The 72089-nt window shown below is 37.1% G+C and overlaps 2 protein-coding genes and 1 long non-coding RNA gene across 6 annotated transcripts; all 3 read right to left on the reverse strand.

The window, feature by feature from the left end:
* Positions 1–15694: 15694 nt before the first annotated feature.
* LOC107829424 (pentatricopeptide repeat-containing protein At2g01390) lies at positions 15695–26332 on the reverse strand. Its single transcript, XM_016656890.2, has 3 exons — positions 26087–26332; positions 23530–24415; positions 15695–16940 (listed from the first exon to the last, which is right to left on the reverse strand). The coding sequence occupies exons 2-3, from the start codon at positions 24299–24301 to the stop codon at positions 15937–15939; spliced, it is 1776 nt and encodes a 591-aa protein (XP_016512376.2). The 5' UTR covers positions 24302–24415; positions 26087–26332; the 3' UTR covers positions 15695–15936.
* A 766-nt stretch (positions 26333–27098) lies between these two features.
* Positions 27099–32130, reverse strand: LOC107829433 (uncharacterized). 4 transcript variants are annotated; one of them, XR_012705008.1, is made up of 4 exons: positions 31711–31960; positions 30510–30711; positions 28661–28750; positions 27099–27383 (listed from the first exon to the last, which is right to left on the reverse strand). It is a non-coding gene; the product is annotated as an uncharacterized LOC107829433 (long non-coding RNA). The 4 variants fall into 4 exon arrangements; XR_012705006.1 differs by lacking the exon at positions 31711–31960 and adding an exon at positions 31967–32130 and having other exon boundaries at positions 27100–27383; XR_012705007.1 differs by having other exon boundaries at positions 27101–27383; positions 30510–30696.
* A 29242-nt stretch (positions 32131–61372) lies between these two features.
* Positions 61373–61693, reverse strand: LOC142176272 (uncharacterized). The gene has a single exon (XM_075243403.1). The coding sequence runs from the start codon at positions 61691–61693 to the stop codon at positions 61373–61375; it is 321 nt and encodes a 106-aa protein (XP_075099504.1).
* Positions 61694–72089: the final 10396 nt, after the last annotated feature.

Consider the following 72089-nt stretch of genomic DNA (forward strand, 5'->3'; position numbering starts at 1 on the left):
CCAGCGGTTCTGGGTCTAATTCTCCAGCAGCGGTTTTGTTATACTAGGTTTATAACCTGGGTATACGTTCTAGACTGTGTACCCGAGCGGACAACTCGAGCCGAGGAGGGGGCTACGTACCGAGGACCCGCGAGATCGTCCGGCTTTGTAACTTGTCCGACCTCTTTCTTATTTCAGGTATTGACACTAACAGAATAGGGAGTCTCGACCAGCGAGCTTCTCCCCGGAGGTAAGAAGAGAAGAGTTTCAGCACAGTTTATATACAGTTCAGATAATATCAAAGCGGTAAAAGACAACATTTAGCACATTATGCAAAAACATGTAATAAAGATCAGATAATAAAGCCAAATATAACAATTATTCTAAGCTCGAATTCTTGAACCCTGAACCAGTGGTTCTGGGTTCACAAATCCCCAGCAGAGTCGCCAGAGCTGTCACACCTCCTTTTTGCGCGCCCGGCCCCGAAGGGTTAAATGCGCGGGTGGAGTTTTTCCAATTTAAGTGACAATATTCGAAATGGGATTATTTATTTAATTCAGAGTCGCCACTTGGGAAAGGTTTGGTTTTTGGTGTCCCAAGTCACCGGTTTATCTTGAATCCCAAATCGAGGAAATTTTCGACTTTTCCAAATGAAGTCTGCGAACCAGAAATTCTAAGTAAGGAATTCTGTTGACCCGAGGGAAGGTGTTAGGCACCCTCGAATCCCGTGGTTCTAGCACGGTCGCTTAAATTGTTATAATGGCTAAATTTCTGATTTAAATACATGTTGTGAATTACATGCTTTTATTAAGTTTAAACCGCTTTTATTATTATCATTTATTTTATTGAATTGCAACGTTGTGAAAATGCATCTCGAACTACGTCACAATCAATGCACCCGTAGTTGTTAACACATTTTTGACTTCGTTGAGATTTGGATTTGGGTCACATCAATGGGCACCCGAATTTAAGAATATGATTTAATTAAACCGCGCCTAAAGAGCCTAACGCGTTATTTTTTTTTTTGAGAAGGCCATGAGATTCACTAAACGGCCTAGCCTGAATTCTAAATATTTATTATGATTATTTATCGAGGGCCCCGCGATTTTGCATTTTTATTTGGCGAGGCTCGTCTCTATTTTAGAAAGGATATCCTAAAGTGGCTACATTTCTAATGTGTTTGTCTCTAAAAATAGAAGAAAAGATGCACGCTAATCCAATTATAATGCTTTGGCTAAATCCAGATTTTTAGTTAATCGTCTGATTAATTATTTACAGAGTGAAGAAACGTTGTACCTCATGAAACATGCTTTTAACTTGATAGAAGAATTATATACAAGATTGATGAAATGCTACGACTGCTGCAAGAGCTCCCTAACTCTGACTTATTTAGACAAGATTAATTAAAACTACTTATTAGAAAATGCGACTAATGATATTTGAAACTCATCCTATAAACTGCCTAATGAAACTGAAACTCAAGAATCTGAAACTGTATTATCTTTAGCTAGATTTAAAACAACCATTTGCCCTTACATATTCAAAGCATGCTGAAAGAGCGAGTTTAAGTTAAACAATCGTATTAAATAGCTGCACATTTCATGAATTGTATTTACATCTTGTATACTACTTAAACGAATAAAATGTCGCAGTTTCAGATTGGCATAGACTTTAATTAAGTACCGCCTTACTAATGTATCTTTTTTAGGCTAACAGACTAGAGACTTACATATCTTAACAACATTTATATAAAAAATTCATAAGCAATGCGATAGATGATTATAACATTCTTCAGATCATTCGATTCAACTTTCATTGCAACATCAGACAGATTCGAAATGTGTACCTGAGGAAATACTTACAATGAAGAAAGTAGGGGAGTCAGTTGAGCAACAGTGCAAGCGGAACAGCAGTAACAGATGAACAACAGCAGGACAAATTCCCAGTGCAAAAAATGCTATTTAGAGCCAATGAAAGATGGCAGAATGTAGCAAATTCCCAGCAATATGGAATCGGAATTTAACCAGAATGGATCCAGAACTGAACTGATACTACACACAACTAATAATCTCAAACAAGACTCAGGATAGATCAATATAGAACAGGCAAAATCCAGACTAGTTGAGAATCAAGACAGAGATGAAAAAATGCAGTTCCCTTCTTTTCTGTGTTAGGCCTCTCTTTATCTATTTCTGTCCGTGTGTTTTTAAATCACTCTCCTTTCCTGTTTTCTTGTCAATGCCCCTTATCAGTGTATTCCCTTCCCTTTAATATCAATCTCCCTCTGTGTGTGTGTCTATATGTGTATATGTATGTATTTTTGCTTTCTCTTCTCTTCTCTCTCCCAGTCTATCAGATGTCCTCTATGTCTGTCTGTGTCCCTCTGTCTCTAAACTCTAATCCTCTTTTATAAGCCTAAACCTCAGCCCTTTATCAGCCTGTTAGATTAATCAAATACCCCTCCCATGTGCTGCCCCTTTTCAGTTCCACTTAGCTACTTAAGTATTAGAAAGTCCCCATCATATTCTCTTGGCATGCTTACCTTTTGTGATGTTTATTATTTCTGAAACTAAAGTAGGGTATGGGCAACAGAATATATCTGACAGCATATGCTGTCAAACCATTTTTAAATCAAAAGCCCTTTATACAGGGACCAGGCTGTGCACAATGCACATGCTGTGCACAAGTGCACATGCCATCAATTCAGATTTCAATTACAGACCAAGCCTCAGGTTTCTGAAATCATATTAACAACTATAAGTAACTGAACTTAGTTCTTAATTGATTCAGGCAATGTTCAACAGAAGCAAATCGATTTATTCTTGTTCAGACAGTTGAAACTAATTGACGACATATGTCGACTCGATTATATTAGCATTAACACATACAATCGTAGCCAAAAATCAGACGTTTAACAGTATCACATAAGGGGTTCATATTTCAATGTTAACACAGAAAGGCCCTAGGAACTAAATGAATGACCAATTACGAATTCAATAGAACATACATTTTATACACACGCATTATGAAGAAAGATTTGACTGAATACAGAGGTCCGGCCAAGGTAGACAATAGCAGTTCAAAAACATAAAACAAAAAGTTCGACCATACGGACAGACCTTTAACAACACACAAACATACGAACTGAGATAAAGAAAAGAAAATTTAACTCACCTTAAAGCTTTTTTTTTAAGGAACAAATCAGAAAAATCCACTGGCGTTTGAACAGACCTTCTTTAAGGTTGAATGGACTTTTAAACGAAGTGTTTCTCGGATGAGAAACACTTCGATTAAGGTCCATTAGACCTTAATCTCTTCGGTTTGAAAGGATATGGACCAGTGACGAAGAATCAAAAAGTTCCAAAACTCAGATCTGGGATTCATGCTTCCCTGATCAGATTCGGACCAAATCAAGTATGGTTTGGTCACGAGGGGGTCTGGGGAGTGTCTGGTATGATTTTAAGGTTAAACCGTGTAGATCGAGTTTTGACTCGAATCTTCAAATAAAGATTCGAGAAGGTGGGAAGGGATTCGAACTACATGGTTGATAGATTTGGGTTCAGGATGGCAAGGGGGTTCTAGGGTGTTAAGGGGAAGGTCACCGGCGTCCATGCCGCCGGGTTCTGGTGAAGGGAGATGAGGGCGGCTCTAGGGTTTCGTGGGGGAAAGGATGAGGATGAAGGCTAGGGTATTGGATGGGGGGCAGGGTATGGTTGGGGACTTATATATGAGATGGGAGGGGTTGATCTTAGCCGTTGGATGAGGCGAGATGGAAGGCTCAGATCTTTCTTTTGATGAGGAAACGGCGTCGTTTCTCATTCAGAGTTTGGGGGTCGGTTTGGGTAAGACGGGTCGGGTTAGTTTATGGGTATGGGGATGTGATCTAGGCCGTTGATCAATCTGAGATCAACGGCCCAGATCGGGCTCAAACATTACGACGTCGTTTAGACGTCTTTGGTGTCAACTGGACAAGGGCCGGGCAAGCCTGGTTCTGGGCTGTTTGTTTGGGCCAATTTTAAATAAATTGGCCCAAGTCCGGAAGGGGTATTTTCTTTCTTTTATTTTTTTTTATTATTATTTTTTTTAATTTCTTTTCCTTATTTATTTAAAAACAAAACTAAGCAAAAAAAATCAAAAATAAAAATTAAATACACACTCACTACAATTATTTGCACACACACTAAAAATTAAATACACACTAACGACCGGATTACGGTTCGAATTATGCATGACAAACACATTTCGTATTTCGTTTTAAATAAATAAAAAAAATGGGCAAAAGTCACAAATAAATCAACAAAGTGCCGTACAGAAATCCGAAAATTGTACAGCAGGACCAATTTTTATTCTTTTGGAGCGACTGTCGCGCAAAACAAAAATCACGTGCTCACAGCTGCCCCTCTTTGTTCGGAAACACGAAGAGTTTTCGTGCAAAGATAAAGTGAGCGTGTATGAGCGATTTTTGCCTATGGACCACTCCGTATGAAGCATGTTTTTGAAAGATCTGACCGAATCTTGCTTCAAATATTTCCTACATATCCTGGGCTAAACAGGAATCAGGTCAATGTACCTAAGCCGATTCTCTTGACAATCCCTCTAACATGCGTCAATTGCGACGAAACACGTAACGGCGGATCGAATTAGGGGAGAATCCGTATGATATTCTTAAGAAAGATTGTATTGTGCTCTCTTAGAATTGCAAATCCCACATTGCTATAGTATTACGTAGTCTTCGTATGAAATGATTGAAGCAATAATGTTGCTATTGTAAAATTATCCTTGCTGAAGCTTTTTCTTAAGACGTGAGCAAATTCAAGAACGTTGCTATTGCAAAATTGTGCTTGTTGAAACCTTTTCTTAAGATGTAAGCAATTATAGGACGTTCCTATTGAAAAATTATTCTTGTTGAAGCCTTTCCTTAATTTAGATGTAAACTACATCTTTATTTGTGAGTAGAGATGTGATTTTAGGTCTTGGTGGTGTGGGCCCACCTTTCAAGGCTTGGCCACCAAACATCCTCCAATTTTTGCCACCTTATTATGTGATTTATGAGTCATTATTCAAGACCTCTTTGGCTGCCACATTTTAGCTTATCCATTCCCAACCAATTAACCACCAACATCTCAATTAATTGTTAATCTCCCACTAAAATCAATAATTACTCGATTATCCACATAATTAAAAATTATTTTAAATTACTTAAAATACTACTCACTTTTAACACACCTTATATATCTTACTATCATAGTCATGTGGTACCTTGTATGGCACTAGTCCATAAATACGGGTATTTTAGCTCAGGTCGTATTTTACCCAACATGTCAAACTTTGATGAAAATTCATTTTCTTTGATTTGCTTACCCTCTCACCTTCATGAATATACTCATTACTTGTTTGAAATAGAATAATTCTTATAATCTCAAAATAATCTCATTCCCGAACTTACGTCGATTAGCTTACGACGAAACTTTAACATACGAAAATGCGGAATGTAAAATCTCATTTCCGAGCTTATATCAATTTACTTATGGCATACTTTCACGTATGAAAACATAGGGTGTAACAGTTATCACCCAAAGCTTCAAACTCCACCCCATCCAGGAAGGTGTGGATGCCAACTGGTCCTTGAAGACCCTTGCAAGGGCGACCTACCAAGTTAGCAGCCTCGCGGAATTGTAGTGTCCAAAAATTGAAGGGACTCGGAGTTATCAATCACTCCGAGATCGTCCCTCGGGACATCTTCAGCTATTCGAGAATCCTTGCCTCTGGTTCCCTCCTTGATCGTCTCAATTTGGGATGGAGCGGCCTCGACCTTTTCTGGCTCCAAAATTTCGGCTGAAGTTCCCTTGCCAACCTCCTCCGGTTTGGGGGACTTTTATATCGAAATGCCAGCCCGCACACGGGCTATCAGATCGGATCCTTCTTCCTCTTCAGACTCATCTCTTAGTTGACGGATCGAGTCCAGATGCATAGCACTTGTGTCCGCTTTAGGCTTACGGGGCCTCCTCGCCGTCTTTTCTTTTTCAGGCCCGGAGAGCTCGGAGCCCCTTTTCTTTTCTTCTCTTTGGCTTGCTTTGGGGTAGAAGGAGAAGGAAGTGCCTCTTCTTCAGCAGATGTGGGCCTCATTGCTATATTCTTCCCGAGGCCTACAAATGAAAAAAAATGAGTAAGATCGATACAAGACCCGAATGATAACCGTTCTAAGAAAGAAAATTATTGTGGTTATGGTCCTCCCATTGACCCTTTTATAACTCCGTCCAAGCACGCTCAGAGTATAACTTCTGCTACACTAAGCTTTCGACCCATTGCCTAAGATAGGGGATTACTTCTGGCACACAGGACACAGCTGCAACACAAAAAACATAAACGAGGAAAGAATATGAGAAGTAAAAAGGCAAAGTTAGATATTCAAGGTGAAGAAATACTTATGATTCATGTTCCATTCTTTTAGGAAACGGCATGTCTTCGGCAAGGATTAGGTCTGATGTCCTTATTCAAACAAATCGGCCCATCCAACCTCGGTCTCGAGTCTCGTCTATACTCGAGAATGGGGGCTTGGTGGCTCGGTAGTAGAGCTTGATCAATCCTCCCCGATAAAGCCAGGGACTATAGAGACGTATAAGGTGATCGAGGGTAAAAGGATGCCCCTTGAACTTGCTTACAAAAATCAGAGAAGGATCACGATCCTCCAGAATGATGGGTGGATCTGGCCAAGGGTCACATCGTACCTCTTGCAGAAAGCAACGATGATAGGGTCTAAAGGACCCAATGTGAAAGGATAAGTATAAACACTTATAAACCCTTCCACATGAGTAGTGGTTGATTTCTCTGGCGAGGGCACCACCACGTGCTTTCGACCCAGTTATAGTCCTCTTTAACTTGGTCAAGGAGGTCATTGGTAATTGTACATATGTACCTCGAGACCGGTTCGCATCGACCCAGTATCGCAGGTGTATTCTATACCTTAAAATCAGGAGTAGTGGGGCACTTTGTCGGAACGAAGTCCTCTAGGAGAGGTTCCACCACGGCTCCGTCGGCGGCGGGCCTTGATGAAGAAGTTGTTTTCTTTTGTGGAACAGTTTTTGAAAGCTTAGCCCTTTTTACTTTTACGAATGAAGAAAAATGGATACTCAGAAGAATTTTGTGATGAAATGTGCGAAGAAACACCAGATATCTGAGAATATAAAGCTTTGAAAAAGGTAAAGGATTTTGAGGGTGAGAAAAAAGAAGATTTGAAAGTAAAGTTTGGGAAAAAGAAGAAAGATACATTTATAGGTTTAAGATGACGGTTCAAATCCGGTAGTGGTCGACCGCTGACTGGCGCGCATTAAATGCCTGGGAAACTGTATCGACGAGACATTTCGGTTAACTCTGTTGCTTGTGTCATGGTGAAGATCGAGGGCTTAAGTCATTTCTTGCCATTACTCTCCAAAAAACGAGGGGACTATCTGTATACGGTCAAAATTGGGCTTGCCCCTTTTTATGATTAATCGAGACCGGGGTGTGACAGGATAGGGTTCGACCCCATGCCATACTGGACCGAGACACGAAGTAGATGGCCAAGCTCGTGACTCAGGGACCGATCGAGATCGAGACTGAGCGGGGCAGAGATCGAGCAAGACCGAGGGGAGCCTGCCGAGTCAAATAATGGAAAGTCGATATATCCGCAACCGGGCAAGGATCACGGCGGAAATCTTGGCACGTATCAAGAAGATCCGATTAATCAGCTAATCATGGGATTTATTACCATATTTAGGATTGTATTAAGGGTAGGACGCCCCTACTATATAAAGGGGGTCTGATCATTTGTAAAGGAGATCACATTCACGTTATTAAATTCTTCTTAAGCTCTCAACACTCTGTTATTTTGTTCATACTTTCCAGTGAAGTACTTGTTTGATTCGAAAGCGACCTAGCTCAAGAATCAAAGTTATACGCCTATTTTGATTTGCTTTATTATTATTTTTTGCAGTTAATTTCAATAACAATATTGTGTTTTTTTCAGTTTGTGCCAAGTAAAATTACGTGTCCTTATAAATTCAATTGTTATCTGTTTTTAGGGTAAACAATAGTCAAAGTCAATGATCAAAGTAAATTCTCGGTCAATGGGGTACTAGTGGAATAATTATAGATCAGGGTTACACATAAGCTAAGGAGGTAGTCCAAATGTATAGTTAGTTTCACAATTAGGGTTCAATTATCCATTCAAATCCTCAATACACTAAAATAGGAGCTTAGGGCTAAGATCCCAATTTTTACCCATCAATTCTCATATTTTGGAAGCTTAAATCCTTTCATAATCATGTGCATAACTCAAACATGAGTTTAGAATTATCGTCTCTGATCAAACTGATAATGGTAACTAATTTGTTGTCCTGACCCGTAGCTTTGTGCCTTCGAGATTGTGAACCACCCTCGCGTTCGTAGGGCACCAAATACCAGCAAAACACATCAGTTTCTTCAATTCATCAAACCATATATATATATATATATATATATATATATATATATATATATATATATATTATTTTATCATTATTTGACACCACCCGAGAAGCAAAAGATTCAACAGTCCAGGCTGAAAATACATGCATAAATGCCAAGGCCGACGGCGGAACAAAATACTATTCGGGACACAGAACTCATAATGGAAGGTCGAATTGTTACAACTTACAATTACTTTTTCGGCGGAGCTTTGGCAAAAAGTTGGATGAAAACTCAAGGGTACTAAAGATTTGTTTAACTATTGGAAAATTGAAAAAAAAAAGTCATTTTTTAATAACACAATATTGTATATAACTCATGTTATACTCTCTGTCTCAAATAAACTGTTGTATTTTAACTGGTCATTGTCGAGGGTCTATCGAAATAGTCTTTCTACTCTTCCGGATTAGGGGTAAGGTTTACGTACACACTACTTGTAAAATTTTACTGAGTGGTTGTTATTTTAACTAGTCATATTTGTTATATTATAAAAGGCAAAAAGAAATGTTTGCGAGCTCTATCAGTCACTTTTTTAAGTGTAAGTTGGAGAAATTTTTGTGTGATCACATGATCAGATATTTAAAAATTACGTGTCTAATTTTGAAAAACAATTGGCCAACTTTTAAATACAAGGACACAAAAGTGGCCTCCTTAGGTAAATAACACGATTATTTCTTAGAAAGAAGCATATTAATTAATCCATCAAATTAATATACTACCAAGCACATTATACATACTCCTTTAATTATTCTAGAACAGTAGAGTTATAATCATTTATAATGGTCAATATATGTGTACTAATTTAACCATCCGTAAGCTTTAGTAGTTCTACACAACTATGCTTCAGTTATATATGGAGAAACAAATCAAGCATTTTGTGTTGGAAAAATTGACAAAATTTACAATTTCTCATTTGAACACCTCAACTCATACAATTGTGAATTAATAAACTCTTCTGACCATTAACTATGCTTATGTGGCAGTGGCACAGATGATAATACGGATAAAGTGTGTGCAAGTCATTTAATTAACGTGCGTGAATACAATAATTTGATTAAAAATTTCTAAAATCGGGAAAATATAAAAAAATAAAAAAGAAAGAAAAAAGGAGTGATGAGCTTGTGGTTTTAGAGACAGAACAACTAATGGAGTTGTCTGTGTTGGTTCTTTTTCCCCTTTTTCGGTCTCTGGTTGAGATAATTTTTACTGACTTCGACTTATTGGTGATGATGTGATGGTGCTAGTGGCAGAGGTGTGAGTGAGGAGATGATGTAGTGTGTGTGATGGCATTGAAAAAGAAAAAGAAATTTATAGAGTTGTCCTATCTGTAGTAGACGATGAAGAAAAAAAGGAAAGAAAACGAAATCAAAATTTTAATAAATTGGTTAAAAGAAGTGGGACACAAATTATACATATCAAGCAACAAATAGTCCTAGAATGTGATATGTTATAATGTCAGCACAATTGTTATACATAACCTGTTGAAGGGGTTTATTAGTTCACAAATGTATGAGTTGAGGTGCTCAAAATGGAAAAGTTGTAAGTTTGTTTACTGATTTGGCAATTGGATTCAGTGGCGTAAAGACCGTTTTACCTTTGAGTAGTTTCAAAGTCTTTCCGAATTAAACAGGTATTTCTCTACGGGGGAGGAGCAAGAAAATAAATTTAAATAACAAACCAATAATTCAGCAAATGAGAATAAGAGAAGGATCATTTAACAGTATGTTGAAGTAAATGATCACAGAAAGAAAAATTGGGGCAAGAGAAAGAGTTAACGAAGTAGGTTTATGATTGCTTATGATAAAAAATGATGCAGTTATAATTAGCTATTTATAGATGTAAAATGGTCTCTAATCATGACACGTGTCATAGGTTAAAAGTCATTTATCAATAACCTCCCATGCAGGAGTCATTTGGCTAATTCCCTGAGCCACTTCATAATCTTCCATGCATGAAATCATTTGTCAAAAGTATTTTGAGATATTGCCAACACTTTGTACTAATGGAAAAAGTTATTGCAATTCATGATATATTTATCTCAGACATGAAACAAAAAAAATGAAAAACACTCTCTTGTTACATATAGGAAGTACATCATGACAAAAAATAACATAAAAAAGAAAACTCAAAATAGGAAGTATCTCCTTGTTGATCACAATCACAATTATTGAAAAACAGAAAAATAATAATAATAATAATAATAATAATAATAATAATAATAATAATAATAATAATAATAATAATAATAATAATAATAATAATAATAATGATGATGATGATGATAACTTTTGCAGTTCGTACTTCTGTTGACTTGGCCTTCATCAGAATCCCAAATTGACAATGAATATGTCCTTCATATACTTTGCTAGAAATGGCCGAACACTAAAAAATATGTGAGGTCTTTAGTAGTAAGGTGGTGGTGGAGATGGATAATTCTCTGTGTTCTTCGATGATGGAAAAGAGTTGTAACTAGGATGTTCTTGGTTAGGATACTTAGGTAATGGCAAATTTCGAGAACGGTACGAGGCAACTGCTGGTAACTTGAAGTAAGGTTTTGGCAGTGTTACCTTAGATCCATAGTTGTCTTTTGACACTGAAGGTACGTTGTTGTAATCTTTGGGTACCGATGGAACCTTGTTGTAAGAATTTTGAGGACCTGAAGGTATCTTGTAGTAATTCTTTTGCATAGAAGGTACTTCGTAAGTATCTTTGTGAACATGGTCTGGGACTTGAGGCACATGATTGTAATTATCTTTTGGTACAGATGGAATTGAAGGTATTTTGTAGTAGTCTTTTGAGACTGATGGCACCTTACTATAAGTATCTTCTGGATCTGATGGCGCCTTATTATAAATACCTTTTGGAGCTGATGGCACCTTAAAATAACTACTTTCTGGAACTGATTGTACTTTAGTGTATGTACCTTTTGGAGTTGATGACACCTTAGAATAACTACTTTCTGGAGCTGATTGTACTTTAGTGTATGTAGTTTCTGGAACTGATGGCACCTTAGTATATGTACCTTTTGGAGCTGATGGCACCCTAGAATAAGTACTTTTTGGAACTGATGGTACTTTAGTGTATGTAGTTTCTGGAACTGATGGTACCTTGTAATAGTTTTTTGATGGTGATGGAACTTTAGAATAACTACTTTTTGGAACTGATGGTACTTTAGTGTATGTAATTTCTGGAACTGATGGCACCTTAGTATAAGTACCTTTTGGAGATGATGGCACATTAGAATAACTATTTTCTGGAACTGATGGTACTTTACTGTATGTAGTTTCCGAAACTGATGGCACCTTAGAATAAGTACTTTCTGGAACTGATGGTACTTTAGTGTATGTAATTTCTGGAACTGATGGTGCCTTGTAATACTCTTTTGATACTGATGGCACCTTAGAATAAGTACTTTCTGGAACTGATGGCACTTTGTAATAGTCTTTCGACACTGATGGAACCTTGCTAGATGTGTCTTGTGGAACTGATGGTACCTTATATTCAGATCCTGGGGAATAAGGTTTCTCTTGATTCATAGTTTGCTGTGGAGAATCATCATAAGGTGTATAGGCTGCAACAACACTTGTGGCAACCAAGCAAAATGTTATGGCATTCACAAGTTGATGTCTTTTTGAGTTCCCCATTTAGTCAAACACAATTCCCTCTATGGATATTTTTTGGAACTTTTGGCTTTTAATGTTTTATGCTTAAAGATAGTTTCTACCACTTTATTTATAGCACGATATAAGTCCTATTCAAAATAAAATAAATCCCTCCCCTCCTTGATCATTGATCCTATAAGTGGTTGCCCACAATGTAGTTGATGGTTCTCTTGTCGTGGATGCCTTTTGACACTATTATATTTTTAAAATAGCATACACAACAAAGAGAAGATTAGGGTTCTTTAATTTATATGATTAATACAAAATCTTAAATTAACTAGCAGATTGAACTCTTTCAAGAACGAATTGCTTGCACGTCTAGCTACCGTTTTGGATAGCAATTTGATTTATGGAATATACGCTTCTTTTATATAACATTTATTGACATATCTTTTCTTTTATATAACATTTATTATAGAACTAAATATATTATTTATTCGATAACAGTAATAGCTAGATTGGACTTCTATTTTTCTTTATCGATGCATCTCTCTAGACATCTATCTATCTCCCCAAAAACTATGTCCAAGTTTTGGATAGTAGTGTATCTCCATTATTGGTCATGCCCTTTGAAAAAAGAAAATGATAAAAAAGTCGATGCCCAAGATTTGCGTTGAAAGGAGATATATAACTTAAATTAGCAGGCAATTATGCAAATAGAGGTTTCTTTTTTTTTATTATTCTTGGCGGAACTTTTTACTAACCTGATAGAAGAATGTGAAAGGTTAAGCATAATATACCATTTTAAGAGCTATAGGTGTGGTAGGGTTTTACTATACAAAGACAGCCACCCAAAACTTGGTAATAAATCTTACTACTTTTTACCTATCTGCTTTTGTTCAAGCATTATTGGGGGGTTTTCCATAACATACGGATGCCAATTTTAGCTTAACATTATCTATTTTTATTGTTTTCTCAAACTATTTAAGCCAAGTAAAGATTTAGAATTCGTCCACCATCCCTGTAGATAAAGGTCTGTCTCAAATTTTGTCAGATTGTGCAGCGGAAGCAACAAGAAGTAAACTAAGGGTATACAAAGGAAACCAACAAACTGCACCAACCCGATTATCCGAGTCAAATCGGAAAAAAAATCCGACTATGGTTTGGTTTGATTTGGTTTGATGTTGGAAAAAAAAAATCCGGTCATAATTGGTTTGGTTTGGTTTTAACTAAAGAAAGTCAAACCGAAACCAAACAAACCCGACATTATATATATAGAAATTTTAGATATATTTAATATATAAATATACTTATTGTGACGTAATTTATAAATATTTCTTACAAAATTTCATAATTTTATCTTTTAAGGTATTATTTCAAGGTTAGACTTAAAACTTTTGAATGTTCCAATAAATTTTATAGCAATTAATATTAGGAAATTAAATAATACTAACAAATATACAAACCAAAATCAAATCAATATTAATGCTAACAAAAGGCATTCAATTCAATACTACGAAACGGAATGTATTGAATATCTATTTTTTATTTTGCAATAATTTAGATAAAAATGCATAACCTATTTTTATTTAATCTTTAGTGTTTAGTCATGTAATCAATACTCCCTTATTAGTCTGCTTATTTTAGCATGATTTAGTACTTTTAGGTTATTTTTATTTTTATTATGACTTTTTAATTAGCAATATTTATATTACATAATTTTATTATCTTTATTGTTGAATATTTTAGGATAATGTCATGACAAATCTCATATTTTGTATTATTTTCTTGAAAAATACTTTATATAGTTGTATCTTACTAGGATTAAAGAATCACAAGTTATATATTTTGTTCTACGAAGATTTTACCGGAAACAAAACCCGAATAATCCGAAAACCCGAGAAAAACCGAGATTGAAAAACCCGAGTTTTATTGGTTTGGTTTGGTCTTCAGATTTAATAATCCGACACAATTGGTTTGGTTTGGTGATTGTAAAATCCAAACCAACCCGACCTATGTACACCCCTAAAGTAAACATAATGAATTGAATTTCAATTAATGATTAAAAACATCGATGAAAATTACCATCTACGCCTTCTTAAAATTAAGTTTAGAAATGAAACCTTAATTAAGTCGAGTCCTTTACCACCAAGACTTGTAGTGGTATTAATCAGAGTGGAAACGCGGTAGGTGTGACTTCAGTTTTCACTGTCCGTCTTCTCTTCTTCTTTCAATCCCCCATATGATAGATAAAATAATTTGAAAAGATTAAATCAGGTCCTTAAGTTATGGTACCTTGTAATACTCTTTTGATGGTGATGGCACCTTAGTTCTGATCGAAATATTCTTAAATTGTTGGATAATTTACTAAGAAGCAGCTTATGCCATACAAAATGGGCTTGAGCTTGACAAGATGATTCTGAGAAGATTTCTCAAGTCCCAAAAGTATTCTTCGATCATTCGGAGTGAACAAGGCAAGTAACTTACTATAATTAGTCAAAAATATACTCACAGAGTCAATTGATTACAGTGTCAGTGTATATGAATTGAATTCACCAAAGATAATATAGTGGTGGGATAGCTGAGCATAGAGAGCTCTTTGGAACGAGACCATCTGCTTCTGTTTCCATTTCAAGTGCCTATATGTCATTCATTCTCAAACCAGAACTGATACAAATGCAACTTTATATTTTAATATAGATTGTTCTTTAGCAAAAGTAGGGGTACCGTCTGCGTACACACTACTCTCCCCAGACCCCATCATGTGGGATAATACTGGGTATGTTGTTGTTGTAGTACTGTTCTTCAGCAAGAAACTGAGGACCATTATTAGTATAGCTTAATGGCAATCTTAAACGAACTTGGCACGAGTAGATTCTCATTGCACAAAGATTCAAGATCAGCTTTTTAAACCGAGATGCTATACAAGGAGAATCTCAAGGAGATGTGATACAACCAGCTCCTTGGAGCGAGAATCACTTACCCCTGCTGTCAGTTCAAACCGCTGGAGGTAGCCAAGAGGAATTAATCATGTGATGGAATGGGATCTAGGTACCAAATGGACTTTCACAGTGGATTTTTCTTCCTTTGCTACCTCATAATATAATAATTCTACTTTCCGCAATGAGCAAATGCTTTGAAGAAATCAGACTCATGGCAGAGTCCACCATCCGGAAAAATAGGAACTCCCCATAGACTCTTTCAATGACCTGCTATAGAATATGAAAAAAATGAGAAACTATTTTATGAAACTTTGATCAAGAATGTCAGCTGACAAAAGTATAGAATTGAGAAGTGCTTAAAATGTTGTACCTACAGATTAGTCAAGTCCACATTACAAACAGCCGGATTGTTTTATCTTTAGTTAGCCACATAGCTTGGGCGATATAAGAAGGTCCTGTCTCATAAACATGGTTTTCTAAATGGAAGGGAAAGAAATTTTCCCTGTATAAAGCAGTATTGGCGGGGGGGGGGGGGGGGGGGGCTGTTTAAGGCCATAATGTCGCAGGAGAATAATCAAGCTCTCAAGCGCATGATTTGACACAATCAATCCTTCTACTCCAGCTTCTAAAGATACGTTAAACTTTTCAAAGACGAGAGGTCATTTAAGTTTGATTCGCAAGAGATTATCCAGTCCAAAATCTTATTTCAGCATGTGGGCTTCTATAAGCTGCGATAATTCTCCTGCATACTCTCTTGAGCATACCTCACTTCTGTAAACAAATTAGGCCATACCATAGACAGCAAAAGCTTACACTACTTTGTGTTCGCTAACTTATGCAAATCCAGAACAACTCAAGTTATAAAGAACGGCTAAATTTGTACACCAGATACTCCAATCATTCAAAGAAAGCGTCTGGAGACCTGTGTCTCAAACCACTAAGTTTCCAGCAAAAAGAAGATCGCACACTGTTTCTTCGTTAGACATGTCTGTAGTGCAGCTTTCAGATTTAAATTTCTTCTTTTCTTTCCTATAAGATTGTACTTTATCAAATAAGCCATTTCTTTCAAGACCATTCAATAGGACACAGTAAGTACTTAATGCCATATTTATCCCTCGCTTTCTCATGGTCTCAAATATTTCAAGTCCTTTCTCAGCATTGCCACAAGTGAAGTAGGTGTTTATTAAAGCAGTATATACAGCAGTACTCTTCTGCTGATCAGGTAAGATGCTAAATAACTTTTCAGCAGAAGTCGGCTCTCTAGTGCAGCCAAGCCGATGTATCAGAAGAGCAGTTAGTTCTGACCCTAATGATAGTCCTGCCCCAACCACTGCTTCAACAATGTCCACAACCCTTGAAAGTGAATTTGTTCTAATAAGTTCGCCAACCAACATGAGATACATAATTCTTTCAATGGTTATGCCCAATTTCACACTGAACTCAAAGGCCAAAAAAGCACCATTTACTCTACCACGGTTACAGTTTACCTCAACTATAGTTGACACTATTCCAGAATCCAATTTGAGACGCTTACTCATCAAGCTATCTAGTAAGTAATCAACAGCAAAAAGACTTTGCTTCTTCAACAAGTACAAAATCATCTTATCATCCAAAGTGAGACAAGTAGTTTCAGCGGTTCCATCTGATCTGTCAATCTGATCATTGTTGAACTTTTCTAAGGACAGATGACGGTTGACATCCCTGAGTAGCCGATCACTCACCCCAGCTATCTTCAACTTGAGAAGAGCCTCTTGATAGACAGAATAACGCAGAACAAGAAACTTCTCCTTCATGTAGTGAAGAATTTTCATCATTGTTTGCGTTTCCCCAGCTTTGCAGCATTTTTCCACTAAAATGTTGCATGCAGCTTTATCTGGTTGAACCCCTGCATCTTGCATTTTACTGAAAATCTCGAGAACTCTATCAAATTTTCCTGAAAACCAGTTACGGTACATGTACAAATAAGATTCTTAATAGCTAAGCAGTCACAATGTAGCTATCAAAGCATGAATTCGAAGTGACAGTAATCTAATTCAAGATCATAATCACTTATTTTATATATAGCAAAGACAACTTGGAGTTCGAAATTATTATCTTTCTGTCACTCATTCTTTGGCGAATATTCTAATGAGTCAAAATTGTGGAAACTGCAGTTTTGGATATTGACATTATATGGTCTTTAAAATTAAATTCATGCATAGTGTCTCATAAAAGGATATGGTTTTCCAGACTATTTATCCAAATAAAATGGTGTGATATAAGGGAATCTTATGCGCAGACAACAATTTTATGTTAGGAAGTGAAACAATCACATCCACCACAACGATTGACATAGTAGGTAATGCTGAGTTGCACAATGACCGGATGAATGTGTTCACAATTTGAAATCAAAATTTGCAACTTGTTAGAATTATTATCAGCTTCTTTTTTTTCTTTTCTTTTTTTCTTTTTTTTGGTGAGTTGGAATTACAATCAGCTTCCTTTAGATAAGAGGAAAAGTAAAAAAAACACACGAAAAGAAATTTGTCACCATCAGTTAAAATCATCAAACACTTAGATTAGAAATATCAGTCGACCAACATCCCTGCCATGACAATATGTTATATCCTACTAGTTTGAAGCCAGTCAACTCCTTTACCATAGATAAATTAGTTGTTTGCATTACTTTCTAGGAACAGACGAAGGTCTTTTAGAAGCAAATGGGCATTTAGAAAGCCAAAAATGCTTGACAAGAAAATTTTAGCACTCCTTTATATGAAAAAACAGTCTAATTGCACATTCGAACAACGAAAAAGCAAACTCAGCAGTCTGGAAACATATTGTGTTGTCTTGCGATTTTCTCAACAGATGGTGCTTTAATGATGCAATCAGCTCGTTGTTCATTATCAGACATTCTTGAACTAATTGGAATATATATCTTTCATGTGTAAATGTTTATTGGATTTTTATATTATCTCCAAGTCTACTGTGTATTGACAGGGGTTTTAGCCTCTTCAGCTGCAACTAAGATTACACGGCCAACCTACATTCTGGTATCAGCGCTTCTCTTAGACGTCTAGCACTCAAAAACAATGATACCCTAAGCACGACTCTCCTAACAGAAGCTCCCATCCTCTGACCAAGTAGAAAAAAGATATTCAAGAAATACAACAACAACCCATGTACGTAGACCTTACCCCTACCCCGAAGGGATAGAGAGGCTGTTTCCGGGAGATCCTCGGCTCAGAGACATTCAAGAAATACACAGACCAAAAAAAAATTCTTCTTAGAGAAGCTGAGAAAAGAAAGTTTGTCACTGATTGCATACCAACACTGCTCAAACAGCAACATCTTGCAACACATTGCCCAACATATCTGTTCACACTTCACACCACGGGTCCAAACTGGGACCAGTTCCCCACCCCCTCTAACTCAAGGAAGATATCAGAGTAGTTATAGAATATGTTATGTGTGACGTACTCGGGTCAGACTTATCACTTATGTACCCATGGACAGTCCATGTGCATAGGCTATAGAGACTTCAGAACATAGAAAACCAACTATTCCACAACTAATAGAAAGGTTGGATAAACTTAATTCTACACAAGCTTGATAAAACCAAACATAAATGTTGTCTTCCCCAAAAGTGTCTTGCGTAACTTTGTTAACTATTTTTTCTAATCTTCATTTTGCATCTTAGTTTGATAGGGCACGAATTTTGAGAATACATAGAAGACTTTTGAATCTCGTGGTCTTAAACTTAAGGTGTGTATAACATATCAAAGATATCCTTTGAATCTTGTGGCCTAACATCAAGGGTAAAAAGGGAATGTTGGAATTAAAGCTTACTAAAATTTAAAAGTGAATCCTTTTTTAAACAGACAAAAAAGGAAAGTTGGAGACATAAATTGAATTGGAGGGAGTCTAAGCAGTCTGGGAAGCAAGAAAAGGTTTGAGCGGGCTCTTCCTTAAGTACACTACTTGAGCTAATTCAATGTCCCCAAAGATAACAAAAAAGAACAAGCAGATCAATCTAACACTGAAAAGATATTTTTCCTCTATCTTCTCTCTCAGCGCACGATAGAGTGCATGTGCTAATGTACGTTGGCCAGCAATGGGGACGGGCAGACTGAAGAGATATGCAACCACGATCCAGCTGGTCGATTACACGGGGACTAGCAGCAACACTCAAAGTTCGGGAATACAGAGTACTACAATCAAAGATGCAGGGAAAACACCAATGGAACAGTGGCCGACATTGTCAACCACGAAGGAAGGTATGAAAACTCCTCCTTCTAAGGTAATTAGTAGTGAGAAATTAGCTTCTGGAGCTCCGATGAAGAGTGTAAACCCTCTCTAGTAAAATTGAGGCAATGAAAGGAATCCTATAGAGATTACTGGAGAATTGGGTGCAACTGGGGATAAAGGGGCGGCGAGCAAACCTCAAGGGAAATTGCCAAGTGTTGATGTAGAGATAGGTCAAAAGCAATGGGCAAATCTATTTATAGGAAATCGACTTGCAGCAAAGGGAATGGATCTGATTTTTATCGCACCAACTCTCAAAAATGGTGAAGTAGTTGTTGAGCTCTGCAAGGAAGACGTCGAGGAGCAAACTCAAAAGTGGAAGCAAGCTCTAATCATCTATGTTGTTCGAGGAGCTCCAACTATAGGAGCCATGGAACGATTTATTGCTTCAGCTTGGAACTTCGCCACAAAACCAAAAGTGTACTTCCACAATGATGGATACTTTGTGGTAAGATTCAATTCCAATGATGACAGAGATGAAGTGATGTATTCAGGGCCTCACATGTTGAACAATAAGCCTATTATTATGAAAGTGTGGTCTGCTGATTTTGATTTAAACAAAGAAGTTCTACAGACCATCCCAGTGTGGGTCAAGTACCCTAACCTTCCTCTGAATTGTTGGGGAAATAAGTCATTGAGCAGGATCAGTAGTGGCTTGGGGATTCCTTTATATGCTAATACTTGTACTACTCAACTGGATCGGATCTCCTATGCTAGAGTGTTGGTTGAGATGGATGTAACAAAAGAACCGTCTAGATCTATCAAGGTGACTGACCCTAATGGGAGGGAGTTCATGTAGGAGGTAGTGTATGATTGGGTACCTGAATTCTGCCACAAATATTTGCAAGTAGGTCACAAGTGCAAGTCAGGTGACCAGCTAGGACAAAATCCTAAACCTAAGAATCAGACGCAGAAGTAGGAATGGCAGCCTAAACCTGTACTAAAAGTGCAGGAAGCTCAAGCCCCTACAGCTGACAATGGTCAACAGGAGATGGCAATTCCTAGTGCGGGAGAAAATGGCAGCACTAGTCTTGTGAATCCAATTTCAAGACCAACCAGAGGAGATGAGGACCAAGCATGGCAAAAAGTTATAGGGAAATCAGCAGCCAGGAGCAGAGAGAGACAAGGAATTGATACAATCAACATGATCAATGGCTTTAATATCCTAACAGAATCTAGACTGCAGCTTCCAGTACCAAGGCAAATGGAGGGAGGAACGAGTAGGCAGAGAAGTAATACAGGGCAGGATTCTTCACAATCCCTCTTTATACCTGTATGAAGCTGGTCACATGGAATATAAGGGGACTAAACAAGACCCCTAGACAAAAAGAGGTCAAGTTGTTCATTAGAAGTAATAAAGTTAATATGATTGCACTATTAGAGCATAAAATAAAAGAGCAAAAAGCCATTCAAGTAACCAGGTAAATCGCTCCTGGATGGACCAGGTTAGCTAACTATGAGTATAGTAGTAAAGGAAGAATCTGGCTACTGTGGGATACAAATGAGGTAGACTGTAAGGATTTGGGAAGATCATCCCAGTTCATACAAGCTTCAGTAAGTATTAAGAGACTGAATATGAGGTTTACCTTTACAGCTGTGTATGGGTTGCACACTTTAGATGACAGGAGAAGTTTATGGAGTGACCTGACAAGCCTACAGGTTGTACAACAAGGTCCATGGTTGATAATGGGTGACTATAATGCTATTCGATCAGGAGAGGATAGATCAATTAGTAACCTTGTGCAAGAAATGGAGATTAGAGACTTTAAGAATTTCATTGCAGATACTGGACTGGTAGAAATGAAGACCAGTGGGAGAAGCTTTACATGGACTAATGGGCACACCTACAGCAAGATTGATAGAGCTTTGGTTAATGCTGAGTGGATGTTGACTATGCCACACCTAGAAGTATGGGTAATGAATCCATCCTGCACTGATCATTCCCCACTGAGCACAACAAGAGTACAGTGGCTCTGAAGCTAGGAGATGCTGATATAGCACTTCTTAGCAAGTATGAAGAGCAGATACACCCAAAACAAGATTAGAAGATTAATTAGGGGCAATGGGGATCTGGTGCAAACAAAGCAAGGAATTGAAGAGGAAGTGATAGGGTTCTATAGGCAGTTGCTAGGCTCTTCAGCTATAGAACTGCATGCTATCAACCCAATAGTGATGAGGGGTGGCCCATTGGTGAATAGAGAACAACAATTACATCTGGTGGCAGATGTCTCTAAAGATGAAATCTACCATGCTTTGACAGGTATTAGTGACACCAAAGCTCCTGGTTGTGATGGCTTCAATGCATTATTTTTTAAGAGCTTGCCCTGTGAAAGGAGATACAGTTACAAATGCTGTGATGGAGTTCTTCTCTAAGTACAAATGTGTACCAGCCTATAAACTGCGCAACAATTACCCTTGTACCTAAGGTGCGCAACCCTTCCAGAGTCACTGAATATAGGCCAATATCATGTTGTATATTACTATACAAAATTATATCTAAAGTGCTAACAAATAAACTTCAAGGAGTGATGGATGGTCTGGTGGATAAGAATCAGTCAGCCTTTGTGCCTGGTAGATTGATACATGATAATATACTTCTCAGCCATGAGCTAGTGAAAGGTATGCTAGGAAAGGTGTATCCCCTAGATGCATGATGAAAGTGGACATGAAGAAGGCTTATGATTCTGTTGAATGGGGTTATCTGCAACAAGTGTTGACAAACCTGCAGCTCCCAGGGAAGTTTGTGCAATGGATTATGAGGTGTGTGACAACTATCTCATATTCCATCATCATTAATGGACAACCTACAACACCATTCAACGCTAAGAAAGGTTTGAGATAGGGAGACCCCTTGTCTCCTTATCTATTTGTGTTGGCTATGGAGTACTTGACTAGGCTTCTGAAGACACTCAGGAGGGATCCTAACTTCAACTATCATCCTAAGTGTGCCAAAATGAATATTGTCCAACTCAATTTTGCTGATGATTTACTGCTCTTCTGTAGGGGAGACATCATATCTGTGCAACTGTTGTATAAATGCTTTCAGGAATTCCCAAAGGCCTCAGGACTAGTTGCTAATACTGACAAAAGCTCTATTTTCTTTGGAGGAGTAAGTACTTATATTCAACAGGAGATATTGCAAGTCTTAGGCTTCTCAAAAGGGACCTTACAAGTTAGATATCTGGGAGTGCTCCTAAGTACCAAAAGACTATCATTAGTTCAGTGCCAGCCTCTCATTGAGAAGATGTTAGGGAAAATCCAGTCTTGGACTTCAAGGTTTCTATGTTATGCAGGGAGAATACAACTCATCAAAAGCGTCCTATTCTCTATTCAAGTATTCTGGTCCCAGGTATTTCTGTTGCCAAAGAAGCTGATTCAACTAATTGAGACTGTATCAAAGATTCCTATGGACTGGAGGGGTGGAGGTATCAAAGAAAGCGCTATTGGCTTGGGACAAACTGTGCCACCCTAGAGCAGCAGGTGGACTGAACTTACTTGATGTAGGAACATGGAATAGGGCAGCTGTTTGCAAACTCCTATGGAACCTATGCAAGAAAAAGGACAAGACGTGGGTTCAATGGATTCACATTTACTACAAGAAACATAACTCTTTGTGGGGTGCTGAGCCAAAGCAAGCCTCTTGGATTGTTCAAAAGATACTGAAAGCTAAGAACTACTTTGAGAAAGCTGGATATACAGAAGAGGATGTAGTAGGAATGGACAAGTTCTCCATAAAGGCCATGTATATGCAGCATCACAAGTGTGGACAACAATGTTGGAATGGCAAGGGATACACAGACAGGTGATGCCATGGGCAAACGAGGTAGCATGGGCTGAGAGACACTACAAGGGAAGGAGCTCAAAAGCTGAAGTATACAGGTTGACGCCTGCCGGCAGCTTGTACTATATTTGGAAAGAAAGAAATGGCAGAATATTCCAAACAAAGCAAAGGTCAGCAGCAATACTTAGTAGATTAATAACACAAGATGTACATGGTCGAGGGGCTTCCAAGCAGAGATTACAGAGAAGACTAATGGATCTTAACTACTATCCTACTGTTCAATTAGATGTTTAAATAGTAGGTATAGCAGTTAGTAGGAGGGAAGGAAAGACGGGTAGTTGAATCTGGGACTGTTGTCCAGATCAGGCTAGAAACAGAACAATGTGTAAATATTACTGGTAAATAAAAAAAAATTAATTACCCAACAAAAAAAAAAGAACAAGCAAATCGCTCTCACCAGAACCAGCAAGATGCTCCATGAGGACAGTGTATGTGTGGCAGTTGGGAGAACAACCAGATTGAAGCATCTCCTTGTATATCTTGGCTCCTTCCTTAACTCGATTGTGATCAAATAAAACTTTCATGTATGCAGTGTAGGAAATAACATTAGGAACACATCCTTTATCTTTCATCTCCTGCCACAATTTAATTGACCCATCAATGTCCCCATGGTTGGAAAGCCAGTGAAGAAGGGATGTATAGGTCACTGCATCTATCTTGATTCCTTTGTCTTGCATCTGCTTATATATATAGTTCATGGACGAAATCCTCCCAGCTTCCCCAAAAATATCCAACATAGTCGTGTAGGTAAAGTGATCATGCTTAAACCCTTTCAACTTAGAGGCCCAATTGAAAAACAACCAGGCCTTCTCCATAGGGGGATGAGTCTTGAGAACTTGATTAACTGTGTAGGAATCCCATTTTATGGAAAGCCCCATCAACTGCTCTTGAGCAGAATCCCAACTTGAAAATCTCAGTATATGTGATATTCTTGTAATTGTATCCCTCATGAAAACTTTAGGGAGATCTACGTCTTGTTTCTGAATTGATCTGGTAGACTTGCTCACAGGTCGATTACCTTGTCGGACAGATCTCCTCTGTTTGGATTGCGCGAAGGAATGTACATGGTTAATAATAATTCTGCTAAACCAAGAACAGCTACTGACAGAGGAGCACAGAAAAGGCTGGAGCTTGTTGAAGAACCGTCGGGTACCAAGAGTAGCAAACATTGTTTGGGTCCAGTTGTGACTTGATGGAGTGAGCTTTGACTCGTGTGACTCCAGACTACATAATACAAAAGCATTCTAACCTGCGACTTGAGGACTTGATTCGAAGGATTCCAACTGCCAAATGATAAAGATAAAACAAATTACTTACAAGAAAGAAAATATTTCTAGTTTCTCTTTTCTCCCACCAATTTGAAGCCTTAATTATAATCTAACAAATTCCTAGAAGAATTCAAATACATGGTGCATTCAATAAGTCTTTTACACGAACTGGTGCATTTGGAGGTTTAAAAAGATAGTCCATCTATACCTCAAGCAATCTCTCCCATTTTATCTTCAATGTCTGCTGGCTGCACCCTCTGTTGAATTTGTTCATTTATAATGTATCTTATATAATTGCACATCCATCTTGATATCCACATATCTATGATAATCATCCTGAATTATGTCGAACTTAGAGGCCCCAGCACTCACTCGTGCAAAATATTGCTGGTCTCACAACCTTTTCTATAGACTTGCCTGTCACATTATTTTTAATGAAAAGAACTTGCCTTTCACACTGATAGGTCTCTTCTCCATTTCAACTACCACAAACACGACTATTACTACTACGCCTTAAACTCAAACAGGTAGGGGTCAATTATATGAATTCTTACTATCCATGTGACTCCATTTAAGCTCATCTCAGTCCAATGATCTTCTCCATTACAATTATCGTTTTTAATTCTGTGTTGGCTTCATCTATTATGTCGTTTTCTTGGAATGCCGAGCATGCATATCTAAAATTGCTAAGGCACCACAATTGACAATCCTTTCTAGCTCACTTCACCCTCATTCTTCTTAGTCCTTACAGGACTGAAGTTTGCACCATTTTAACTGGTACGACCTTTAATAATACGACCATAAAGTAGTTATTACAAACAAAGTAATACTCACTGCTCGTAAACAAAAGTAATCAAGCTACAGCATTTTAATTGAATAGTCAAATTCATAAGTTTTTCTTACTCTCGTGAGAAATCAAACTATAAATAAAGTGATGAGTTTAGATTTGTAACGAGACTTGGCTGTGATATCTGAATCAGTATCAAATAAAAATATGTAATTTGCAAATTGAATCGAAATTATTATTAATGTGAAATGTAACTCCTGATTTTTTATTTGATGCAATCATTAGTCATTCTTTTGAGTCGAGGGTCTTTCGGAAACAGCCTCTCTACCTTCATTAGGCAGGGGTAAGGTCTGCGTACACTTCACCTCCCCAGACCCCACTTATGGGATTTCACTGGGGTTGTTATTGCAGTCATTAGTCATTCTAAAACATAATAATTCTTTGAGTTTTCATGTTTTGAAAATCATCGATGTCCGCATTATTAGTTATGCTTTCAAACAGAATTTCTTTCTAGTCAATCCACAAATGTGTTCACAACTCCGAAATGAATTTCCTTCAATTTACAACTCATATAAATTTCTGAAATTCACAACTCAAAAATGAATTCACAACTCAGAAACAAATCTCATTCAACTAAAACTTACAAATTAAACCAACTTAATTTCAACAACTAACAAGTAGAAATAACACGTAAAGCTCAAAAATCACAATTCAAATTCATTCAATTTACTCTCGAGAGAGATATAAAGAACTCACCAACTCCCTAAATAGTTTACCTTGACTACCTTTGAATCGATACACTACCAGATTTAATTATTTCGAAATTCCAATTTTTTCAGCAATTAACAAGGTAACTTTAGAAAAACGAAAAGCAATCAAATCGAATTTATTTGTTTTACCTTTTCTCTTTCGGTCGCCGGCGACGGGACTGAGAAGGCAATGGCCGCGACTTGCTTTCAGCGGCGACGGCAAACCAAGCTCCAGTAGCGCTCAACGCTATCTGAAAGAACTTTCTATATAGCTCAACGGAATACTAACTTCAACACTTCTGCGTTCCAAACCTCAGTTCAACGGTCTCTGACAGAACCCCTGGTTTCCTTTTTATTAAGCAGAGATTCTTAGCTTTTTTTCAAGTAGTAATTATTTATACTTACTATACACAATTGAACGCAATAACTTTTAATATATCTTGATAATGTGAATAATCATTACATTATTAGTGTGCATAAAATGTACTAACTTATTATGTAAATTGAAAGTGTAAATTCGTTTTTAATTATTAGTCCAATTCTTGAATTATAAGAAATTAATTCCTTTTTTAGTCAATCAACTAGCAATAACAATTGAAGTTGCCCCCAATTATGGTTAAACTAGTGAATTTACAAATTTTAGTCAATTTATAAGAGATGTCAAACATATGTATTAAATAACAACAGTATTCCTTTTGAAGCATTCATAAAAGAGAGCATAAAAAATAAGTGTTCTTTTTCTCGTACAACTATTGTCTATAATGCCGATGTTATCCTTTGTTAGTTTTTAACTTTCTCCTCTTTCATTTCTCTTTCTATTTCTTCCATGTTTTCCCATTCCATACATGTATTATTGTCGTACCCCTTAATCTTTTATCGATTTCTAAAAGCAAAAAATTTCACAAATCTTTTATCGATTTCTAAAAGCAAAAATTTCACAAGCTAAGGACTATTTTTTGTATTTTCCTTTCTTTTTATTTTTGTAGTATGACTATTTATTGAGGTTAACATTCAGCCTTATTCGCAGTTGGCCACTGTATTTTTACATGGCCAAATGAGGTATTTTACATGACAAAACTATACAAAGTTATGCTTATACCATTTTTCTAACACAGGGTTTGAGTAGATTTTCCGAATGATAAACACTTAACGCCAAGAAAATTTATTAATAGGAGATGGATAAGAATAGAGGAAAGGCAATTTCTAAATCTTCAGGTCATTAGCTATATTATAAGAAGAATAATGCAAAGGCAAAAGTCGCGAATCAACAAAGATACAACGGAGAGCGAAAGGAGTTTGCATAAGCTAAATAATACTCAAAACAATCACGGACAAATTAAAGTACTAAATCCTTTCTTAGAGTTGTCGCATTCAACTCCATCGATCTTCCTCACACTTTGAACGGATAAGTATCACGAATGAGAGATCGATCCCGCTGTCCACCATCCTAAAAAGAGATTCAAAGACAACAGAAAAATACTAAAGTAATGAACCGACAAAATCACTAAAGAGAGAAGGGCGAAGAAATTGGAGGAGGAAAACCTTAGTAGTGGAAACTCAGGAATTAAAATATTAAAGAAGCTAATAATATATGCTATGAGAATTTTTTTTTTTTATTAAATATTTAAGTAACACAAATATAAGGAATAGAATCATGAGATTCTGAACATAAACATAAATTACAATGCAGGCATCAGAGAGGGAAAAAAACTTCTTACAAAAAGGACTTTAAATAGGAGGGAGGAGAAATAAAACAGTACTTAAAAAAGTAAACTTTTCACATGTGTACGTCTGGGAGTCTATTCTCTTATAAGGTAATTACACCTTATAATATTTTTCCAGTATAAAATATAAATTTTTTGAATAAAGATTATAAAATTTTAATCAACCAAAGGGAATAAATTTTACTTGATCAAATTAAAGCAAATTATAACTCTAAACAGAGGCGGATCTACCATGTGAAACATGGTTCACGTGAACCCGTGGTCCTCGGGTTAAAGTATGGATATGATGTACATAATTTGGAAAAAATAGATATATATACTTGATGGAACCCATGATCAAAAGAGACTAAGTGGTGCACTGGTTTTGGTCTCTTATTTCCAATAGCCTAAGGTTAGGGGATCAAATCCCTTACCAACTTTTTGGTTTAATTTTTTTTAAAAAAATTAATAGTGAACCTATCCTTCAAACATCCTTGATCCGCCTTTGACTCTAAAGACTGTAAGTAGAATTTATGAAATTATATGTCGTTCTGATGAAGCGAAGCAAATGCAATACCCCTAATTGCCAGAGAGTACATATATTTCTTCGCTCTACAAACAAAGCCTAAGCTGAAGATCAGAAAAGAAGAACGCTTGAAAGAAAAACATAAGTAATTTGATGAAGAGATCATCTATGATGAAGTAACTATGATTATACGCTCAAACTATGAAGAGAAACATAGTTAAAGATCATAAGTCATAAAATGAGAAAATGATACACATATAAACAACAAAATATAAAAAAAAATGAAAAAACTCATGGTCACCATAACTTTTTATGTATTTACAACAGTAAAATTTAGAAATTATATCTCCGTCGAAGAATATATGACTGTTTTATTGTGATTACTACTATTAACTGCACACTACTCAATTTTGAACTCAACAGAGGTGATAGGCATATTAATAGTATGTTAGAGGGCAAACAAAAGCAAATAAATATCATAATTAAGATATTTACCAACTACAATAAACACGGTGAGCAAGTGTAAGACCAGTATTTGTGTAGCTTGGGAGATTGAGCAACCAATAAGGACAATGTTCCAACCACCTGCATGAAAAAGAGAATCCAACTTTGATAAAAGATCATCCACACAAGGAACTCCTAGAGAAAAAGCAAAAGATGGACAAGGGAAAGGAAAATAAAATAAAATTAATGGCCAATGCATTCTGAGCAATATCTAGGAATCTGCTCATAAAAAATGAGAACTAAAAAGTTAGGTGTTAAGAAATATGCAATTCTTGTCATAAACACACTTCCAAAATAAATCAATATAGTTTAACTAAATAAGGAATTTTAAGAACAAAATAAAACAACACATGAAGTTAAAAAAGGTAAATATATTTTCCTTTAGGCAATTTAATATATTTTACATTGTAGCAATATCTATCGTGCTGTAAATTATCGATGAATATCAAAAATAAAAGACCATTTTTTACGTATATATAAATAACTTCTCAGCCACAACTCTAGTTAATTTTTCTTCTTCTTGGGATCTAGTAGCCAAAGCCCCATTCAATATCATGGTGTTCAATGCCACACCAAGAATTTGATTAAAAGAAAATTTACGTGTACGTTTTTTCCTTTTTCTTCACTCAACTAAATTTCTCACAGTATATGATTTTATATAAACTATACAGAGTCATTCTTTATATTACCACTATAACTATCCAAATCAGCTACGCACATAAAATGGTCTACATATATAAAATAATAGGTACATGCCTCGACACATAAATAAGACAGGAGAACAATGAAAGTAAATTTAAATGAGTTAAAGATATTATGTCGTCGGTATACTATCACATAATATTTTTACCTAATAAGTTACTGGTAACACGGTAATCCTCCATATTGTAATAACCCGGTAAAATCTTCGTATAACAAAACATATAATGTATGCTCAAAATACTTCTTTAATCCTAGTAAGATACAACTATATAAAGTATTTTCAAGAAAATAATAAAAAATATGAGATGTGCCATGGCATTATCCTAAAATATTCAACAATAAAGACAATAAAATTATATAATATAAATATTACTAATTAAAAAAGCCATAATAAAAAGAAACATAATCTAAAAGTACTAAGTCATGCTAAAATAATAGACTAATAAGGGAGTATTAATTACACGACTAAACGCTAAAGAAAAATAAAAATAGGTTATGCATTTTTATCTAAATTATTGCAAAATAAAAAATAAATATTTAATACATTCTCGTTCGTAATATTGAATTGAATGTCTTTTCTTAGTATTAGTATTGATTTGATTTTGGTTTGGGCTTTTGTTAGCATTATTTAACTTACTAATATTAATGACTATAAAACTTATTGGAGCATTCAAAAGTTCTAAGTCCAACCTTGAAATAAGACCTTAAAAAATAAAATTATGAAAGTTTTTAAGAAATATTTATAAATTGCATCACAATAAGTATATTTATATATTAAATAAATCTAAAATTTCTATATATGTAATGTCGGGTTGGTTTAGTTTCGGTTTGACTTTCTTTAGTTAAAACCAAACCAAACCAATTATGGTCGGGGTTTTTTTTCCAATACCAAACCAAATCAAACCAAACCATAGTCGGGTTTTTTTTTTCGGTTTGACTCGGATTATCGGGTTGGTGCGGTTTGTCGGTTTTCTTTGTACACCCCTATGATAGAGCATGCAAGTTGGACGGATACCATTGTTTTCATGCATAACCATTGTTATATTCATATATATGATGTATGAGGAAAGAAATAAATAGAAGATTCGATATTCTAACATATTTCTGAAGTAGAAGGAAGGTGTAATAGCAAGATTACCCTGCATTTGAGATGGAGTTGACATGATTTGTGTTTGCAAGAAGATGATTTTCTGTTGCCTCTCTACAATTGAGGTGTTGTTGCAACAACAATGCTGCTTTCTAAGGCATTGTCATATGATAATAGATCCCACAATTTTTGATATTCTTATCATGAGCTTCTTTCACCATGTGAGGACTTCTTTTATCTGTCAAAAATCCATCTATATGGGTATTCATTTTTGGCAAGTGTCAATAGTATAGTCGTACTAAAAAGTTGCGACATTATGATTATTCTTTTTCGTCAAGCATTAAGGAACATTCACAACACCACAAAATATAACTGGCGTAATCAATTTCTCATATTATTAATTGTAAAACGAAAAACTAGATAGCACCTACATAGATAAATAGCAAACAATGATAAAGAATGTACTTTTAACACTTAATTTATAGGGAAGTTACTTCAACCATAGATGGAAAACAGGAAGATGCAATTGATAAAGAGTCTAAATTATTCTCGGCCCTCATCCCCAATTATTCATGATCTTTTGTTCCATAAGCATACCCATTTAAAATATATATATTCAGCAAAAACATTCACTTGTTAAATTGAAAGGGTGTAAATTTTACATGCCGCAAACATTCACTTGTTAACATGGTCTTTTAAGATTTGCTCATTTTTTTTTGTTTTGTTTTGGTTTCGTTAGTTTATCGTAATCTTTTTTTCTTTTTACTAAATCCTTTTTTATTAAATAAAATGAGGGTAATATAAGCAAAAAAAGCATAGATGCTAAAGATTTCTTCTGAAAGAGTTACTGATCCACCACTGTTAATTAAATAACTGGGCACTTGTTAGCATCATTTACAGAAGCACTGGGCAATTTTTCTGTGTGGTCATTGTGTCGAACACATCATGGGCGCCAAAATAAGCATATCCTGTTCGTTTTCCCCCCAGAATTAAGTAATTAGAACACATGAAATGAAAATGTATATGAGGAAAGTATAGAGAGATTAAATAAAGAGGCTAAATAGTGTATTTCTTCCCTCATTTTGCCTTTGCGATGTGAGTCTTAATGTTCATTCAAAGAATAGAGAGATTAGCAGAGAAAAGAGTAAACCAATAAGTTCAACAACGGTGAAGCAACATAATAAAAATAAAAAGTGAACAATATCAGATTTGAAGAAGAAATTTTGGATCAGAAGTTTCAAGAGAAATGCACCTTTTAGTTTTCGATCGAAGATTTTTTTTTGTTTTTTGGTAAAAAGAAGAAAGTTACCAACTTCAGTGTATGAAATGAATCCCAAATTCAGATTATCGGTGCTGCAATTTTGATAGTATCATAAATGGATTTTCGACAGTTGAATCAACTCTTGATGAATTATAAAGCAAATACACGGAAGGGCACAGTGCGAAGTTTATAAAAATTAGAAGTCAGGAATACATGAAAATTTCATGATAAAAGATGAGAAAATAACCTTTTCTCATGGAAGAGAGAAGAAAGAATCAACATGTGTATTTGATGTCTCTCCATGGTGGGCTTTTCCATTATCAATTTAGAGACTAAACAGCCGTAGAAAGAGACGGTGGTGTTTCTCAAGCGGTGTCAATATGTCATCACTTATTTTTTTCACGGTTGAAGTCAAAGAAAAAATGAGAAAAAATGTAGGAAAAGATAAATGCAAATCCTGCTCGCTAAGATTGCCACGTCACCGGGCTAATGGCCTTCAATTATATATATATATATATATATATATATATATATATATATATATATATATATATATATATATATAGATAGATTATTCATTGATACCAACATGTCATGATCCAAATCCCACTATAGAGGTTGTGATGGCACCTAGTCTCTAAGCCTATCACTAACGATATCAATCAAAATATAACAATTTCAGATTTAACAAAACTGGGAAATGTGACAATACAATCAAATGTGGATACAATAATCAACTTCCCAAAACCCGGTCATAATGAGTTATAAGATCTACATGAAATACATATCAAGTCTCGAAGAGTTCAATACTGTTTGGAATACATAAACAGTAAAAATAAAGTAAAGAGGGTGATTCCGAGGTCTGCGAATGGAACAACATGGATACCTTGAAGTCTCCAATAAGCTCAAGCATGTCTCTCTATCGATCAGCTCGGTCAGAAGTACTTGGATCTGCACAAAGAATGTGTAAAAGTATAGTATGAATACACCACAGTCGTTACCTAGTAAGTATCAAGACTAACCCCGGTAAAGTGGTGACGAGGTTCAAATCATGTGATATAAGTTAAGACAAAGGATATATCCCAAGAGGGATTATGCAGAATATATATATATATATATATATATATATATATATATATATATATATATATATATATATATACAAAAATCTTGTAGAGCATATGAGAACAACTCAACGTAGAAAACTCTTCTTAGTCAACAAGTCGTCAAAAAAGTGGGGCATATAATATCATGTCAATTCAACTAACAATTCATTAAAATACAAGACGGAAGCGTTTAAGAAACAAGTAAGAAATCGAAATATCAACCCCCTTTCACACATAAACAAAATCAAGAAAGACACCCCCGAATCATCACATAACATCATCAACAATTTCATCCTTATTTTGCTGCATGCGCATCACAATGAAATGTCTCCCTTATGTTTCTTTATGTGCATAAGCTACCCTTATCTCGCCGCATATGCATCACAATGAAATGCCTTCTTTATGTCGCCGCATGCGCATCTCGCCACTCTTATACTCTACACAATATTAATCAATATGTACAACATGTCCATATATGCCACAATATTACAAAAAACAACAATACCCAAAGTTTCATCAAGATATAAGCTCATAGCTCAACAACAAAATGCACAAGGACATGACAATAACATAAAAATGCGGAGGAGTATTCAATAATAAAGCATGACTATAACTAAGCCAAATGTACGTAGCAATCATGATCATGTAGTCATAAAATAATTAAGCATATTTCATATAGAAAAAAACCCAATTTAAGGCATATTAATAGCCTAAAATCTAATCCAGTTATAATTCACAAATAGCACCCGCGTACATGCTCGTCACCTCATGTGCACGTCACTTTTTACATAACACAAATAGGCAATTAAGGTCAAATCCTAAGAGGTATTCCATCAAGCAAGGTTAGACAAGATACTTACCTCAAACAAGCCAAATCAATACTCTAGATAGCCCTTGCCACTCGAATCCACATCCGAACGGGTCAAATCTAGTCAAAAATAACTCAATAATATCAAACATGACTATAGAAATCGATTCTAATTAATAAATTCGATTTTTATCAAAAATCAAAAAGCCAACCCGGGCTCTCCTTCCGGAACCCGACAAAAGTCACAGATTCCAAACAATTATTTGAATACGAGTCCAACCATACAAGTTTCACCCAAATCCCACTCCAAATCGGGGTTCAAATTCTTATTTTTATTTTAGAAAAGTGTTGCCAAAATCTCAAATTTTCTCACTTAAATTCATCAATCAATGCTATAATTAAGGATGAAATCATAAATAATAATCAAATCTGAGTCAAGAACACTTACCCCAATCCAAATCATGAAAATTTCCTCAAAAATCGCTCAAATCCGAGTTTCCAATCTCAAAATATGATAAATAACTGTAACGCTCGAAATGGAATATTTAAGTCTGCCCAGGGGTCCCTTACACGATCGCGGGACCTACTTCTTAATTGCGAAGCTCAAGGTAAAATTGGACCCCAAGATATCCTTCGCGAACACGGTCTGGCACCCGCGAACACGATGCTTCAATACCACTGGTCTATGCGAACGCGGTTGACCACCCGCGAACGCGAAGGCCAAAAGCTTGACAACTATGCAGCCTTCCCTTTTACGGGAATACGATGCCTAGGTCGCAAACACGAAGGCCACTACCCACCATTCTCCGTGAACGTGTCACGCCTATCGTGAACGCGAAAAAGAAAGGACTGCTAGCCACCAAACATAATTTGCGATCGTGATACCACATCCGCGATCGCAATGAACACCAGTATACCAGATAATCAGCAACTCCAAACATGAGTGAAATGGTCTGAAACATATCTAAGATCCCCGGGACCCCGCCCTATCATACCAATAAATCCCAAAATATAATACTGACCTATTCGAGGCCTCAAATCACACAAATTAACATCAAAACCACGAATCATACCTCAATTCAAGCTTAATGAACTAATCCAAATTTTTGAATTCCGAACTTACACCGAATATACCTAAACAACTCGGAATGATCCCAAATTTTACACACAAGTCACAAATCACCATATAAACCTACTCCAAGGCTCGGAATCCCAAACGAACATCGATAATCACAAAGCCAACTATGCGTCAAACCTATGAACTTCTAAACCTCCAAATTGCCAACTTTCGCCAATTAAAATCAATCTAGGAACCTCCAAATCTAAATTCGGATGTACGCTTAAGTCCAACACCATCCGTACCTAACGGAACTATGAAAACTTCGATCTGAGGTCAAATTCACAAAAGTCAAACTTGATCAATACTTCCAACTTAAGCTTCCAAACTAGGAACTAAGTGTTTCTATTCAATTCAAAACTTCTCCGAAATAATACCAAATATTCCTACAAGTTACATAACAAAAAATACACATACGGGAGCATCAAATAGGAGATTGTGGCTCAAATACACAAAACGTTCGACTGGATTGTTACATTCTCTCCCTCTTAAATAAATGTTCGCTCTCGAACGAGTTTATAAACATATCTGAAGTGCCAAAAAGATGAGGATATTTGTTCCACATATCATGCTCAGTCTCCCAAGACGCTTCCTCGATCAGTTGACCTCTCCATTGGACCTTCATCGATGTAATACTCTTTGATCTCATCTTTCGTACCTGCCTATCCACAATGGCCACCGACTCTTCAACATAAGTCAAATCCTTGTTCAACTGCACCGAGCTGAAATCTAACACATGTGATGAATCCTTATTGTACTTCCGGATCATAAAAACATGGAATATCGGATGAACTCCTGATAAGTTGGGTGGCAAAGCAAGTCTGTAGGACACCCCACCACTCTCTCTAGAACATCAAAATAACAAATATATCGAGGACTCAACTTGCCCTACTTCCCGAACCTCATCATACCCTTCATGAGCGAAACTTTGAGTAGAACCCTCTCACCACCTTGAATGCCATATCATGAGCTTATCTATCAACATAACTCTTTTGTCTGGATTGCGTTGTATGAAGTCGCTCCTAAATCAATTTTACCTTCTCAATCCCAAAATCAGATCAAGACCAAAATAGTAATTTCTCGTTGCAAATTTATCTTTAGTGTTTCGTTGAAATGATTTCTTTTATTTTTATCTAAAATCAACTAATTGTATTTCTTAAAATCATGCTATTTTAACTACTGGTCAGAAGGAAAGGACTAGGGAGTCAAGGCAGGGCAAAGGGGCGCTTAAAAACTATTTGTTGGTTAATGTATGTTATTTATTTTTGGCTATAAGTTGTAATGAAAAAACTATGGGCCGGTGTCTAATATATTTTGGGTGAAATTTAAAAATAGCCAGATTTACAAGTGATAATTAAAAAATAGCCACAATTTCAAAAGTAACCGAAATTTAGCCACTTTCATGTAAAGATAAATCTGAACGAAAATATTGTTCAAAATCCGAAAAATACTCCAGCATAATATACTGGAGTTCCAGTATAATATATTGGTCCAGCATAATATGTTGGAAGTTCATACACAGGTACTCCAATCTCCAGTATAGTATGCTGGAACTTTCCGTGTGTTGGAGTTCCAACATAATATGCTGGAAGTTCATACACATGTGCACCAATCTCCAGTATATTATGCTGGAACTTTCTGTGTTGCAGCAAAATAGTAACTATTTTTCAATGACTTTACAAATACTGGCTATTTTTCAATGACCAACCAAAAACTGGCTAGCCCGTGCTATTTTAAAATATATTTTTGACCGAACGGCCAACTATGTCAGAAGCCCATTTTTAAACTTTGCCCAGGAAAATGTTGTTATGGGCTTCGCAGTTAACGGTGAAGTTCTTAGATTATTCGGACTTGAGCCTGAAAATCCCAATGTATTGGACATCATTGTTTTAACTACCCAAAGTCCATGATCAAGAAAAACACAGATCAGAAAAGATCACTAACTGCCTCCAGTTTAGGATTGAGGGTATTTGCGGGTTCTCAGGAATCCAGTAGCTTTTAACGAGTCATTGTGTATTTTATATATATGATTGTAAAATCAATTATTAATTTAAAATCACGGTAGAAACCCTTAAATTTTAAATATTGATTCTGCCTCATATAGGTGGAAGTATAATAATTCTCAAAGACATTGCTAGAGAATAATTAACCTGTTGCACTAATCAACTATTTCATAATGGTGAAAAAAAAGAGAATGAAAAGAATATTAGTAAAACGTATTGCTTAAAACAAGACAATGACATGCACATGACTTGCAAATATTCTAGTACTTCGCCAAACACATTCATATATTTATTTCCTTATCTCATTATTTTATGAGATTTCTAAAATATCTTGTTCTAGTTGATTTCTTTGATAAATATGTAAGTAGACTTAAATAATATTACTTTTTTTCTTGAAAAACTTTCCCAATAAATAAACTTGTATTGTCGATATGATCACCAACACTATCCACCTCTGATTTGCAAATGAATTCATCAAAGATATTTCATCTAATATTTTCTTTGATGTTGTAAATTTAAAATTAATATTTCATCTTCTACATTTTGGCATTGTATAAGGTCGAAACCGAGCTCATCTACTGCATGACGGATCGAGGTTGAAATGTGATGGGTTAAAAATCGACTCCAGACTATATAGAACTAAGGTATGAAGTTAGAGCATGCGTCTTCAAGATCATCGAGCCCGTAGCTCTAGAACCGACCCCGACTCCGATCGAGCTCAAGAAAATATTATCGGACCAAATAATGAAAGGCTAAAATATCCGTCACCGGACGGATATCACGGCGGGAATCTCGGCACGTATCAATGAGAGACCGACTAATTAGCAAATCATGAGATTTCTTAGCTTTTGTAGAATTGTATCTAAAGTAGGACTCCCCTGCTATATAAAAGGGGTATGTTTATTTATAATGAATACATTGTAATACGCATCCAAAGGCAATACATTATTATTTCTCTTATTATTTTGCTACTCTGTTCTGACACCGATTAAGGCAATTTCTGGCTCGAGAGTGACCAACCTTCAAGGATAACACTGTTCAACTTGTGTGGTTACATTCATTTTTCTGTCATTGATTTCAATATTAATCTATTTTCTCAATTTGTATCAAATTATATCATGTATCCTTAAAACCGCATATAAGTTCAATTATTATCCGATTTTGAGGGTAAACAGTTTGGCGCCTACCGTGGGGCTAAGGATAATGTGGTTATTTGATACGAATTTTCATAACACACACTATTTTTCACTTGTTCTTTGAAGTGACTTTGATTTCAAACTTAAGCTCAAAATGTCAAACTCACAATTAGCACCTCTACCTATTGACGGTGAGTCTGGTCACCATGGTGAAAACAATAACATAGTGCCCAGTAATGAGGTACCGCCCGTTGATCCCGTCGGAATTCCAATTGCGGACCCGTTGGATGCTAATTCGTATGTGGTTATCGATACTAGCCTCTCTGCTGACCCCAAGAATAGCATTCGTGGTGAAGCCCGGTTAACGACACAGGATACTCAAAACAATGAAAGAGACGGGGTCAATCTACGGATGATCAATGTTGCAGGCTCAACAGGCGGCAATAGCTTAGTTACAAAACAAGAGCCGCGTACCGAGCAAGATTGAACCTGATCCGTCTCGTGAGATCACTCGCAGGGAGAAATCGGTCGCGAAAAGGTCGAATGGGAGCAAGTCGGGTAACAATGTCCCCAAAATCATAAAGATGCTCGAAGAGCTAACAAAACAAATAGAATCAGTGGAAAAGAAAATTGAAACAAACGACAAAAATGTGAAAACCTACAATTCTATGGTCGACCAGATCCCGGGAGCGCCTCCGATATTAAAAGGCTTGGATTCCAAGAAGTTTGTACAGAAACCTTTCCCTCTGAGTGTGGCTCCAAAGCCGATCCCTAAAGTTTTGCATACCCGAGATTCCTAAGTATAACGGAACGACAGACCCAAACGAGCATGTCACTTCATACACATGTGCCATCAAAGGAAACGACTTGGAGGATGATGAAATTGAGTCTGTCTTGCTGAAGAAATTTGGAGAAACCCTGTCAAAGGGAGCCATGATTTGGTATCACAACTTATCCCTAATTCTATTGACTCATTTGCTATGCTTGCAGATTCTTTTGTGAAAGCACACGTTAGAGCTATTAAGGTCGAAACCAGAAAATCGGACTTCTTCAAAGTAAGGCAAAAGGATAATGAGATGCTAAGAGAGTTCGTATCTCGATTTCAAATGGCACAGATGGACCTGCCACTTGTCGTTGATGACTAGGCCGTTCAAGCTTTTACCCAAGGACTCAATGTTTGAAGTTCGGTGGCTTCACAACAATTGAAGCAAAACGTGATAGAATATACGACTGTCGCTTGGGCTGATATGCATAACCAATATCAATCGAAGATCAGAATCAAAAATATCAAATAGGGGCTCCTTCCAGTTATGTTTATCCTATTAGAACCGTCGACAGAGTCAAGAGAGATATTGATCGTGAACCAACGTCGAACAGGAATCGATATCAACCGTACAATGAGGATCGAAGAAGCAATGGGTCTGGATGGAGTTCTATACGAAATGAGAGGAGAAACGACCGAGGTTAGAGAAATTGGGGACTTATGAGCAAGAATGATTTCGACAAGCCTATCAGACCCAAAGAAGCGCCGAGGTTTTCAGAATATAACTTTAACGTAGCTGCTGCTGCTATAGTATCAGTTATCGGACGCATCAAAGATACCAAATGGCCTTGACCTATACAATCCGACTCATCCCATAGGGACCCAAACCAAATGTGCAAATATCATGGCACTCACGGCCATAGAACAGAAAATTGCCGACAATTGAGAGAAGAGGTAGTCCGGTTATTCAACAACGGGCATCTTTGAGAATTCTTGAGTAACCGAGCCAAGAATTATTTCAAAAATAGGGACTCCAATAAAAAAACTGAGCAAGAAGAACCTCAACACGTCATCCACATGATCATCAGATAGGTCAATGTCCCTCAAGGTCATATGTTAAAACGCACCAAAGTATCCATCACGAGGGAGAAGCGGACTCGTGATTACATACCAGAAGGAACTTTGTCTATCAGCAACGATGATGCAGAAAGAATAATGCAGCCCCACAACGATGCACTAGTAATATCTGTATTCATGAATAAATCTAGAGTTAAATATGTGTTAATTTATCCAGGTAGCTCGGACAACATCATTCGATCGAGGGTCGTAGAACAACTCGGCCTACAGGACCAAAATCATGCCTGCAGCTCGGGTGCTAAACGGGTTCAATATGGATTGTGAAACTACTAAGGGAGAAATAACGCTACTAGTGAACGCCGCCGGGACCATCCAGGAAACCAAATTTTATTTGATCGAGGTGGACATGAGGTACAACGCCCTGTTCTGGAGACCATGGATTCATAATATGAGGGTAGTACCCTCGACCTTTCACCAATTGCTAAAATTCCCAATGCCGGGAGGGATTAAAACGATCTACGGGGAACAACCGTCGCCAAGAAAATGTTTGCAGTCGAAGAAGTGATTCCAGTATCAACACTGACAACATCGAAGGAACCGAGTTCGAACACAAATTGGGAAACCAAATAATAATAATCGACACCAGCCACGGCCCAATCGGATAAATAGGGGACGAAGAAGATGATGATTACGTGGTTACCAGATCTTTTATAGTAACCGATGATTCCGATGCTATGAAATCAACGGTAAGCGCTGGAGCAAGTCACTTTGATCAAGCATCTAACAGATCGGAAGGTATACCTGGGCACGAGGTTAACCTCCGAGCTTAGGAAAAAACTCATTCAATTTCTCATAGCTAACATAGATTGTTTTGCTTGGTCCCATCTTGACATGACAGGGATCCCATCGGAGATCACTGCTTACAAGCTGAGCCTGGATCCAAAATTCCATCCGATCAAGCAAAAAAAGAGACCCTAGTCCGAGATCAAACATGCATTCATTAAGGACGAGGTAACTAAACTCCTTAAAATAGAGTCCATTCGGGAAGTCAAATACCCAAAATAGTTAGCAAACATAGTAGTAGTCCCTAAAAAAGGGAACAAACTGAGAATGTGTGTAGATTATAAATATTTAAATAAAGCATGTCCCAAGGACTCTTTCCCTTTGCCTAACATCGATCGCATGATCGATGCTATAGCCGGCCACGAGATCCTTAGTTTTCTCGATGCCTACTCCGGGTACAACCAAATAAGAATGAACCCGGATGATAAGAAAAAGACCTCCTTCATCACTAAGTATGACACATACTGCTATAACGTAATGCCATTTGGATTTACCGGTGCCACTTACCAACGCCTAGTAAACCAGATATTCAAAGAACAAATAGGAAAATCCATAAAAGTTTACATTGACGATATGTTAGTTAAGTCCCTGCGAGCAGAGGACCATTTAAAGCATTTTCAAGAAACCTTCAGTATATTGAAGAAGTACAACATGAAGCTGAATCCGGAAAAATATGCGTTCGGAGTCGGATCAGGTAAATTTCTCGGGTTCATGGTATCCAACTGAGGAATCGAGATCAACCCCGACAAGATCAAAGCTATCGAGGATATCACGATAGTAGACAACGTGAAGGCCGTTCAAATGCTAACCGCGTGTATTGTCGCCCTGGGGAGATTCATCTCGAGGTCCTCCGAAAATAGTCGCCAATTTTTCTCGTTATTGAAGAAGAAATATAACTTCACGTGGACCCCGGAATGCCAACGGGCCTTGGAAGAACTTAAGTGATATCTATCAAGCCTGCCACTTCTTCACACACCGAGGGCATGCGAACAACTATAATTGTATTTGGTAGTATCGAAAATAGCGGTAAATGGAGTCCTAGTTTGTGAAGAACAAGGTACGCAATTTCCAATTCATTATGTTAGCAAAACCTTAGGTGAGGTCGGAACTAGATATCCTCACCTAGAAAAATTGGCGCTCGCTTTACTAAGTGTCTCTAGGAAACTGAAACCATATTTTCAGTGTCATCCTATATGTGTTGTGACAACTTACACATTACGAATTATAATGCATAAACCCGAACTCTCGGGATGATTGGCCAAATGGGCCATAGAAATCAGCGAGTACAATATCGAATATCGACCTAGGACATCCATTAAGTCTCAAATTTTTACAGACTTCGTGGCCGACTTTACACTGACCCTAATACCTGAAGTCGAAAGAGAGTTGTTAGTAGACGAGGACGTCTTTGGGAATCTGGACCCTCTTTACTGATAGTGCCTCGAACACAATGGGGTTCGGACTTGACATCGTACTGAAGCCACCCACTGTAATATAGTTAAACAATCCATTAGAACTGTAAAATTGACTAACAACGGGGCCGAATATAAAGCTACGATTGTAGGTCTTAAACTGGCCAAAAGCTTGGGGGTGGAGGTGATCGAAGCTAAGTGCGACTCCCTCCTTGTGGTGAACCAAGTTAATGGAACGTTCGAAGTTAGAGAAGACAAATGCAAAGGTACCTAGATAAGTTAATGGTAACATTAATCGGTTCAAAGAGTGGACTTTGCAGCACGTACCTCGAGATCAAAATAGTGAGGTCGATGCCCTTGCAAACTTAGGGTCATTGGTCGCAGACAATGAGCTCAAGTCGGGGCAGCCGTACAATTTATGAGATTGGAAGTGGAAGAAGGTCACGCCGAAATAAACTCCACAAGCTTAATTTACGATTGGAGAAATAACTACGTAGAGTATTTAAAGACCGGGAAACTTCCCTCAGATCCAAAATAATCGAGGTCCCTGCGCACAAAGGTAGCCCGATTCAGCTTGTCCGAGGACGGAACCAAATTCAGAAGAATGTTCGATAGCCCTCTAGCAATATGTATGGGATCGGGAGATACCGAGTATGTTCTAAGGGAAGTTCATGCGGGCACCTGCAAAAATCATTCGGGCCGAATCATTGGTTGGAAAGGTAATTAAAGCCGGCTATTACTGGATCGACATGGAAAAAGATGCGAAGTAGTTCGTACGAAAATGTGATGAATGTCAAAGACATGCTCCAATAATTCACCAACCGGGGAACTGCTGCATTCGCTATTGTCACCATGGCCATTCATGAAGTGGGGAATGGACATTGTTAGCCCTCTTCCATGGGCACCGGGTAAGGCTCAATTTATCTTATTTATGACTGACTATTTTTCTAAGTGGGTTAAAGCGCAGGCGTACGAGAAGGTTAGGGAGAAGAAAGTCATCGACTTCATTTGGGACCACATCATATGTTGGTTCGGAATGCCATCCAAAATTGTATGTGACAATGGGAAATAATTTATCGACAGTAAAGTGACCAAGTTTCTCGACGATCATACGATCAAAAGAATCTTATCGACACCTTATCACCTTAGTGGGAACGGACAAGCCGAATCGACCAACAAGACCATACTCCAAAACCTTAAGAAAAGGTTAACTGACGCCAAAGGAAAATGGAAGGAAATCCTACCTGAAGTCCTATGGGCATATCGTACGACCTCGAAGTCCAGTACCGAGGCCACCCCGTTTTCGTTGGTTTACGGCATCGAAACTATAATACTGGTCAAAGTGAAAAATCTAAGTATTAGATTTTGATGTGCAACAAAGGAATCAAATGACGAGGCCATGAATAATAGCTTGGGACTGTTGGATGAAAGGTGCGAAGCCGCCCTTGTTTGGTTAGCTGCCCAAAAGCAATAGATCGAGAGATATTACCAGAAGGGCCAACCTTTGATACTTCAACATCAGGGACTTAGTACTAAGGAAGGTCACACTGAACACCCGGAATCCGAACGAAGGGAAGTTGGGTCTGAATTGGGAGGGGCCGTACCAAATTCTTGAGGTCACTGGGAAAGGATCCTATGAGCTCAGAACGATGAATGAAGAACAACTACCGAGTAATTGGAATGTAACTCACCTAAAATGATACTACTGCTAAGGTACGACCCCATTCGTATTTTTTATTTATATTTCGAACTAACACTTGCAGGTGACCGATAAGGAGCCATACAAAGTCTTATGTCTGAAAGCATGCGCTGCACTCCTTTTCCCTTGAACCGGATTTTCCGGCAAGGTTTTTAACGAGGTAATATTGGATCATGCTAACTTAGAATGGAAGACCGATCATGAATCGGTGTTAAGGATCGCATCAACAGTATCCGATGCTTCTCTCTATAATCAACCTCGAATATTGGGGGCAATTACCCTCGAATATTGACTTTAGCAAGAAAATTACTTTGTGATGGAAGGGTCTCGATAGGTAGGATTTATTGTAAGGGCCAAACGGTCAAACGAACCGCGTCCGCATAGATTACTCGAGCCTTAGCATAAAACATGTACGCACGTATAACTGTTATACACAAAAATAAAGAGAAGTATCTTCCTTGCAATCATCTTGTCTTTTAAAAATTTCTTATGTACATTTCTTAAGGAATTTCCTGCTTCCAATCCCCTAAAGATAACGAGCCCAAGGTTCAGCTTAACCTAAGATCGAACAATTACTCTCTTACTCGGGGACTGCTGTCCAAAAACAAACTCAAACGGTTCAAGATATTAGACATTGGGGGCATAAGACCTATTAGGCAACCCCCGAATTTTCAAGGCCACAACTATTTCCAATTGGGGATTGTTATCTTAGGCAAGTTCAGATAACTCGGGCAAGCAAGTCCACTGGGCAACTCCCGAACTAAAAAGCTATGGCCATATTAACACGCCTCGGAGACGTCCGAGACTCATAATAAAAACAAGGCCTTCAAAAAGAAAGTTTTCATAACCGGTTCTAAACACTACCCTCGGCGAACTACAACTACTTACTTTGGGAGGAAATTTCCGGTAATACCAAACCCCCAAAATGCCTTAAAACAGATTAAGGTAAAGGCGAGGTTTGTTTGAACCTTCGAACACAACCTAACTATTTTGTTTTAAGGCATTTTTTATCTTTGTGAATACAAAAGCAAAGGGAAAAATTCGAAAGCCGTAAAAGGGAAAGAAAGCCTTATATTCATAAAAATCTCTTTATACAAGGGCCAAACAGCCCGATGAAAATTTATACAAAGGTCGAACGACCTCAACAAGATGCAAAAAACAAAAAACAAAAACATCTAAAGGCCTAAGTGGCCTGATCCTCATCGGAGGCAGCATCTTCACCCTCGGGATCTTCCCCGCCTTCGGATCCGCTTAAGCCTTTGGAGTCATTATCATCCTCGGGATAAGCCAACCTTTTAGCCTCAACTTTGAGCTCCTTAGCATTCTCGATCTTAGCTGATAGGTTGAAACCTCGAGCATGTATTTCCTCAAGGGCCTCCCTTCGAGATTTCCATTTAGCATGCTCGGTGATGTCTTTTGCTCGAACCTGAGCCACCTCAGCATCGGCCGTATAAACGGCCACCACCTCATCAGTATTGGCCTTAACTACTTTTGCCTCCGATTTGGCTGCTTCAAGCTCTGTGGCCAAACTTTCTCGATCAGAGATAGCCCAATTCAGTTGGGACTAGAGCTTCTCGATCTTCTTAGCCTACGCCAAGGACTTCTCCTTTATACCTCGAAGATGGACTTCAGTCGATGCCAATTGGGCTCAAGCGGTCTCCTTTTCTGAGGCTAGGCGATCCATGTTCTTTTTCCAATCTTCGGCCTTATCCTTTACCGCATCTACCTCTTCCCGGAGCTGCCCGATCATATCGACCTTTTGTTGGACCTGCGAGTTTGGACCATTAGTCACCATGTCCAATTCGTTGTCACTAACTTCAAGAATTCTTTTTACCTGCTCAACCAGGTCGGCATGCTCTTTCCGAGCTACCTCCAACTCAGCCCGGAGGCCATTAGCCTCCCCTTCTCTTTGCTCATTGAGAAGTTTGTAAGCATATCTTTTCTCAGTGAGCCCTCGGATCTCGGCCTCGTATTGGTTTAGTTCCTCCCGGTAGCGGAGGAACGTTTCATGGTGGAGTACCGAAGCCTACAAACACAGGGAGAAGAGTTACAATCATCTACAAAATAATGTAAGTACAAACTAGAAATTATTAAAAGGTATCTGGGGTTACCCGATTTAATGCATGTTGGTCTTCGTTGAACAAACAAGGCAATTCCACCTTGTTCATCTTGGCCTGATCCTTCTCGATCACTAAGTACCGAAGATAACTGGCCACTCCCACAAGGGCAGAAAGAACCCAGGCATCTTTCGGGATGGACATAACTGCTTTCGGTTAGGATTCAAACTCGAGGATGGGAACTGATTGACTAATTTCGGGCTCGAGGAAAGTCTACTCGATGGACTCTTCTTCGGCACCGGTATATCACCTAACCTGGTGACATCCTTCGTAGCGGTAGAGTTTACACCGTCAAAGAAGTTGTTAAAGGTGTTTACTGCCCTTTGAGGCTCTTCGGTGGATCGTTCTTTCAGCGCCTGAGCATCGGCAATCATAGACTCAGTAAATAATAGTGAATCGGAGAGGTCTATTACTCGGGGTATGCCCTTTGGAATGATATCTGCTGTCCGAGAAAAATTGGCCACACTCTCATTATCGACCTCTCCATCTTGAGGCGGAGTGGCCTCGCCTTCTTCTAGTTTGGGAGCTTCGGATAAGGCTCTCTCATTAACCTTTCTAAGTCAAGACGATTCAATTTTAGCACCCGTTGGTTCGGAGGCCTCTCGTATCACGACACCGGACCGCACGCGGGCCACCAACTTGGATTTATCTTCTTCTTCGTACTTGTCCCTTAGACAGTGGACTGAGTCCGAGGGTAGAGCCCTGGTGCTTCCCTTGGGTTTACGCGCCAGCTTCTTCTTTGGTTTTTTCTTTTCTAAATTCGGAGAACTCGGGGCCCTCTTCCTTTTCTTCTCATCACCCTGCCTTAGAGTAGGGGAATCGAGAGGCACATCCTCGTCAGCATATGGAGGCCTCATAGAAACATCCTTGGGGAGACCTACAAAAGAAAATGGAACCAATGAGAACTTAACGACACGAGAAAAAAATCAAATATTATTAAATCGAAAAAGAAAACTTACCATGGGAACGGGCCTCCCACCGACCCTTTGACAGTTCGCGCCACGTGCGTTTGGAATAGGGTTTCTACGACACGAGGTCCTCGACCCACTCCTTGAGTCGAGGAACGACATTCGGTATTCGGGCAATGGTTGCACCACAAAACATCGATAATAAGGAGGGAAAAAGGAAAAACGATAAACAAAATCTCTAAGGTAGAGTTATACATACGTTTCATGTTCCATTTATCGGGAAATGGCATGTTCTCGGCTGAGATTAAATCCGAGGTCTTCACTCAAATGAATAGACCCATCCAGCCTCGGTCCCGATCCTCGTCTATACTCGAGAATGGGGCCCTACTGGCCCAGCAGGCAAGTTTTATTAATACACCTCGATAGAGTCGGGGATTGTACAGGCGCATGAGATGATCGATGGTGAAGGGACACCCCTTAATTTTATTTACAAAAGCATAGGAGAACTACTATCCTCCAGAAAGAAGGATGAATTTGACTGAGGGTCACCTCGTACCTCTTGCAGAAGGCAATAATGACCGGGTCTAAGGGACCCAACGTGAAGGGATAAGTGTAAACACTTAAAAAACCTCTACGTAGGTAGTAATTGCCTCATCAGGCGAAGGCACCACCACATGTTTATCAGCCTAGTTGTAATCCTCTTTGATCTTAGAAAGGAGATCATCACTGATCAAGCATATATATCTCGAGACCGGCTCGCATCGACTGGGAACCGAAGTGGTTTTCTCGACCTTGAAATCAGCACCGGTCGAGTACCCACCAGGAATAAACTCTTCAGGGTGAGGTTCTGCCGCTGATCCCTCGTTGGTAGGTCATGATGAAGAGATAGTCTCTTTTTGTGGAAGTGTTTTAGAAGTTTTTGCCATTTTCCTTTTGAATAAAGATAAAGAAAAGAAAGTTAAAAGGTCTCGCTTAGTGTTTTGGAATGAAGATAAGCGAAAATTCTTGCAAAAACCTCAATAAATCTGGTACAAGTATTGGATAATACAAAGGTTTTTTTGAGAACAAGAAAAGAAGAGGTTTAAACGTAAAGTTTGAATGAATTAAAGTTTGAGAATTTATAGTTTTCAAATGATGGTTCAGAACCTGTAATGGTCGACAAGTACTGACAAGTATTAAATGCCATTAAAGACGTGACTGACGAGATGTTTCGTTAGTTTTATTGTTTTTGGCGCGAAGAATCGAGACGAAGAACGAGGGCTCATATTATTTCTCATCGTGTACTCTCTGAAAAATGAGGGGACTAACTGTATACAGTCAAAATCGAGTCCATCTACTGCATGACGGATCGAGGCTGAAATGTGATGGGTTAAAGATCGACTCTGAATTATATCGAACTAAGGTATGAAGTTAGAGCATGCGTCTTCAAGATCATCGAGCCCGTAGCTCCGGGACCAACCCCGACTTTGATAGTCGATCATTTATTGTGGGTCGGGCCCAGCCCGGGACCGCGTGCCAAACGGGCCAAACAGGCCAGTCTCTAGTGGTGCAAAAGCCCATAGCAGGCCGGTCCTTACCAAAAAGCCCGTGAGCCCGGGATCGTTTAGCTCGGGACCGGCAGGCGGGCCTAGGCCGGTTCAAACGGGCCTGGGCCAGTTCAAATGGGCCAAACAGGCCCAATTTTTTTTAAAAAAGGGACAACAGTCAAATATTTAAAATGTAGCCGTTGGACTGCATTTTAGCCGTTTGGCAATTTCAAAAATAGCCATTTGGCTCCCAAACTTTGTTTTAACCCCAAACTTTTTATAATTATACTTTTTCCCTATTCTCAACTATAAATACCCCTCATTCTTTCATTTTTACTCACAAATTCATCAATCTCTCTCATTTTTCAAACTCAAATTGAAGTATTCAAGTCTTCAATTCTTCACTCATCTCTCATTTCTCAAACTCCAATTCTTAATTCAAGTTAAATCATGCCCGGTGATTTTAGATTGCACCCATTTGTCTTGGAACACTTTAATATGGTAGAAGAAAATGAAGAAGTTTACATAATAAAGTACAAGAACTGTGGTCGAGTCTACACTCGTCGTCGAAAGGAGGGCACAAACTCTTTGAGGAGGCATATAAAAAGTTGTCTTGCGCGTTCTCCAGACATTCGTATTTAATATTTTAAGTTGATTTGAGATAATTTGTGTTATTTTAAAATTATTAGACGTATTATGCTTAATGTTCTAGTTTGTTAGATTAATTTGAAGTATTATGTTGAAGATATTGAACTTTAATTTGAAGTATTAAATGTAAACTTTAATTTGCAGCTTTGATATCGAGTATTAAATGTAAACTTTAATTTGAACTATATCTATAGCTTATATATATATTATATATACTATATCTACATATTGAACTATATATATATATCTAATACATATAAACTATATATATATTTGCACCAGGATTAGGGTAGGGGACGGTAGTCCGCACGACCATCCAGATCTAGCTGTTTCAGTACCTTTGAAGGTTAACGGTAGTCCGCACGACCAATAAAGATTCGAAATATATTGGAATTTATTATAGTTTTAATGACTGTATGGAAGGATCTATCCTTTTACCCAAGTAAGGGGCCTGTCTAGGTCCGATACATACTCTTATTGAGCCCATGTGTCTAGTAGTTCTAACTGTGAAAGGGATAGCCCTTTTGACAACTTCAGCGGGTTTTAATGTCACATCTGGCTAGACGTAGCCACTAAGGCAAAGCCAATAAGAGTAGTACCAGAGTCGACTGTACCACAATCTTGGAACCAAGCCAAGAAACTATATTAGAATTCCTTTATGTTTTGAAAGAGTCTGGATTCTTCATGGTTAATATGCAAGAGAAATTAGTTCTTCAACATAGATATGAATTCGCTTAGCCGGACATAGTCACGGCAGTGGAGAGAAATAAAGTAATTTAAATATTATACAATAAAATAAAATAAAATAAACAAATACCTTTAAGGTCGGGACGCAAGGCCCTAAAGATGATGAACTGAACTTAGAAACTTTTATTTACTTCAACTGATTTACAAAATGAAGAAGCTAAGAAGCTTAAAATACTTTACAAGAGAGAGAGAGATTCAAGAGAGAGAGAGGGAATTTTTCTGATGCCTCCCCAAATGAGAGAGGGCTCCTACTTATAGGAAGAAAAAAAACATAAGGAATCTATGTACAGTATAGTGGGTCCCTTATGCGGGTCCCTTATACAGTGTATTTACTGTGTATACAGTGTATCTACTGTATATACAATGTTTCTACTGTTGTAGTGGGGTCCTGTTGTGGAGTCCTTGGCGGCTTCACTATTTTTCACTATTTCTTTCTTCTACTTTGTCCATCGTTTGTAGGAAATCTTCCACTTCTTTGATTCTTTTATCAGACAATATTCTTTCTATCATCATAGATTGAGAATCTTCCTCTACATCATCGTTGCTTGTTTCACTTTGCATTGTTGTGTCTGATTTTTCACATTGGCTTAAAGTTTGAAGCAAATTTCTTTTCACTTCTTCCAGATATTAGTTTATTAAATCAGTTTTATCCATCTTGAATGGAGATTCTCCTAGCAATATGCTTAACTGAGCTATCATCAAATATTTTCTTCTGGGGAGTGGTCGCGTATAACTGGATCTGTACTTTAATGGAATCCAATAATTCTTTACCGTATAACAAATTTGTTTTGGGATCATTCTTCATCAACTTATCCCAAAAATATTGTAAAAGACCCTATATAAGCAAGGGATTTGTTCTTCAGTGAACCCCAATTCGGGGGTCCATTTATGAATCCACGGAATAGAGAATTCAATGAAGAATTATATCTGATCAATTTTTTTCTAAATAACAGATATGATCTGTATGATATAAATCAGTTAAAAATGGAGAAATTTTTGTCCATTCTTTGTATAACTTAAGAAATGACTCAGACAAGATCTTTGTTGTGGGGCCGTGATATGACCACCAGTTCAGAAACCAATTAGGGATAGGTCCTGCAAATATCTTTGCACATATTTTAATAAACTAAGTGTGTTTATGTCTATCATTGTTATAATATAATACTCTATCGAATGCCTAGATATAATTCCAGTAAGTAAAATTCATGGGTGATTTATTAAGGCTTATCTGCCTCTCTTTCATTGTGGATATCCCCCATTCTTCAACAGATATAATCTGCTTGATAATAATTTTTGAGAAGTTATAAACGTTCTCACTTGTGCTATAACCGGAAAAGTACTGGAATTCTACACTACCTGTGCTGATGAGGATGGTCTCATAATAAGTGCGGGTTTTATATGATTCACCTGGGTAGTATAACTCATTAATAAGGTATCTCTGGAATATCTTCCATGGTTCATCCTTTCGCTGAATCTCAGAGTTTTCTAGGAGAAATATTATTTCTTTCTTTGGTAGTTTTTCGTAGGACTTGATATCATCGTTGTCCTCTTCTCTAGCGATTGAAGCAAATGTATTACTTTGCTTTTTGGCGGCCAAATATGCCTGTAGATGACCGTATAATGGATTATCTTCTGGAATATCATCCAGATGTATAGACGGACCTAATGAGGAATCTCCTTTATGAAATATCTTAGAGTTTATTAAACTCTTTTTCCCTGCTTGTATCATCGGAGAACTTGATGAGGATCCGTATGACGATCATTGAGAATATGATTTACTAGGGGAAGATCTTCCCCTACCTCTGCCTCTGGTGGCCCATGAAGGGTCCATTCTGCACAAATAACAAGTCAATTTATTCTGAGAAGTAATAATCCAGCATATCATCCCTAACAATTTCAGGATAATCATGAATAAAAAATTCATTTTTAATCAGGTTATCAATGATTTCTTCAATTATCAATTCAATTATGAGACTTTGTAGGTCTCTATTTAATCTAACCACTTTAAGGATAGTAATTAATAATTCTTCATCGAAAAAAGTCGTATAGAAATTCATAATCAGTCTAAGTATTCCCGGGATAAAAAATTCGGAAGGGAATTATCAATTCCTTTTTTGTATTGAATTTCAAAATCAAAAGGCGCCAGTTGAGCTTGCCATCTAGCAAATATTAATTTAGACGCATCATGTTTGAAATCTTTGTCAAACATATATTTCACAGATTGAGCATCAGTTTTTATTAAAAACTTTTGATTATATAAATCGTCTTGAAATTTTAAAACACATTTAACAATAGTTAACATCTCATGAGCCACAGTAGCATATTTCTTCTGGACTTCGGTCCATTTACCAGAGTGAAATCTTATCAGGTATTCACTCTTATTGTTGGGATTCACTTGCTTTAAAATCCCACCGTAGCCAACGTTGGATGCATTTGTCTCAATAATTTTTTGCCATGTATGATTAGCAAGAGTTAAGCAAGGTAGAGACCTAACACGCTGTTTAATACTTTTGACTAACGTAGTATGCTGGTCAGTCCAAGGCTGCCTATGATCCTTTTTCAGCCTGTCGTACAGAGGGGCTAGATCACGAGATAAACTTTTGTAGAAATGAGATATATAATTCAAACTTCCCAAAAATCTTTGTAATTGAGTCATGTCAGTAATAACATCAGGAAATTTTGAAGCAAAATCAATCGATCTTTGTATCGGGGTAATTTTTCCTTGGCAAATATTAAGGCCTAAAAATCGAACATTGGTTTGGAATAGACTCATTTTTGGTTTAGAAATAACTAAGCCGTTTTGTATCACAATTTTCTTAAAAATATCAAGATGCTTAATATGCATTTCTAATGTTTTAGAAAATACTAATATGTCATCAATATAAACGATGATAAAATCTAGATAAAGGTTAAAAATATCATTCATAATTTTCTGAAATTCAGAAGGGGCATTTTTTAAACCAAAAGGCATGACATTCCATTCATATTAACCAAATAGAACATTAAAAACAGTTCTATAAGTATGCTCTTTAAAAATTTGAATTTGCCAATATCCAGATTTTAAATCGAATTTTGAAAATATATTGGTGTCATATAATCTAGATAGCAGATCTCTTTTATTGGGGATAGGATATCTAATCCATTTCAGATGTTTATTCAAAGGTTTATAATTTATAACTAATCTAGGAATACCACGTTCTTTTTTCGCCGCATTATTAACATAAAAGGCAGAACATGACCAAGGAGATTTTGAGGGTTTTATCAAACCTTTTTGTAACAAATTATCAATTTCATTTTTGCAGAATTCGACCTATTCAGCATTCATCTGGCAAGGTCGAGATTTAGTGGGGATATCATCCTCGGAGAAGTTTTCGTCGTAAGGAAGAGTTACAATATGCCTTTTTCGGTTCCAAAAGGCACTAGGGTGATCGGCGCAAACATCAACATCCATCTGTTCAGCAATCAATTTAATCTTTTGCTGAACCTTAGCAGATTGTAAAGTATCGAATATATTCATGCTCAATATTTCTAATTGTAATGAATCAACATGCCTTTGTTTCATATTAATCAAGGCGTTAATATCTCTAGTTACGGGATCTGTAACAAAAGAATAACTTATCTCTTTATCTTGATAAGTAGCAGAAAAACCCTGTGCATCTATGTTATTAAAAGGGTAAATAGCATTAATAAAAGGGGTTCCAAGTATAATCGGAGGGTATAACTGGTTTTTTACCAAAAAGAATAAAAGAGGAATACAAACTCTATTTTGGCAAATACGAGTATTTGGTAATTTATACTCTATATCTAAAGCATGACCAGAGCAGATTTTACCAAATGAGTGGTCTTTTGAAAATATTTAGTAGGAACAAGACCCTCTTGAATACAACTTACATCTGCTCCACTATCAATCAATGCTACATTAATTAGAGAGAAACTATTATCAATCAAGATAGTACATTTAATGTACCACTTATGAGCCGTAACAACCTGCATCATTCCTAAAAACATATCAGAATTTTCATTAATCGGATCATTCTTATCAGAAATTTCTTTTCCCTTTTCATTTGAAAATTCGGAAATTCCTTTAGCCAAAAAATCAGTTGGAAAATCAGTTAGAGAATTATTTTTCTCAATTTGAGTAATCCGATGATCACAAATCATTTGATTTTGTTTAAGAGACTTAATATCTCTTTTCAAATTTTCAATTTCGATTTTCAAATCATCAAACGAAGTATCTCTGCTTGGCGTATTTGTCTTATGAAGACGTTTATTAACTTCAGACAAAGAATATGGCGCAAAATATTCAAATTCATTTTTTGGTCTTTCAAAAGGCTTTGAACCACTAGAACTAGGACTTTCAGTCAAATTTATATGTTTTACGAAGTTTTTCATCAGTAATTTCCTTTAAAAGTTCTATTACATTGTCAGATGTAATAGTTTTTATATTCAAATCTTGAAATTGTGATTGCAATTTATAAAACTCATCATCATCGCAAGTGCAAACATCACCTTTACAAGCGATGCAAGTATTATCCAAATCTTTACTACTTTCAGATAAATCTATCTGATCAATCTCAACTTCAGACTCAGTCTCAGAACAAGTATAATCAGAATCTGATCCGAAAGTGTATAACAAGTTATAAACTTTGTCACGTAACCCATCGTCTAGTTCTAAGGTATTTAGCTTTTGAAGCTTGCAATTTGGAGCGATATGCTTAAATTTTCCACTCTTATAACACTTAATATCAGCGAGATCTCTCTTTGATCTATTCTTTGTAAATCGAGTAGATTTGCGATGCGCTTTTCTAGTATCATGCTCTTCCTTAGATCTATATCTAGACCTCTTTTTCTTATACGGGCTATCAGGGTTAGGATACCTATGATATATGTTTTTCTTCTTCTTCTTACTTTGAGTAGAGGTTCCGGGTAAACCGAACTGGATACAGAAGTCACCTAATTGGGATTTCTCTTTAAGCTTATCAATTTTAAGCTATCTAGAAAGCTTTTGCTCATTACACAAGTTTAATCCTTCTTGTGTACATACTCCTATAAGTTTACCATATGTATAATTTCTATACGGAATTTCACCGTAACTACCTCTTAACGCTTTTCTTACTCTTTCAGCGAATAAGGAGGGAAAGTCGTCTATAAACTTAGCTTTCCAATGTTCATACTTGTTTTCGGGTAGCTCCATAACCCTACTCATAAAAGTATCTTTGTACCATTTAAATTCACTAAGGGTCCTACATCTAAGCCCATTTAGTAAAGTACGGACGGTCTCATGCTGATTGGTAAATCTACCGTTAAAATATTCTAGAATTGTAAGGATAAGGGTATAAACAACATCTTCTCTACCTTTAACTAGAGCCATGCCTATATTATCAATCCCTTCGTCAACGGCGGTAGCATTAATAACTGTTGCCTTTTCTTCAACGGATTGATAGTTATCCCACCAGCCACAAAGTTGGCCAGTAAAGCCTGCAATAATCATTTTGCAAATAGTTTTATCTGTGTTCTTAACACTTTTACAGATAGTTGAGTACATAAGCATTCTATGTACAAGAATAGTTAACTGTCTATCAGTTAAACCATCAAGATTCCATTCATAAATTTCGGAACCGCTGTAAGACGTATTAGTTTGATTCCAATTGCATTCCTCTATTAACACTTCTTGAGGAGTAGGACGGGAATAATAGTAAGTTTGCATTCGGGGTTTGTCGGCATACTTAATATTGGGTTTAATTAAACCCTTGAGCTTATTAAGCTCTGACCATGTTTCAGTTTTATAATCGGAAACAGTCTCAATTTTATCAACAAAGTTTTTTGATAAATCAATTGGTCTAATATTTATACCAGAAAGTTTCTTATCAAGAAGGTCTGCTAAGTCATCAAGAGATTTGAATTTAAAATCTTGAACCTCAGGAGGCCTTTAAACATGAGTAAGAACTGCTTGATCAACCGGTTTGATTCCCGAAGTGGAGGCAATATCGGTTGGGCCTTTGTTAGTACTCATCTTCTTTATTAAAGCAGTCAAATCATCCAATTTTTTATCAAGAGAACCGATATGTTCTCCTAAATTTTTTACATATAAACCCAAATAATTGTTTTGAGAAATCAATTTATTAATTTCTGCGATACTAACAGCTGCAATATTATCGTCAACAAATTTTTGAAAAGCAATGAAGGTAATACCAGTATTATTAGGTAAAATAAAGGGGGCTTGAGGAGGGTAAATGGCTTTATTAATATTACCACTCCCATATTTATAAGATCTTTCTAACACCTTTATATAAAGAGGCAAATAAGTTGTTATAAACCAAGGAACAAAATACATAATTTGATTATGCAAAGCACAATTTTCGTAAAATTCTTGAGAAATACTGTTTAAATCTTCTTTGCTATAAGCATCAAAAAACCAAGTTTTAAACTGACACCATTTATCACTAAAAAATTCTTTTTGAATATATTTTCTTGCCCGTGAACTTGGGCTAAAATCAATTTGGTGTGGAATCATTAAGTATCATTGGGGTCGAAATCCATTTCGGATACAGAAGGAATATCCTTATCAGAAATATTGTCATTGTCTTGAACAATATTTGTTTGTGGGTTAATTTTAACCCTTTCGGCAGACTTACTACTTACCTTTGTAGCGATAGTGTGTAACAATGCTGCACGATTTCGAGCTGGACCATAGACTAGCTCGACAGGAGAAATATGTTGAATAGCAGGTAAAAGTCTATGATTAGAAAACGAATGTCTATTATAAACAGTATACTTATCATCAAATTGAATATAAATACTACCATCCGGGTTTTGAGTAACATGCTAACAATCAGTATTTGACAAGTCATTAGTAATCTGACTTGAGGATGTACCCGAATTTAAAGTCCAAGTAGTTGGGAAATCAATTTCTTCCCACCTAATAGGTCTCCTAGTGGTGACCTTGGACCTTGCAAAATTGGTTTCTACTAATATGGTCTGATCCGATGTATCATATAACTTACATCGAGGATTTAAAGTAGACAATAATTTAAAATATATCCTATAAGATAAACATATAAGTTCAGAACCAGGCGCATAATTATAACCATGAGTTTTCACATTTAAAGTCAAGGCATCAAAAATATTAATATCAGAAAGAGACAATTGCAAATTGGGTTGAGTATTAAAATATATTGGGCCATAGACAATAGTAGATTCAATCGAACCCATCAGAGACTGTCTGAAGTTCAGATTTCTAGCATCTCTAAGAGCTTCTAAAAAGGTCTCTGGTAATCCTTTAAGAGTTAATGGTTTAAACGTAATTTGGACCATACCAATATGCAAGTAATGGTAATGATGTTTATGTAAATCTATATCGTGTTTGTTTAACAAACGAATAGTCTGTTCGGCAGAATCTAACGTCAAAGACCGTTCCGTCGTTTTTATCAATTATTTTGAAGAAAGTTTATCAAACCAACCATAATCATAAATGATTTTTATAGAAACTTTAGGAATCGTCCATTTATTTAACAAATCAAGGTTTTGAGGTATATCTACCTCTTCAAGTCTAGTACTTTTAGTACTTGTTTCTCCCAGATCCATTCCAAAAGCTTCATATCTATGTTGAATAGTTCAGATCTATTATATATTTACCATAAAAGTATTTGCTATCTAGATTATATGATGCCAATATATTTTCAAAATTCGATTTAAAATCCGGATATTGAAAAATTTAAATTTTAAAGAGCATACTTATAAGCTATATATTATATAAGGCAATATATAATTATATATACATACTATATATACTATATATATTTATATAGCTATATATAAGCAATTTATATTAGTATATACATATATAGTTTACAAGAAATTGCCTTAGATAAAAAAAAATAGCCCAGAACGAAAAAGCCCGTTTAGGCCCGCGAGCCCGTCCTGTTTAGCCCGGGACCATGTGGGTTTAGGACCGCAGTGGGCCGGTTCCACTCATTTGGCCCGTTAGGCCCGGGACCGCCAAAGCCCAGGCCCGTTTGGCCCGGTCCATTTGGCCCGTTTAGGCCTGGACCACAATACAGGCTTACCGATCGAGCTCAAGGAAATATTGTCAGACCAAATTATGGAAGGCCGAAATATTCATAACCGGTTGAATATCGCGGCGGAAATCTCGGCACGTATCAACGAGAGACCGACTAATTAGTAAATCATGAAACTTCTTACCTTTTGTAGAGCTGTATCTAAAGTAGGACTTCCCTACTATATAAAGAGGATATGTTTATTTGTAATGAATACATTATAACATGCATCCAAAGGCAATACATTCTTATTTCTAGTTCTTATTATTTTGCTACTCTATTCTGACACCGATTGAGGTAATTTCTGGCTCTAGGGTGACCAACCTTCAAGGCTAACACTGTTCAACTTGTGTGGTTTGCATTTATTTTTCTGTCATTGATTTTAATATTAATCTGTTTTCTCAATTTGTGTCAAATTATATCACGTATCTTTAAAACAGCATATAAATTCAATTGTTATCCGATTTTGAGGGTAAACAGGCATATTAATTAAAATTTTAGATATAGAACCACATGCACATCGATCACCTCTGTTGTTTTGGATTTCGAGAGTAATTGGATTAATTTTTAGGGTTAGTAATTAACACTTTGAAGTGTATCTTGATTACTTGGTTAATGTCATCCAAAGTTGAATCTCATCTCAAAGAAATTTTAATAGAAAAACAATAATTCGAATTTTGTGGGAGTTATGACGACCTTGGATTTTACTGAAGACTTATTTTTGAAAGAATCGATCTTGGAACTAATTTAGATATCTTACTCGATAACATAAATGTCGAAATATAAATCTAGAGAGTTTGCAATTTTTTTTGTTTTGGCAATAATCTGTGAATATTACCATAACAACCAACAACAACAACCCAATATAATCCCATTTAGTAGAGTTTGGGGAGAGTAGTGTGTACGCAGATCTTACCCCTACCCTAGGGTAGAGAGGCTGTTTCCAAATAGAAACCCAGCATCCTTCCCTCCAAGAACTTTCTACCTTGCTCTTGGGGAGACTCGAACTCACAACCTCATGGTTGGAAGTAGAGATTGCTTACCATCACAGCAACCTTGTTGTCTCTTACCATAACAACCAAAAGTTTGTATATACTAAAGGCATCTAATATACATCAATCAGTAATACTAGACACCAAAATAACAAAAATAGTCTACTATACACTTGCCCTAACTGCAAAATGATTAACTAACATTTGACAGTTTTTTCCCTTCCTTGAACATGCTCGTGTGCTGATCCTAGCCTGCAGTTCCTTCATAATCTGACTACCACAGAACTCCGTGGTTCCTCCAATTTGTCTAAAGATCCTCCAATTCCTGGCTTGCCAGGTGTAGCAGATCATACACCAAGAATAGTTCCTGCAACTTCTTTTCGAAACTGTCTCCAATGCCTTCCCCTTATCCATTGTAATGTTTCAGATACATTGTTTGTAGGGATATTGATACCAGACCAACTAGATCAACTCTTAAGTTGGTAATCCATTGGCACTCTGCAAATAGGTGCAGGTGTGTCTCCAGAACATCCTGCCCACATAAACAACATGTAGTATCTCTTGAGACAGGGATATGTAACTTCATCAATCTCTCCTTAGTCATAACATAACTCGCTGCCTTGGCAGCACAAGCCCACTCCAAATCAGCTCTGCCTCTCGCAACCTTGTACTCAATTCAGCCATAGCAATGTAGCTGCATGAAACAGAGTAAGCGCAACTACTAGTCAGTTTATAAACGTTGCCCGTGTACCAATGTGCCATTTTTCTCTTTAGCTCATTCATCTTCTTCCAATACCAGCTACAATCCATCGGTGGATTATGGGCCCATATGTCCCTACAAGTCTTTATATATATACCATGTACCCATTTAACCCAATAGCACATCCTTTTTTGTCACCAATTGCCATAATAGCTTACCTATAGAAGCCACATTCCATTGCTTGCAACCTTTGATATTAAGTCCACTAAATTTCTCCCCAAAAGTTATACACAGAAAAGAGCACAACATTGATGACCTGCAATCTGCCAGTATATGAAAGTTGCTTGGAGTATAAAGTGTTGATCCTCATTGTGATGTTCTCGACTATTGATGACACTCCACTTTGCTCCACTTCTTTAAAGATAGGGGAAGTCCAAGGTACATCATAGGTAATGAGCCAAGGGAAAACCAGTGGTATCCAAAATTTCCTTCTTCAAATCCCTTCTATCCCAGCTAAAAATATATGTGATTTATCCATATTGGCCAATAAACCTGAGACAACACTAAAATAATCGATAGCTTCCATCATTCTGTGTATAGACTTTATGTTACCTTTACAGAACAACATTAAGTCATCTGCAATTGTAAGATGAGTTAGCTTAGTGCTTTTACACATAGGATGATAGTGAAAGTCAGGCAGGTCACTCATTTTCCGCAGAACTCGTGACAGATATTCCATAACCAACATAAAGAATGATAGTAAAAGTCAGGCAGGTCACCCATTTTCCTCATAACTCGTGACAGATATTTCATAACCAACATAAAGAGAAGAGGAGACATAGGGTCTCCTTGTCTGAGGCCTCTCTTTCCTTCAAAATAACCATAGCCTTCTCCATTAACATTGACAGTGAAAGATGTTGATGTTATACATACCATAATGAGCTTTATAAATGGCATAGGAAATCAATATCCTCTGAGTATCTCTTCTAAAAAATCTCATCTAACCATATCATAAGTCGTTCTTAAGATATATTTTCATAAGACACCTAGGTGTAGTCTTCCTATTATAGTGTCTCAAAAGATCATGGCATATTAGTACATTGTGTATAAGAGATCTCTCTTCAATGAATGCAGCTTGATTGTCAGCAACCAATACAGAAAGTTCTTCCTTGAGTCTCTTACCGATTACTTTTGAGATGTATTTGTAGATAATATTACAACATGATATTGGTCTAAACTGACTGGCTAGCTGAGGATTTCCACCTTTAGAATCAGGGCAATATTTGTTGAGTTGATCTGTGTTAGGAGTTGGCCATTGTAAAAAAAAATTCAGAATTGCAGTAGTCACCTCCTCTCCTATATTGGGCTATGATGCCTTGTAGAATCCACTACCATTTCCATCCGGTCCTGGACTCTTAGTTTCCTCAATGCTAAACATTGCTTATTTGACTTCAACAGCTGTGTATGGCCTAACCAGCTGCAACTATTGTGATGTAGCCAATGTATGTCCATTTTTTATAAAGCTCTGAAAAGCTGAGATTCTGTTACTCCCTTTTGTCCCTAGTAACTCCTACTAATACTCTACAAATACATTTGCGATCTCTTGTTGATCTGTCACCATTCTACCAAGCTTGTTTGTCAACTGAAGAACTGCTTGTTGCAATTTCCTGTGTTTGATTAGAGAGAAAAAATATTTGTTGTTATCATCACCCAATTTGAGCCATGTGACTTTACTTCTTTGTTGGAGGTAAACCTCAGCAAGATAGGAAGACCTCTTGAACCTTTGAAAGAGATCCTTCTCTGCATGTTGTATCCCTGTATCAAGAGGATTACTGTGCAGTTCTACCTGTATCTTTGCAAGAGCTAACCTGTCTTCATCTGTCTTTGCTACAATGTCACCGAAATACCTTCTGCTGAAAATTTTAAATTTAACCTTCAACAATTTCATCTTCTCCACAACTTGAAACATATTGTGCCTCCTGGATTGATTGCATCTAGCCTTCCTTCACTACCTCCAGGAAATCCGGATGTGAAGTCCACACATTACAAAACTTGAAAGCAGGCTTGTTCTTCCTTTGTGTATTGTATGGAATGAATTTTAAAGGGCAACGATCACTAATATATTCTGGTAGGAACTGTGCTTGAAAACTAGCCATGTTATTTAGCCATGCTGAATTGATGAAAGCCCAGTCAATTCTTGACATAATTCTGCTATCCCCATACCTATCATTCCAAGTGTATTGACTACCAGTTGTGGGGAATTCAAGTAGTCCACAATTTTTAAAGCATCTATGAAAATCAGAAATCTCAGCCATAGTAACATGTGTACCACCTATCCTATCCTCCAGGTTTAAAACGGAGTTAAAATCTCCCACCACAAACCAAGAATGTGTCAGTCCATTAGTTACTCCTTCCAGATAACTCCATAGACTCCTCCTCTCCTCTTTAGTATTATGTGCATATACAAATGTCGTTATGTAAGTAGTTTTAAACTCACATGGTTAATTTGACATGTGATTGCCTGCGCACATATGGTCAGTAAATCAACTTTGTAACACTCAGGTCTCCAAGCCACTCAAACTCTCACATTATAATGTTAAGTTAGTTTGTAATATACCCCCAACCACCAAAACGTTTGCTGGCTAGTTGATCCACCTTTTTTACCTTTATTTTAGTTTCCAACAATCCTATCAAACCAATATCCTCTTTATTACAAAGGAGTTTGATCTCCTTTTGTTTGCTAGGAGCATTCATGCACCTAACATTCCAGCACATGAGACTATCCATGCTCAATGGGAGAGTTAGGCTTCCCTCCCACATTTATACCATTACTATTTTTTTGCTGTACATTCATGCCCCTAACATCCTCTTGCACCAGTGTCTGGAAAGTATTCTGATCTTCTTTAGCTCTCCCTTTACTAGCATTTTGTGGTTGCATGTTTGTATGCTTAGCAGTGTGTTGAGGTGTGACCCATCCTTCCTTTTCATGTATCTTCTTTGTTTGATTTGTCCGTTGAGGTATTGGCATGGTCTTTTCCCTTGGCACCTTCCCCGTACAGACTTTATTTGAAGTAGCTTGTGTATTGTTATCTTGTGGTTGCACCTAAGGAGGAGGCTGCTGCACTTTCTTAGCTCTGCATCCTTGTTTATCGTGGCCATACTTCTTGCAAATTTTACATAGTATTGGCTTCCAATCATATTGCACCTTTTGTTCCATAAGTAGGCCTCTTTCATTTTTGAAATACACTTTGTCTGGCAGAGGTGTATCCATTTCAACCTCAATAAGTAGTCTAGTAAAGCTCAATCCTACTTTCTTCTCAGTGTGGCTATCAACCACCAATGGTTTGTCTATTAAGCTTTCAATTTTGCCCAAACCTTTTGAACTCCAATATTTGAACTCAAGCCCTGGTAATTTAACCCAAATGGGGACCGTATATTACTCTTCACATGTAAATTTCATATCCGGATTCTAAGCCTTCACAATGGAAGGTTTGTTATAGAAATGGTAGATTCCTCCCTATAATACCTCATTTTTTCCAACTACAGAGTCGAATCTTACTAGAATTATGCCATTTTTTAACATAGATACTTTATTAATTCCATGCTTCCCCCACAGGCGTCAAACATACCCATTCAAAATTGCAAAAAGAGGATGAGCCCCCAATACATAGCAAACTATAGCGGATTTCCAGTACTCCAGTTCAGAACTTATGTCCTCTATGTCAATTTCACAAACAGGTGCTGCCTCATGAATTTCAGGAGCTGCATATTCAAGTTTAAAACTAGCGTTCGTTACCTTAACAATGTCGAAGTTATCCCAAATGGATCCTTTTGAATTTAGCTCAGGTAAAGCCTTAACCTCATCTGTCCAATTGCTTTGGTTGGATCCCATCCACTTCTGTTGAGATTTCGAAGTTACTTTCCTAATTCCTAATATCGGCGACTTGGAGTGGGTACGGTTACATCAAATTCCTCAGTGATAATTGCTCCTGTTACTGTTTCATTAGTTGCACTAACTCCAAGGGAGGGTGTTAGATCCATTCTTCCCTTCATTCGATCATCCTTCTTCCGTTGTTGGTTTGCGATGGATTCCTGAGCCATAACTGCCTTCTGAGAGGGGTTCCTTGCTGTCTTCCCCATGGATGGTGCACATTTAGACTAACATGCGCTGAGAGAGAAAAAAAGCCCCTACGAAGCAGTCACTTTTTTTCCTTTTTTACTCCTTGCAAAAACATTTAAAATGCCTTTTTAAAATAAGAAATTGCCTGTTCTTACAGTTTCAGAAAAAATGAAATTGCCATCACCAAAGGTTATGGTAGTTTGGATATGATCATTTTACCTTAATATAAGAGATTTTAGGTTCAAAACTTTGGTAAGAGTGCTTTTCCCTTTGATTGTTCTTACGTGACTCGGGTGTCAATGCGAGTACGAAACACCTCCATTTATATAAAATATACATATTTTATCTACTAGTGAACTAATCATTCCAAGTAGCTCGTATTCTCTTCAAATCTATTCTTGAAGAAAATTTTGTGGATCTAAAATGGATTACTCGTTAAAGTAGGTACTGTGAGCACGTGATTTTTGCTTCACACAAATTACTCCAAAAGAATTCCTAAAATTAGGTCTTTTCTTTAATTATTTGTTATTTTAAGGAATTATTGCGTGATTTTTCTGATTGTTTGCATATATTTGTGGGCATGTTTAATTTTATTAATGCATTAAAAATACAAAAATATAGCATTGACATTTAAGATTTGATTTTACATTTTTTGGAATTAATTAATAATTAGAAGTTTTACAAAAATTAAAATTCAAAAAAAATAATAATAACATATTTTTGTAATTTTAGTCAAATTGTGTGATTTTCTTTTAATTTGGCATTTAATTATTTGTGATAATTATTAGATAGAATTAATTAGTATTTTTAAGTTAATTTGGTATTTTATAATTAATTAGGATTTTAGTTTTAATTGTTGAAAAGAAAAAGGAAAAGAAAATTGAAAAGGAAAAGAGAATAAGAAGAGGAAAATCTGGTTGGGCCAATTTAGCCAGGCCCAAAACCAAAACTCAGCCAAACTCATTGAGAATAAGAAGAGGAAAATTTGGTTGGGCCAATTTAGCCAGACCCAAAACCAAAACTCAGCCAAACCCATTGAGAATAAGAAGAGGAAAATCTGGTTGGACCAATTTACTATTTGAGAAGCTCCTAATAGTAGTTGGCTAGTATTTGCATTATCAAATTAACTAAAAGCACTAATTGAGTGGACAATTAAGTGGATGATTAAAGAAATGAAAAGTTGAATTGGTAGTGGAAAATGCACTAATTGAATGCCCATTTAAGAGAGCTGAAACTCAGATTAGAGAAGAAAGAAAAAGAGGGGGCGGAGAGAGCGGTATACACTCGATATATACTCTGGATACACTAGATATACATGGGCAGAGAGCTAGGAAAATGCACTAATTGAATGCCCATTTAAGGGAGCTGAAAATCAGATTAGAGAAGAAAAAAAAAGAGGGGGCGGAGAGAGCGGTATACACTCGATATACACTCTGGATACACTGGATATACAGGGGCAGAGAGCTAAGAAAACTTGGAAGAGATTCTGAGAGAGGGAGAACATTAAAAGAGGGTAGAAGGCTAGGAAATTCGGAGAGGAAAAAAAAGGAGGCAGAGAGAGCGGTATACACTCGATATACACTCTGGATATATTAGATATACAGGGGCAGAGAGCTAAGAAAACTTGGAAGAGATTCTGAGAGAGGGAGAACATTCAAAGAGGGTAGAAGGCTAGGAAATTCGGAGAGGAAAAAAAAGAAGGGGGCGGAGAGAGCGGTATACACTCGATATACACTGTGGATACACTGGATATACATGGGCAGAGAGTTAAGAAAACTTGGAAGGGATTCTAAGAGAGATATAAGAAGAGAGATACACAGAAATAAATACAGAAAAAAATGAAAAACGATTGCAGAATTTCAGAAAAATACACTATTTCATTGAGTCATTTGGTATTTTCTAAAGTTTTCTCCTAGTGTGGAAGCAATTCCTGGTTAGCTGAAATTAGGTTTAAGTCGAGTCTGGTTTGGGGTCTGCTGATTTACTAAGGCTGAAATTAGGGTCTGACTATCGTATCACATCCCCTGGTTTCAAAATTAGTCTGCTGGTTCATTTTCTGGTGTTGGTTGCTGCTGATACCTCATTTTTCTGCTTCCTTCTTTCATTTCCAGGTGCACACTTGAACTCAAATTGATGTAGCTTTGAGACGAACATGAAATGAAAGTACTCAGACATTTGTTTACTGGATGATGCATGTTTGGACGATTATACATCTATAGTTAAGTAGATATTAATGATATGTAACTGTGTAGTGTAGTCTAATTGGATTTATATTCACATGAAACTCGGACTGCGTAATTTGTACCTAATTGGACTGTTTGGGACTGTTAATTTGTGGTTATCCAGTTGTAGCCTTAGTATAACTTAGAACTTGCTTTAGTTTAACGGTTTTGTTTTTAAAAAAAAAACAGAAATAGTTTGTGTGTTGCAATTGATTTTGAGATCAGCGTATGATATCCACATTAATTTTAATTTCAAGCTGAAGAGACATCTCAAACAACTTTGTATTGCAGTAGCTAAAATCAGTAGATTAGTTACTCATATCAACATCTGTGTTTCATTAAGTAGTTTAGTTTAGCTGTATGATGATTAGATGTGAATAAAGTGTGAAGTTAGGATATTAACCTGTTCGTGTTAGTGTAAGTAAAATCTCGTAATTAAGTTGCTTAGCCTTCTCATCTGAGGTTTATATTCATGACTATTTTTGTTAAAATTCAATTCACGTTTCCCAGTTTGTTTTGCCTTTAGTAATATCCAGAAGTTCACTAGTAGGTAAATAGATAAGAAAAATCTGAATTTTAGAATATAAATCCAATCCAGTCGGTTTAGACGTCTAGCTGTTTTGAATTTTATTGAGATGAGCATATGAGTATGTCAAATGTTGATTTGAATAAATGTGAAATAGCTCCATCATTTGCAAGTTAATAAGCCTGAATGTCAAGGTTGGGCCTGAATGAAGTCTGTCCGAAGCCCAACTTGAGTTTTGACTGTGTCTTATTCTTACTGGGCTCAGCTTGAAGCCCAAGGGAATTACTGAAATTTTGAATAAAAATCAAGGACGTAAGTATATTAGTTCTTGAACAATACTAATTAATTAGGGCTTTTTCTTTTACTATTAGAGACAAACTAAGTAGAAAATTGTAGTTTGCTTTAGGTTGGCCTTTAAATAATAAATGAGGCGAGCCCTGCTAAACAAAATGCATAAATTGCGGGGTCCTCTTAAATGTCTATAATAAAATACTTAGAATTCGAGATGGACCGTTTAGCGAATTTCACAGCCCTCCCCAAAGATAATAACGCATTAGTCACTTTAGGTGCGCTTTTAATAATTTACCTTCTTAAACTCAGGTGTGCATTTCATGTGACCCAAATCAAATCCCAAAAACGTTGAATAAAATGTGTTCAGGATTGCGGGTGCATTTCGTGTGACGCGATCCAAAGACACGTTTTAAACGACGTTCAACTTTCTCTAAAAATAATTGAATAAAAGCGTTTGAAAGCTAAAATTGGCACATAGGTTCAACATGTATTAAAATCAGATAAATAAGCTGAATATGACAGTTGAGCGACCGTGCTAGAACCACGGAATCCGGGAATGCCTAACACCTTTTCCCAGGTTAACAGAATTCCTTACTCGGATTTCTGGTTCGCAGACTGTTAAACAGAGTCATATTTTCCTCGATTCGGGATTCAATCGGTGACTTGGGACACCATAAATCTCCCAAGTTGTGACTCTAAATTTCTTTAAATAAATCCCGTTTCGATTGTCCTTTAATTAAAAAAAACTCCCTTTACATATACCCTTTTCCGGGATGTAAGTGAAAAAGGAGATGTGACAGCTCTGGCGACTCTGTTGGGGACAGAACCCAGAATCTCTGGTTCAGGGTTCAAAAATTTGAGCTTAGAATAATTGTTATAGTTGGCTTTATCCATTATCTGATTTTGTTACATGATTTGGGCCTAATGTGTTAATTGATTGCTTTTACTGCGTTGATATTCCGTGAACTGTATATAAACTGTTGCGAAATCCCTCTTCTCTCTGAGTCTTCTATATCATGAAGAAGTGTGCACTTCGTGTGACTTCTTTTCTGTTAGAGTCATATCCCAAATTTAGAACGAGGTTCGGACAAGTTGCAAAGCCGGTGAAGCTTCTGTATTCCCGGTAAGCTGCCCCCCTCGGCCCGAGCTTTCCGCTCGGGTAAGCCAGGTCTAGAACAAACACCCAGGTTCTGAACCTAGAATAACTCAACTTCATGCCGGATCCCTAGTAGGAACGCTTATTTTCATCATGTGCATTTGACTTAGGGGACTCAACACAGGGGTTGGGTCCGTCTAGGACAAGCAACCTGAAATGAAAAAGGCCATCCTGATGCATCCTACTTGTTTTATGTGCATTTATTTGTTCGGACTTGCATGCTGACCGGCTTCTGAATCTCGGGAATATCAGAAATTTGAGAAAAAGAAAAAGGAGAGAGAGGAAATAACAGTGTAGAGAGTTAATTACCTATTTTTAGAATAAAACCAATGCCCAAATACTGTCGAAACTCTGCCGAAATTTTGAGAAAATAAAAAAAAAATATTTTATGTTTTTAAAATTGTTTGTTTTACTCAAAAAGCAAAAATGCGTGAAAAAGAGTCTTTTATTTTAGTTTGTCTTGTTTTCAAAAACGGAGAAGAAAAATAGTTTGTTTGCTTGTTATAAAAGGAACAAAGGAAAAAGAATCGTGTTTTCAAAAATAGCTAGTTTCTCTGCCCGAACTACGCGAACCTGATTCTCGTCTCTCGGGGCGAGATACGTAGGCAACCCACATAGAGTCCGGTCTTACTAGTAAATATTATGTTCTTGGTTTTGCGGGGTCTTAGCTAAATTTTGCACTTTTAGCCACCTTTTGGCCAAATAAGCCATTTTGCAAAAATAGCCTCAATCATGTTTTGCATGTGTCCAGTAGGGAGTGTTATTGTCTCGCATAGTGTTGGTTTAAAATTTTCTCATAAAGGTGTGGATTTATTTACCGGAGTTTGAGCATGACAGACACCCCGTGACCATCCAGTCAGGATCGCTCAATCAGGAGTTGCTTAAGGAGATTTGTTTTATTTTATGTTTTGAGTCTGTTCTTCATTTTATGTCGTCTTTTACTTTCTAGTTCTGTACAGTAATGTCAAGTCTTTTGTTATTGTATTTTCTTCTTTATATTTGAGAAAATGTGTTGTAACTCAAAAATCTAAAAAAGAGATATTGCATTTTATATTTCCGTTATAAGTTTTTTTTTAGATTACTAATTCTAGAAATGAAAAAAAAAAGAAAAATTTATGAGGTTGTTTTTCCTTTAGGCAATAAATATCTAGGACTTAAAATAAATTGTTTTTATGTTTTTTTAAGTATAGTAGGACCAAAATTCCAAAAAAAAGAGAATTTTCTTTTAGTATTTCTTTAAAAGCTTTATTTAAGGTGTTAATTCAAAATCCAAAAAGATTTTCTTTTGAGAAGTTTCTTTGGGAAATTAGTAAAAAATGAAAAAAAAACTTTTCATTAGAACTTTAGGATATTGTACATAGAAGAAAAAAAAAGACAACATACTTTATCTTTGATTTATTTTCAGAATTTTTCTTTTAGGCAATCAAAATTGAAACCCAAAAATATTTTTTTTCTTGTTTCAAAATCTTGCGTCAAGATATCAAAGGAAAATTCAAAATAATTTTCTGTGGTTTATTCTTTAGATTTTCTTCCTAAAAAAAGAATAAAAAAAAATTCTCTTATAGGATATTTTCTCATCACAGTAGTTGTGGAGGTAAAAAAAAAAGGAGAATGTCAGTTTGTTTACTTTATTCCCGTTCTTCCAGAACTACGCAAAGATCTGATTCATGCGGCGTCATGATACGTAGGCAACCTACATAGGGTTCGATCGAATCATTTTATTTTTTTAAAAAAGAAAAAAAGAAGGAAAAAGGGGGAAAAAGAAAGAAAAAAAGGTGAAATTATGGGACATGAGAAATGAGAGGAAAGAAAAGAGTGATAATTAGAAAAAAAGAGGAAGGAAAATGATCAAGCAAGTGATAGAAAAGCAAAGAAAAGGGAGGTTGAAATGAACAAATTGGGATGATGCTAAGTGACCTTATGACCCTCGAAGTCATTCTAGAACCGTTAATTGTGTCTAGGTGCATTGCACGCAATGTGATATTTTTGTTGTTAAATGCCCTAACACTAAAGTGATGGCCTCATTTTGTTATATTCATAGCAGAAGGGTGGTTGGTTTGTGGTTTTTAAAGTGGTAACTCTTCTCTACAACACAAAGTCAAAAGACAATGGCAGACAACAACAGAACTGAGTTGGTTGATGCTGGTGCCCAAAACCAGTTGGTTGAACAGGACAATGGGTTGGTTGAAGAGGTAGAGATGTTAAGACAACACATGGCGGACATGTATCAGGCTTGGATGACTGGGAAGGCACCACCACCTAGCTTCCTAGATGCTGCCCTTACCCAAACTCCGGACACAATGCCAGATGATCCTCTATACTCTCCAGATCTACCCGCTTATCACAACTTTCCCAACCACCCTAGTAGCTCTATCACTCGTCCTCCAACTATCTTTTCCCAAAAGTGCCCTCCTGTCATATCCACTATTCCCAACAATGAATATCCACTCAAAGCTCATGACCAAAACCACCCCATAGAGGTTGCCTACAAGGTTCCTGACTCATACAAGAAGAGCCCTCGGGATAAGCTTCATGTTGAAAATAAAAGGTTCACAGGAAGAGAAGGGAAAGAAGGGATACCCAGGAGGCTGAAAGGCATAGAAAAATCCTTGAAGAACAAACAAGGAAGAGAAGACCAGGGTAGCATGGCTTACAAAGAACTGTCTGTGTCCCCTGACGTTCGCCTGCCCGCGGGGTTCAAAGTGCTAAAATTTAACTTGTACGATGGGTGTGGAGATCCGGTAGCCCACCTGAGGGTCTATTGAAGTGAAATGAGAAACGTTGGAGAGAAAGATGTCCTGTTGAGGGCATATTTCAGTAAGAGCCTAACTGGGGCAGCTTTGGACTGGCATATTCGTCAAGATGTTGGTCAGTGGCCTACATTGGGAGACATGGCTCAAGATTTTGTTCGATACTTTCAGTACAGATCAGGTGTTACCCCAGATCGCTCCTCCCTATCTAAAATGGAAAAGAAGTCGGAGGAATTTTTTAGAGAGTTTGGGCTCAGATGGAGGGAACATGCTTCTCGAGTCAATACCCCGATTGGTGAAGAAGAAATGGTTGAGCTTTTCCTACGAGCCCAAGGGCCCACCTACTTTAGTCATTTGATCCCGGCCTTGGGAAAGCCTTTCAAAGATGTGTTAAAAATGGGGGAGCTAGTAGAAGAGGGAATCAAGTCAGGCAAAATCATGAGTTGTTCGAAAGACATTCAGAACATCCCAGTAAGCTTGGGTGGAAGAAAGAGAAACAGAAAAGATGATCCGATGGGCTTTCCCGATCAACACTTCCAGCCTCGACATCGTCCCCATGGATATCCTGATGCACCTAGTGATCATCCCCAATGCCACTTCTCTCCACGGAACTCCCAAAATCGTACATCACTCTCTCAGTACCCAGCTCCACAAAATGCCTATCTACCCCCATGAGCCTATCGAAAACCCCCTGGATCAGGTTTCCGCCCCAATCAAGCATTTAAGAATGAGAGGTTGCTGAAAAAAGAAAAGGCTTTCACCCCATTGGGAGTGTCATACGCCAGTTTGTTCCAAAAGTTGAAGTAATTGGACATGTTGAAGCTGATCCAGATAAAAATGCCAAACCCTCTTCCAAAGATGTTTTATTTTTCTCAAAGGTGCGCATATTGCTTAGATGCCCCGGGGCATGACATAGAGAAGTGTTGGAATCTGAAGAAAGTAATTCAGAAGCTTATTGATGCAGGCGACATTGTTGTGCAAAATCCAGATGCAGCAGACACTAGCCAAAGTCCATCGCCTATGCATAATGAGATGCATATGATGGGTATGATTTATTTTGAAAAGGAATATGAGAATTCTTCTGAGAACCTCGAAGGTCCACATGCTACAAAGCTTTCAGCTCTATTAGAGGTTGATCCTAAGAAAGAGCAGGCAAAGGGAACCCAAAAGAAATTTGCTAAAAACAATGTGATGGAGACTTGTGAAGGTCCTAGTATTGTTGATGCAGAAGTCAGTGGCTAAGATGTTGAGTTTGGTGATTGGAAAGACGCTCTTTTCTTGGTTAGCCAGGGAGGAGTTTGGTGGTTTATTTTGTTGTCATTTCTGTTGTCCGGATTATTCCAAGGGTTGTAATGCGGATATGGTCTTGTGACTCAAACCCTTATATCCTTTTATTTTTGTCTGGTTTGTTTAGTCGTAGTAACTCCTTTAGTGCTGTCTAGGTTGTTCCAGGTTTGTAACCCCAGTTTAGTGCTTGTTTTGTTGTTCAAAAGCCTTTACCATCTATCTAATTCAAGTTTCCATTTTCTATTATTTATGGTCATTTTGTTTAGTTCTCTTTTCTTTTTACAGTTCTTTCCCTGTTGACTCTAGTGACATGACATGCATGCGTAATTCTTAGCCTGGTCTTAAAAAAAAGAGTCAGT

Source organism: Nicotiana tabacum, chromosome 22 (genome assembly GCF_000715075.1).
Source record: "Nicotiana tabacum cultivar K326 chromosome 22, ASM71507v2, whole genome shotgun sequence".
NCBI classification, from domain to species: Eukaryota; Viridiplantae; Streptophyta; class Magnoliopsida; order Solanales; family Solanaceae; genus Nicotiana; species Nicotiana tabacum.

Bases quoted from the DNA above. Each gene is read 5' to 3' on its own strand.
- LOC107829424 (XM_016656890.2), bottom strand. From the start codon at position 24,301: ATGTTTGCTACTCTTGGTACCCGACGGTTCTTCAACAAGCTCCAGCCT. The intron at 16,941-23,529 runs GTGAGAGCGATT...ACTGGTTTTCAG, and splicing joins GGAGCATCTTGCTGGTTCTG to GAAAATTTGATAGAGTTCTC.
- LOC142176272 (XM_075243403.1), bottom strand. From the start codon at position 61,693: ATGGCTGAGATTTCTGATTTTCATAGATGCTTTAAAAATTGTGGACTA.